General features: G+C 45.9%; 1 protein-coding gene across 1 annotated transcript; it reads left to right on the plus strand.

Moving 5' to 3' along the window:
• Window positions 1–8,665: 8,665 nt before the first annotated feature.
• On the plus strand, window positions 8,666–55,905 carry ADRA1B (adrenoceptor alpha 1B). Its single transcript, XM_058545138.1, has 2 exons — window positions 8,666–9,851; window positions 55,316–55,905. Exons 1-2 carry the CDS (start codon window positions 8,903–8,905, stop codon window positions 55,903–55,905), a joined length of 1,539 nt encoding a protein of 512 aa, XP_058401121.1. The 5' UTR covers window positions 8,666–8,902.
• The last annotated feature ends 16,184 nt before the right edge of the window (window positions 55,906–72,089 follow it).

Here is a 72,089-nt window from a genome sequence, read left to right on the forward strand (position 1 = left end):
TGTCCTCATCTGTAAGTTGGAGCCAACAATGTCTTCCAGAAAAGTGTTGCTTGGAGGATTAAATGAGATGATGCCTACGAATTAGCTTAGCACAATGCCTGGTGTATAACCGCACTCAGTTAGTCGTAGGTAATTAAAATAGGGCCATAGGAAGAGGGCAATGCTTACCTCTCAATGGACAGCACTCCAAAGGGCAGGGGAGATATTTCGAGGCCCCTCCAGGAACCTGCAATTCACACCATGCAGTTAACTGCCATTATACCAGGTTGCTCCTGTCTAGAAGTTTCCACAAAATCTTCCCCATACCCCACCCCCGAGCACCTACCAGAGCAGTCTCACAGAGGCAGAAAAATCAAGGCTCCTCCTCTTTCTCCCTTCATCTTTTCAGGACTCCCAAGGCAACCTTCCAAATCTGTCTAGTTTGGCGTCCAGTAAACGGCTGAGAAACGCTGGGCATTTCCTGTCCCAGCATTCCTCAGTACATGAGAGATGGGCAAAGAAAACTGCCTCTTTCTCACACTCCTCCCTCCTTTGCCATGCCCATGGGGCCCAGTGATGCCACACACCCTTTCCCAAGCATGCCCACCCAATCCCAGGGTCCTACCCTGTCACCTCTGCCAGAAAATGGCGATGAGAAGACAGAAATTACCCTCTGACATCACTTCCTTGATGCTCCCCAGGGGCCTCATATTTCCTCTCCAAAGCTGGGCTCTAACACTTCATGCAGATACAATTTTTAGATGCCCCCAAGGAAAAGGGTTCCCACCACTTCCTTTAGACCTCTCTGAACTTGGTGGCCACCACAAGTGAAAATCTCCCAAAAAGGAAGGATGGTTTGGTTCAGAGAGTACAAGAGAAGAAGAAAAGGAAGGATGGGGAAATTTGAGATCTATGTCATATACTTATTTGCTTCCTTATTTAACTCACATCCCTGTTCAGTGTCAGACAGAATTCTCTGTGCATCCTCAGATGCACACTCCCATTACTCATCTTAGACTGTGAACTCCAAAAGGACAAGAAAGTCTGGCCTTCATTCACTTTATTCAGTTCAAGTTCTGTTCCATGATGAATGGTAAAACACTGGATTAGTTCTGTTGCCCAAGAGTATAAGAGGTTACATCAAGATAGAGTTGGCAGGAGACAGGCTCAGCAAACAAAAATAGGAAGTAACAGGATGGAGATCAATTGGTCAAGGGGCCTGCCAGGAACTTGGCACTGAGGAAGCCCCTATAAGGAATGCAGGAAAAGTAAAGAGTAAAGCAACGTGTCCACAGCTTTCAGTAGGTACCCAAGAAGGTCTAGGACCCAAAAAAGTTAAAAAACCAATAAGGGATAGCTCTTTCCCTTATGAAATTTAGAATGGGAAGGATAAGATTAATACATATAAAATCATGGAGAACATCAGCATAATAATAGTAGATGTCTTTGGTTGAGCGTTTTTTATGAGCGAGGGCCCATCCTAAGCATTACAGACTATAGTTCCTTTAGTTCTCACAACCACGTAGTATGTGCATTATCTCAGGAAATAGGAAGCATTATCCCCAGGTCTCAAGTGAAAAAATAGAGGCTGAAAACCTCCATTTGAGTAGCATCCCCAAGGTCACACATCCAGTCAACTAAAGCTGGGATTCAAACTCAGAGCCTGCAGCACCAGGCTGCAGAAACAGAGGACAGCAGGGGCAAGAAAGGGTCGTGGGGGTGGAATCAAATCTCCTGGCTACTGACCCTGGCTCTGCCTTAGGCAAATCCCTTCCTCTTTCTGGGCCTTTGTGTCCCCACATGTAAAATAAGAGGGTTGGATTAGATCAAGGGTCAACAAAGGTTTTCCATGGAGCATCAGAGAGTAAATATTTTAGGCTTTGCAGGATGGAGGGTCTCTGCTGCAGTTACTCAGCTCTGCCATTGCAGCATGAGAGCACCCACAGACAATACCTAAGTGAATGGGCGTGGCTGTGTTCCAATAAAACTTTATGTACAAAAACAGGAACAAGGCTGGATTTGTTCCACGGGCTGTAGTTTGCTGACCCCTGGACTAGATGATCTCTAGGGTCCTTCCAATTCTGACATTTTGGAAGTTCACAATCCTGACTATAGTAGTGGAGCCCAGAGCGGCAGTGCCTTGAAAAGTCAGCTGTAAGGAGCATATTGCCATAAGGCTTGTTTGGTTATGTCTTGCTTTAACCTTTGATGATTTCAACAAATATGGTTAAAAAGTAAATCCCGGCAGTGGCACTACAAAGGCAGCTTGAGGGAGCTTCAGCCCCAGTAGGATCTCCATCAGCTCCCTGCCCTAGGTCTTTGACATGGGCAGTGACCTCTGTCTTGTGGAGAGCATGGTGTGAACCTAGCTACGTGCCCAGCTTCAAACCAGATTGCAACCTGAAGACCTTTTCTAGAGAAATTTTGGGGCCACCACGAATTCCTGTGTAAGGTGATGGGCAAAGCCCACAGCCATAAGGAACAGCCAGAGTCATTCAAGAAAAAGGCACACACACCCCCTCGCCCTGGACTCTGCAGCACCACGGGTTGGTGTTGGCAATCTGTTTGCCTTGTCCCACCAGAGGAGCCACGGGGGCGTAAGGGAGGAAGGACCCGTGCTCCAGCTCCAGAGGCAGCAGGCTCTCACACTCCACACTCCAGTGCCCTGCACCCTCGCACCCCCGCCCCCAAGTCAGGGCTCCCCAGCTCTCTCCGAACATGTGATGTGGATTCAGGCCCTGGATGACTTGGCAATTAATCTTCACCAGCCTGCTGCAAAGGGCTACCACTGAGCTCTCTCTACCTTACTGGGAATTGCCGTGCGACTAGAACTTCTGGGTTGGCGGAATCTGCGCTCACCAGAGATTGACAAACTGTAATTACCAGAGAGAAAAGCAGGTTTGCCCGGTGGGAGCTGAAATCCTTCACTCCTGGGAGCCTCTGACCTGCTGCCTTTGGAGGTGGAGGAAATGCCGCTGCTGCAGCCAGTGTCCCCTGCCCAGAAGAAAGGGTGCTTCTCATCTCCCCCACAGGGGCTACAGAAGGGGCTAAATTCTCCTTCAAGCCCCCAGAGACCCCAGAACACCTCATGAAGAAGATCCCTCACAGCTCCAATTCTTTCTTCATTTTTAGCCTCGTTTATGGGGTGCTTTGTATTCCAGCTGGACCACTTGTTAGTCTGCCAGCCTTGGGCAACACTCTTCAGTCTCAGTTTCCTCATCTATAAAATGTCAGTAATAATAGCATCCACTTCATAATAGTATTATCAAGATTAAATGACATAATGTACTTAAGGCTCTTTTGGCACAATGCCTAGCACCTAGTAAGTACTTAATAACTCTTGGCTGATATTGTTACTGTTACTCTGTGCTAGGCACTTTACACACATTATTGAATTTAATCCTCACCAGATCCTTGTGAGGTAAGGACTATTATGATCTTCATTTCACAGATGAGGAAACTGGGGCTTAGATTGGTTAGGTGACTTGCCCAAGGACACACAGCTAATAAATTAGTGGAACTCGGACATAAACACAGGTCTGTTTTATTCTGGTGTTCAGGCTGTTAATCACTTTACCATCCCGCCCAAGGTGACATTAGTAGCTATTAAATGATGGAAGTGGGATTAGAATCCAACTTGGCTCTCACCTCTTCACAGACCCAGTGCTGGCCTGGGAGATGAGGAAACCTGATCTAAAGAGCTCCTCTAGCCCATCCCCTCCTGCCTTGTCGGCCCCTCCCTGACCTCTGCCTCGCTCAGGACCCTGATCACATTCTGTTTTCTGCTGTAATTTCCTTCAGGGCTAACACTGAACTTTCTGCTGCCCTTTTTTTTTTTTTTTTTTTTTAAATCTCAGTCCGGTGCAGAGAGAAGGATGCAAGCTTCGGAGTCAGATGACAATGCTTTGAATACCAATGCTGCTTACTCACTGAATGGGCTTGGCCATGTCACAGAACCTCTCTGAACCTCAGCTTCCTCATTTGTAAAATGGGGATAATTCCTACCTTGCTTTGTCGTGAAGATTTGAATAAATGCACACAGAGAACCTAGCATGGTGCCGGGCACATAGTAGTTACTCTCTAAAGGGTGTTTTACCCTCATCATCTCCCATGGCACCTAGCTTGGCGCTAGGTTATTGTTTGCTTGGTTTCGTTCATCTTTGATTTGCCCACAGCACCTCTCGTGGTGCCTTACACAGAGTAGACGCTCCTGTATAGGGCTGGTTGAATTGTGAACTGGAGAGAGCTGGAAAGGGAGAACCATGCAAAACTGCGTGATCCCAGGTGAGAGATCTCCTCCCATAGATCCCCTAAGCAGACATCTGAGACTCCTGCAGCCCCAGTCTCCCCACAGGTCAAACTCAGTAGCAGCTTCTCCTAGAGGGCCCACAGAAATGGGAGTTTGCAACATCAGAGGCTTCTAATGTAATCAGATGGATAATGAAAAGGTTCTTCTTCCCCAAGCCTCGAGTGAGTCAGAGCTCTGTGCTTGGCTGTGCCCCAGGGAGTACCGAGAAAATGAAATATTGTCTGTATCTTCATGACACCTAAACAAATGGTCAATTCCATGGGTCAAATATCAGCCAGGGGGATTAAGAGATATCTTCCATGAAGGGAAGGAAGGAGCAGTAAAGAATGGACCATTAGCAATGGTTGCTCAGTGGGGTCCTGGTACATGCCTGCTCTTAAGGCTAATACCTGTTTGCCTTACGGTGGGATGTTTGTTCTGCTTCATGAAAGATGCTGGTAAATGACAACATGTCTGAAATCTACAAGGATTTTGAACCTCTCAATCTGGCTCAATAATCTCTTCCACGTCCTGACACCTCAACCAAGACATAAGTTCTCATCTAGGTAACAAACTATTTTCTTTCATTACAAGTATAAACCAACTCTGAACCTCATATTTGCTCCTTTTTTCTTTTCCTGGCCTTTTGCCACCATAGAGAAATGTCTGATAGGTTGAATTTTCACATTGCAGCTGCTTACTGTGATTATGTAGACACAGCCTCCGTAAATTCAATAGCGTGTTGCTGGCTGCTCAATAGCTGGTGAAATTAATGCCCAGGAAAGTGGGAAATGGGCCACCACAATTGAAATGTGGACTCAGAACTTGCTCCTCATTCTGTCCCACCCTTGCCCTCCCGCATCTCTGCTTAGTGCTAATCGGCAGCTTTCCGCCAACTTACTGGCATTCCCTTCCTCCTCCCACTCCCCCTTGGGAGCAAACCAGTTCAAGAGAAATGCCATCATCCTTGACTTGAAGATATATGGGAATGGTGGGAACTCAGTGTATGACACTACACTCCCACCACCACTGTGTACGATGCATGGGAGAAGAGCAATGGGGTTGCTTTCAGGGGCCACTTTATCCAGCAAGAGAGGCTGACCACCTAAAGCTAGAAGTCCTCAAAAGATCATGCAGCCCAGCCAGACAGATTAGGACATGAGCCACCCAGGACCAAGGACAATCTCTCCTCTTCATAACAACCCCTGTCAGAGAGTTGCCCAAGTTGTCCCCGTCTCACACCCTCACTGTATAAGTCATGATTGCTGTTGTGTGTGGCTTCCCACTGGGGCAGAGGAAGGAGCACTGCTCTGTGGGCCAGGAAACTGGAGTTCGATAACCAGCTCTGCACCTGACCAGTTATGGGAGCTCACCAATTCCCTCTGCCTCCAGGACCACCTCCAAAATGGGAAGATGGGCAAGCTAGGGTTCTGATAGTTCTTGAAGAACTAAATCGCTATAAACCTGCAAACCTCTTATTTTAAAATCTTCAAATACAACTTAAGCCAGTTTAATTCAAATAGAAAAAAAATCTATTTTTCTTCAGGGCTGTCTCTACTGCAGATTCCTTAATCTCAAGGAACTCCTTGAAATTGTGTATTTTGTGCATTTGGGAGCCTGTGCATTTTGATGGGAGAAGATTAAAACCTTAGATAGGTGTGTGCCAACCACCTGTGCACCCCCCAAAAAAAGATAAACAGAGGTTAGGAACCTACCTCCAGGTTGAGGAGCTTAAATGTAAGTCACTCTGAGTGACTTCCTGGTTCCTCACCCCCAAATATCAGGTTATAGTGATTATCAAGGGAAGGAGGTAGGAAGCCTTTGATGTAGGCTTCTGGACAGGAGCAAAAGGAAGCATCAGGCTCTACTTTTCAATCTCCAACTGTCACTACCCATTACTCTACCATGTGTCTATTAGCCATGTGACCTCAGGAATGTACTAACTCTCTCTGAACCAGTTTTCTCATTTGTCAATGGAGAATGGTTATGCCCCTCAAAGGGTTGTTGTAAAGAGTAAAGAAAATGAGTAAATGCTTGGCTATCAACAAGACCTCCCTCCCAGCACTAGTAGCTCAGGTCCCAAAATTTACTACTTGGAAGACAGCTTCATTTATAACAATCAATCCACCCTCTACCTCAAATGTAAATTGGTACAGTCACTATGGAAAACAGTATGGAGGTTCTTCAAAAAATTAAAAATAGAACTACCATATGATCCAGCAATCTCACTGCTGGGTATATATCCAAAGCAAATGAAAATAGGATTTTGAAGAGATATCTGCACTCTCATGTTCATTGCAGTATGATTCACAATAGCCAAGATACGGAAAACACCTAAGTGTCCATCAACAGATGGATGGATAAAGAAGACATTGTGTGTGTGTGTGTGTGTGTATACACACACACACACAAACACAATGGAATATTATTCAGCCAAGAGAAAGGAGGAAATCCTGCCATTTGTAACAACATGGATGAAACCTGAGGGCATTATGTTGAGTGAAATAAGTTAGACAGAGAAAGACAAATGCTATATGATATCACTTATACGTGGAATCTAAAAAAGCCAAACTCATAGAAACAGAAAGTCGAGTGGTTACCAGGGGCTGAGGGGTGAGGGAAACGGGGAGATAATGGTCAAAGAGTACAAACTTCCAGTTATAAGATGAATAAGTTCTGGGGGTCTAATGTTAAGCATGGTGATTATAGTTAATAATACTGTATTATATACTTGAAAGTTGCTAAGAGAGTAGATCTTAAATGTTGTCACCACAAAAAAAGAAATGGTAATTATGTGACATGATGGAGGTGTTAGCTAACACTCTGATGGTAAACATTCTGCAATATATGTGTATCAAATCAACATGATGTACACCTTAAACGTACACAATGTTATATACCAATTGTAGCTCAACAAATCTGGGGAAAAAAAATCCACCTCTTACCTTGCTCCTGGGGGGAAAGTGTGACACAGCAGCCAAGTGCTCAAATTTGGATAGACTCACCTTTGGGTTCAACTCCTAGCTCTCTCCTTGATGGCTGTGTGGACTTGGGCAAAGAGTTAAACTTCCCTGGACCTTGGTGTGCCATCCACAAAATGGAAATGATGATGAGAATAGTCCTTCTTTCATGAGCAAATGCAAAAAGTACTTAGCACACCGTCTGGGATGTAACAAGTGTTGGATAAACGTCACCTAATATAAGGCTGTCCCTCAACATCTTTGTCCACACCTTCTCTCATTTGGGAGTGTGTCCCTATAGCTGAATGTCCAACGTGGATATCAGACAGAAAGGGAAAAAAATCAACAAATACTCCAGATTCCCCAAGTCCCTTCCTCAGACGCCTCTTACCCCACCACTACCACCACCCTCACCCCAGATAGCCCTCTAGATTATTTCTCATTTCTTTCAGGTCTTGATTCAAATATCACTTCAGTGACGTCTCGAGCCATTTAAAATTTCGAATGCCCCCCCCCACACACACCATTCCATTTCTCCCTCCCTGTTTTATTTTCTCTATTACACCTGTCAGCACAGGACACACCTCATAATCTGCTTACTTGTTTATTGTCTGTCTCCTTCCACTAGCATGTAAGCTCCTGGAGGGTAGGGGTCTTTGCTTTGTCTCAATTGCTATGCCCACCGCACCTAGAACAGAACCCAGGGCAGGCAGTGGGGACTCGTTTACAATTTGTTGAAAGAATGAGTGAGTGAGTGAGTATCTGAGTGAGTGAGTGAAGAATGAATGAAGAGAAGCCTGAATTTTATTACGAGACCAGAGAGATTTCACACGGTGATAAAGGATAGGGGTTGGTCTCAGATCTGACTCAAGTCCTCTCACCTGCCTAACCTTGGAATTCTTCCTCTTGTGGGTGCCACGCAAGTTGCATAGCCCCCTAAATCTGGGGGCTGACTCCACACGCCCCCATTAGAAGTAAGCACCCCTACCTCACTCTTGAAACTGAGAAGGAACAGGAGGGAAAAGAATCCCAGCGGGCCACCTCGGGGTGGGAGACAAGGGCATCCCCCCGCCCAGGTCGCTCTTCCTACCTCCCGCGCAAGGCTTGCCCCGGGGGGCGGCGGGGGCGTGGCGGGGCTGCTGGCTGACCCGGCTGGCGGCGTCGGGGCTGCGGGCGCCTTCGCTGGACCCGCATTGCCCCCTAGTGCCGCGCGGAGTCAGGGCGCCGGGCTCCCCCGCCTGATGTCACCGCCGTGCAGCCAGCCCAGAGGCGGCTCATTGAAAGCAGACCCTCCTCGGCGCTGGCTGGGCGGAGGCGCCGCCGTCCGCAGACCCGCGGCGCGCGGACCGAGCCGGGCGCCCCCTGCCCGCCGCCCCCTGCTCCCCGCCGCTCCCCCGCCAGCCCGGCCCGGCGCGCCTGACGTGGACCATTAAACTTGGAGCTGCCGCCTCGTCCCCTCTCTCCTCCTCCTCCCTCTGACAGGCGAGCGAGCGGCTCGGTGCAGGCAGGAGACGTGCCGCCGGGTTGGGCTGCCCGGGAGAGATGACTTCTGGCCGGGAGGGCGCCTCTGGAAAGAAGACCACGGGGGAAGCAAAGTTTCAGGGCAGCTGAGGAGCCTTCGCCGCAGCCCTTCCAAGCCCTCTCACCTCCCTGGCTATGGAGGGCGGACTCTAAGATGAATCCCGATCTGGACACCGGCCACAACACATCAGCACCTGCCCACTGGGGAGAGTTGAAAAATGCCAACTTCACTGGCCCCAACCAGACCTCGAGCAATTCCACACTGCCCCAGCTGGACATCACCAGGGCCATCTCCGTGGGCCTGGTGCTGGGCGCCTTCATCCTCTTTGCCATCGTGGGCAACATCCTCGTCATCTTGTCTGTGGCCTGCAACCGTCACCTGCGGACGCCCACCAACTACTTCATCGTCAACCTGGCCATTGCCGACCTGCTGCTGAGCCTCACTGTGCTGCCCTTCTCGGCTGCCCTGGAGGTGCTCGGCTACTGGGTGCTGGGGCGGATCTTCTGCGACATCTGGGCCGCCGTGGACGTCCTGTGCTGCACAGCTTCCATTCTGAGCCTGTGCGCCATCTCCATCGATCGCTACATCGGGGTGCGCTACTCTCTGCAGTACCCCGCGCTGGTTACCCGGAGGAAGGCCATCTTGGCGCTCCTCAGTGTCTGGGTCTTGTCCACTGTTATCTCCATCGGGCCTCTCCTTGGGTGGAAGGAGCCGGCACCCAACGATGACAAGGAATGCGGGGTCACCGAAGAACCCTTCTACGCCCTCTTCTCCTCCCTGGGCTCCTTCTACATCCCTCTGGCGGTCATTCTGGTCATGTACTGCCGTGTCTACATCGTTGCCAAGAGGACCACCAAGAACCTGGAGGCAGGAGTCATGAAGGAGATGTCCAACTCCAAGGAGCTGACCCTGAGGATCCACTCCAAGAACTTTCACGAGGACGCCCTAAGCAGTACCAAGGCCAAGGGCCACAACCCCAGGAGTTCCATAGCTGTCAAACTTTTTAAGTTCTCCAGGGAAAAGAAAGCAGCCAAGACCTTGGGCATAGTGGTCGGTATGTTCATCTTGTGTTGGCTACCCTTCTTCATCGCTCTACCACTTGGTAAGTTGGGGCCTGGCGGAGGGGAACCGGGCATTTTCAGATCTGGGGTTTACTGATGAGCTTACTGTAAAGTTTTTTGTGGGTTCTGTTTTTTTTTATGCAGTCTGTGTGTTTGGAGATTGGAGAATATTGTTTGTTCTGCAAAGGCTTTGCAGATTGGGTAGCTGGCCAAGAACCAACTCAGGTGTTAGTGGAACATGCTAAGATACTAGTCACTCGAAATAGAACCACGAGAGGAGAATCTGGTATGTGGAATGACTCATTCAGCAGCCTCGGTTTAATAATTAAAAAGGACACTGGACTTGAACATCACACCAGTGTGATTTCAGTGGTACTGAGGTGCCGGCTAAGGCAGCGTCACGAATGCAGCACACGAAATAGTTTGTAGTTACCGCAGCCACGGCATTGGGGAGCAGGGAGGCAGCTCGTACACAGAAAGGCAGTTTTCATTCAGCATTTCCAGGGCTCTTGCAGAGACCTACGCTTCTCCAGAGCTTTGCAGAGGCTGCGTTCTCCCCCTCCTCCCTTCACAGCTTGCTGTCACCTCTGCACACTCCCTTCGTTATGAGTTAATACAAGCATTTTACAGCCACATGGCCCCAACCAGCCTTTAAGTCATGTAAAGCTTGAGATTTGAAAGAGAAGCAAGATGACCAGAGGGTCACACATTCTCAGTTTTCACCCAAAAATGTCCTAACTCTTGTGATTTATGGAATACTCGGAATTAAATTATAGCTGTCCCTCACCTTCGGCTGCCAGACACCAAGTCCTGCCAGGATGAAATTGAGTCCTTCCTCACCCATAAAAATACATCCATCTTCTTTTGTTCAGTGGTCATACTAACTGAATTGTTCAAAAGGCTACCTGATTTCTTCTAAGGAAGAAGCAGAGGTCTGGTTAGGGGGCAAACCTAGAGGAAAATATGGAGACGTGCTGTCCACATGGCTCGGGAAACACTTGTCCCTTCTCTGAGGCACTGATCTGCCCTGATTTCTTCTCCTTTCCCTGGGGGACACTCCAGAAAATGAATGGAGGGAGGTGATCATGGCAAAGTCATGTGTGTGGTATCAGAAGAGGTAACAGCTGCTGCCGGCCATGGACCACGTCCGCCCACAGTCACACCAGGGGCTCGGTCAGATACTAAACCAAGCAGATCCCTCAAGTAACTGAAAATCTGAAGACACACTGCTTTCAAGAAAAAGGCGAATGGAAGGAAAGCAAACTGATACCAGGAGTTTCCGTTTTAAAAAGATAAAGAAAAAAGAGCTGTTTAACCTACTCTCCATGTTGTCTTTTCTAAGGCAGGCTCGTGAGCTAAGGCTTTTCAGAAATATTTCCAGTGTGTTGAGTGGAAAGGGTTTGACACTCTGCCCCGCCTCCCCCCAGAGTGATCCCGTCCCACTACAGAGAAGCTCTCTTTTTTCCCCCAAGGTCTCAGGTTCATTTTACAGGCTTGTTGGGTTAAAGTAGGTGACAGTTCACACTGCATTGGACCATGCCAAGATGATGGTTGTAAATGGCCACTTATTAGCTCTGTGACCTTGGGCAAATCACCACTCCTCTGTGAGCCTCAGTTTCTTTATCTGCATAAGAGGACTAATTACTATTTTCTCCTTGGAGTTTGCACTAATGCATGGAAAGGACTTAATACAGTGTCTGTTTTAAGCGCAGTAAATGCCCAATGAAAGTTAGGTCTTTCACCCCTCAGCTATAACTGTGTGTTTTCTCCTTCTCTACTCATTTGCCAGTCCGACACCTGTTACTACATGCTCAGAGGGAACTAGATCTTTCTCCTTTCTTCTTTCTGTCCCTGCTCCTCAGCCTGCAGAGGCTGTGACCAGAGCATCCTCAGGAAGAAGGTCCCAGCAGGATGCAGGAATGGATCAAAGGTGCAGGCTTTCACTTTAGGAGGCAAGAGAAACAGCTCCAAACAGGCAAGGACGCTGCCAGCTTGTTGAAACGGGAAGAGCACTGCTCTGGGGGTCAGGAGCACTAGAGTTCCCACGTGAGCTTTGCCATCAGTTAGCTCTGTGACCCTAGGCTCGTTGCTTTACCTCTCTGGGCTTTGGATCTCACTTCCAGAAAACAAAAGGGTTGGCCTAGATCAAGAGCTCTCAAACTTTGGTAAGGATCAGAATCATCTGTGGAACTTGATGAATATGCAGCTTCTTAGGCCTAACCCACAGAGAGTCTCATTGAGTAAATTAAGTGGATCCCAGGAATGCTCATGTGTAACCAGTCCACCAGGTGATTCGGAGGAGGTGATCCACAGACCAGGCTTTGAGAATCACTGGCCAGAGGATCTCTCAGCTCCCTTCAGGCTCCAGCCTCCCGGACTCCAAGGTTTAAATGCTGCAAAGCTTAGCCCTTCCCCTGCCACACAGGGGTGCGGGATGATGTGGCTTCTCTCTGGGTCTGGCTTGTCAAGCTCACCCTCACTTTCTTCTCACTCACGCTATTCCCGCTCTCTCCCCTTTCTGTCTCTGCCTTTCTGAGACCTTATCCCCCTAACATCTCAGGTCCTTGGCTTCCATGCCACAGAAAGTGAGACATTCTTGCCACCCTGTTGCTATCAGAGCTCGTTTCTCCTCTCCTTGCCATGAAAACTTTCTGACCATCCCTGCCATTCTCTCCCGGACATCTCCCAGTGTGCTGTCCCTGAGCTGACTCCGTCCACGTGCTTCTCCCCCGGAAACCCAACCCTTGGCAGGTGAGGAATATGGACTCCAGGCCTTGGGTTTCGGATGGACTCCGAAAGGTACTCAAGAGCTTCAAACAGAGAAGGTCCTTAATTCACGTATTCTTAATAATTTAGGAGGAGCACCCAAGCAAAACAGGGTTTTTCTTGTGGATTTCTACTTCATCTCAGTTCCAATAACACCCAAATGAAAGTAGCATGATGTAGAACAACAACTCCTTTGGAATCTGAGGAAGCCTCCAAATACTAAACTTTCCATGAAAGGCTTTTCACTTAAAATGAGGAGAAAACGTGCAGATCTGGGGGAGCTAGTGGTTGGCAAACAGAGACGTGCAGGTAGGAGTAACTTTCAACTGGACGTAGACTCCCAGGTGCCTGGATGGCATGAGATTTCCATAGCTGTGTTTGTCTTCTCCGTGGGAGAGGAGGGTTGGGATCCCTCCTGGGAAGGAGGGAAAATAGCTATGCCGCCTACAGGGTCCTGCTCAGGGGCCCCATTTGTTTTCCTTCCTTTCTAATTTTTATTTTTGGGAGCAGAGTTGGGCTGCCTGCAGAGCCAGGCATCTCATCTCCTGTGGAGCCCTCCCCACCTGTAGCATCCTCCCTACCTCCTCCCCACCCTTTCCCTGTGGCCTCAGACCAAGTCGGGCCAGGGACCAGCTCTCACTTGTGAGCAGGGATGGATTCCACCAAACAAGGACCTCTTTATTCAGACCCTGGAATCAGGCCGGGGAGGGACAGGAAATAATTGGAATATAATATAGCAGCATTTCTACTCGATGGGCCATGTGCAAGATGTCCAAGAAATCTTCAGCTGCCCAACATTATAATGCAAGCCAGCTCCCACTCGCCTGAGGAAGGCCTGATCAGGGTCTCCAGAAGCGGCTGGGCCACTGAGGGATGTGCACTGCACTCAGGGGGATGTATGGGGGTAGGGGGGGTGAGCAGGAAGTGCTGGGCAGCCAACTGGTGGCTGAGCTGAGTGTGTTGCTTAGAAAGCACTGGAAGCTTGCCTCACTCCAAATCTTTCTTCCGTCTTTTAAAATGCTGAAAGGCACCAGGAAGCCATTATTGAACTAACTACTTTCCCCTCCAAATAAATGCAGGTCAATTTCAAAGAAAGAGTTGTGTTCTCTATAGTACTGGAACCAGCTAGGAATCGCTCTCTCCATTGATTTGTTTCTCCAGTTATCTCATTTGAGTCAGTGCTGATGAATTCCCACCTCCCACGAGAGCACAAGGGAGGGTGGGGGTCCCAGAGATGACTCGGGGCAGAGCCATCCCCACAAACACACACACTAATCCTCCAGCTCTGAGGTTTCAAAACACAGGGATTTGAGTTGCTCGTGAGGAAAGCAATTGCTTTGAGCGAGAGGGAAATTTTTATACACAGGGAATCCTTCCTAGAAGAGGGAAATTCTACTGAAGGAAAATACATTTGACCATTTATGAAATCATTAATAAAGACTTCCTAAAGTACCTACTATGTGCTAGGCAGTACACTAATCACTGGGTTGTTCAGCCAAAAGCAAATATGGCCCTGCCTGCAGGAGGCTTACAGCCTAGTGAGATTATGTTATCATGGAGCACGTACTATGTGCCAGGCATTCTGCTAGGCCCTCTACAGACATCATCTCGTTAATCCTCACAGCTACCCTGACAGGGGAGAGTAATTGCTCCCTCTTGACAGATGGATATACTGAAGCTCAGAGAGGTTAGACCTCTTGCCCAAGGTCACAGAGCAAGTAAATGATACATCCAAGAATCTAATCCAGGTCTGTCAGAACAGGCACATACCTATTCCACTGCACAAAGGAGATGTCTGGCCTTTTTGCTGTCTGGTCCCAATCTGCTCTCATAGCAAATGTTCTCCAGGAATCCCAGAGCCACCTTGTCAAAAGCCGGTTATTGTACTTCTGTTACAAAACCCTGCCTTTCTTCCACTCCCCGCTCACTCTTGAAAAAAGATTCACTCTTAAAATGTCGGGGAAGTTCATCCACATTCTAGCTCAGGGCTAGATTTTCTCCATACCTCCTGCACTGTGATAATATAGGGCTCTCAAGTTTGGGCACTTTGTCACCCCAGCCATAAGGAAAAAGTGGGACCTTGCCCTTCATCTAGGGACCTGGCTCCACATCTTCAATCACTCACTCATTCATTCATTCATTCACTGAGTAAGTATGTATTTATTGGATGCCTGCTATGTCCAGGCATTGTGCTGGAGATAAAGAGTGGTGAGCAAAACAGCAATGTTCCATGTTCTCATAGAATTTAGTCCTAGTGGGAAACACAGATAATTTGAAATATACACTCATGCAAATAAACATGAATGCAAATTGTGATAAGTGACTTGAAGAAAAAGGGTGAGATGCTATTACAAGCATACAGCAGGGGTCAGTATATCACAGGAGTCCCCTGAGTGATGTTTAGGCAGAACCCTGAATGGGTTGGAAGGGCTAATTCAGTGAAGGGAGCAGGTAGAAGAAGAGGGCTCTCGAGAGAAGGAAGGACAGGCCTGCAAGTCCTGAGGAAGGAACTGGTGGGAAACTAACAGAACTTGGAGACTAGAGAGGAGGCAGGTGCAAGTCCAGGCTGGAGGAGTGGGAAGAGGCCAGGCCACGCAGGGACTTTTAGGCCACATTATGGACTTTAGATTTTATCTTAAGTTGCATTGGCCACTATCAAAGGATTTGAAGCAGATGAGAGATACAATCTGAATTATGTCTTTAAAAGATGACTCAGGCTGCCGTATGGAGCACAAACCAGAGACGGGCAGTTAAGAGGTCACAATCCCAGTGAGAGCTGGTGGTGACTTAGACCAAGCTGGTGGCAGTGGAGGTAGAGAGAAGTGGACAGACTCAAGGACTTGGGAATGGGTTGGTTATGCTGTAGGAGGGTTAGTGAGAGCAGGAATGTGTCTGGAATAACCCTGAGGTGTCTGAGTGATGGAGGTACCATTTGTTGAGATGCCAGAGAAACGTGGCCAAGAGGATTCCCCCCAGAATCTTCCTCAGACTCCATTCATCAGGGCTCATAAGACACCATGCCAGGAGTGATACGCCAGACACTCTTATGAATTGAGTAGACAAAATGTCTAACCCAAAAGCCAGGAGCCATGACCAATGGCAAGTCTGGCTGCTCATTAGAAACATCTGGCAGGGGGCCTGTTTCCAAAAGCATAGATTCTTGGGCTCCACTGCAGATCTTTTGTATCAGAATCTCTCATGACGGGGCCAAGAATCTCAATTTTTAACAAGTTCCCCAGGTGATTCTTATGCGGCCAGCGTAGCACCTGTCCTCCCCATGTCTGGGAAACCCTGGAATAAACACTCCATGGAGAGCCAAAAAAAACTTGGTTAAGATTCCCTAGTGCAGCCAGAAGCATCCTCAATCCTGCCTCGTCCCTTGGGCCAGTCCACATGGAGGAAAGCAGAAGGCTGGCAGGAGGGAAAGTGAATTCTTTAAACCAGAGCCTCCCTGGAGGAGGGGAAGAGAATGATCGCTGTGGAAGCAGCTCTTCAATGCAGCAGGCACACTGCTCAACATGGAATGCTCTTTATAGCTCGTGATTTTCACAACCCCTCTGCAGAGCAAGCATCATTGCCCCTGTGTTTGTAGGTGATGGAACTAGAGTGCAGAGGGGTTCAGTAACTTGCCCAAGGTCACACAGCTAGTAAATGGCAGAGTCTATCGCACTCCACATTTGGCACTCAACAAACATTCATTATGTCATTTCTGTTGTTACTACACTGCTTCCCGAAAGTTTGTCTGAGGTCTGGTGCCCATGGGTGATAAAATTTTTACTGGCTCATGACAAAATGAGAAAAAAATTAGGAAAATTCAGTGTTTTTCCAAATGTATTCAGTATAAATGACTGTCCTTTTATTCTAAAGACTATGTTCTTTCTATTTTTGGACACTGAAATAGCATTTCTTTGATGGAACGATGGTAATAAGTGGTGGTGCTAGTCATTGTGTGTGTGTGTGCGCGTGCACATGTTTAATGTCCCATTTGGCAAAGTAAAAAGTTAGTAACCCTATGTCTATCCCCACGAAAAAATTTTTTTGAAATTTTACTGTGAGTCTCCCAAAGTCTTGGAATCATGGAGGCACCACGGTGGTTCAACACCATAAATATTCCTGTGAGAAAGCAGGAAAGACGAGAGGGAGAGAGGAAGAGAGGGAAGGGATGGATAAATGAGATAGCCTCAGCTTTCCCGTGAGATCTGAAGGACTGGGCAGAGGGCGAGGAGGGCGAAGGATGATGTGTGAAGGGTCGTGCTTGTCAGGTACGACATGATGAGGGGCCATTTGTGGAGGCACCCAGTCCTGCTGGGGCAAAACAGGCCACAGAAGGGCCAGCGGGTGCATTTGTGGCTGCAGTGCCATCAGAGATGGGCCTATTAAGATCTGTAATGCAGGAGATGCCTTTACCTGAGGATGCGTGTGGCTCATAAAAATAACTGATGGCCGCCGGGCCACACCGGGAAATTGCTTTCTGCCATATCTGCAGACTGTTTCCGCAGTCGCTGTGCTCCCTGACCGCGTCTGATAATAATAATACTAATAGCTACCATTTATTAGGTCATGCCGTATGCCAGGCTTACACCGGGCTGGGGGCGCTTTCCATGCGTTCTCTCCTTCTCTGCTCCCCAAAGGCTTACGAAGTGGGCACTGTTGTTGTCTCCATTTTACAGAAGAGGAAACTGAAGCTCAGAGAGACTGAGTGATTTGCCCCAGGCCACCCAGCTGAGCAGTAACAGAACCCGGATTCTTCTAGGCAATCAGATAAGGCTAAAGTGTTCATCACTGGGGGTCCCCTAGGTGTGGGGCTCTGAGCCCCGATTTATGAAAGCCCAAAAAGGAACTGGGAAACCAGAGTCTATTCTGAGAAGCAGGCAAGGAAGGGCAAGTGGATGCCTATCATTCAGCAGCCTAGAGGCACCGAATCCTGGTGAGAACATAAAAATATAAAAGTAATTGGGTCTTTCCTCTAGCAAGATAAGTCAAAATTTCTTTTATTATGGATACTTTAGACTTTTTTCAGCTTCATAACTTATTATGGCAATGTCACATACGTTTTTAAGATTTTTATCAAATTTAGGGAAACATAAAATTTGGAAGATTTTTCACAGTTTAATCTCTGTCTGCATCCGTTGCAGATCTTAATTCACCTCTACCACTCACATACGTGTGGTCTCAGCACCACAGGACCCTTTCCTATCTCGGATCAGCCTCTGGTCCTACCTCCTGATATCACAGGGCCTAGTGAGTCGGCATCATGGACAAGAGAGTATTTCTAGAAGCTGTTTTCCATCTTGCAGTAACTCAGCCTGATGATAACCTAGCTATGCAGAAAGAAAAGATTGCAAACCACATACATATATTTGACAGAACCCAAATGAAATGTATCTTCACTCAACTCTTAGCCCGTTCCCAAAAACGCCCCCAACCCCTATATTAACACCACATGAGGAGAAACAGGTCAGAAAGAAGGCTGAGTGGAAATAGACAGTGGTCCTAACCAATTGCAGTTAATAGATCTTACCTTTGGAAACTTTACGAAATCGTATGACCATTGCTGGGTTCCCTCCCAGGGCCTTGGAGGGTCCCATGAAGACAGGAGCCCTGCGGCTAAATGGGTGCCCTTCATCCACACCCAAACACCGCAGAGATGGCTCTCTGTAACCACCTCGTGACTGACGGACTTACCTATCTCCTCTACAAGCTGTGAACTTCTTGTAAGCAATGACCACGTCTTTGCTCTCTGCCTAACACGGGTGCTCACAAAAGCTAGATGAATGAGAGAGTGCACAGCACGGTGGGTTCAGCAGAAGAATCAGGAACGAACTCCAACTCAAGTAGAACGATTTCCCGTTTCCACAATACACCTCGCACTTTCCTTCTGCTGTGCCTTTGCTCGTACTGTTCTCCCTGTCAAGAATGCTCTTCCCATACCCTCTGAATATCCAAATCCTTCCCACCTGCATACCCCCGGCTCTGTTGACGCCTCTCTCATGGAATCTTTCCTGGTTCCTACCCTGTCCCGGCAATGATCACTCCTTCATACCCTGTTGACGAGGCTCATCTCATTTGTCCATGGGGTCAGGACCCACAGGCAGCTCTTCAGCAGTGCTACCAGGCTGCAGATTCTGGAGGGCAGGGGCCATGTCTGACTCACGCTCTTGTCCTCCACGCCCAGAGACATGTACCTCATAGATTCTCAGTAAAAATAGCAGTTGCCGCTGCGATTCATACAGTGTGTGCTGGACTTCATCCACCATTTGAGCCTCCCACAGTCCATCTGTAGGTGTTCATGTTTCCCCCATTTTATAAATGAGGAAATGGGCTGAGTGGTTAAGGGACTTGTCCCATTTCTTGAAATCACCAGGAGCCCATCGAACAGAGACTGTCGTGACCGCTCTTGTGAAACCATAATGGCAATATGGGCCTGGTCATGCGGCCAGTGAGGAAAGACTGGGTAGGTGGAGCCCAGAGTGGACACAAGGCTGGAGCTTGAAAATCCATTCTTAATTAAAAGGTTGCTGTTCCACCTGCCTCTAGGGGAGACTGTCCACTGCCAGTCAGCCCCCATTTCCCCTCACCTTACCAGCGCTTGTCACCTCCCTCTCACTTCTGGGAGGATATGGTCAGATTTGGTCCCCACAGAAGTGGGAGAGGAGGAAACAGTTCTAGTGACTTTATAGCAGGGCCAGATGAAGACCTTCAGAGAGGCCCAAGGTATTGAGAAGTGAACGCCACCCCACCTCCAAATGTAACCCTAAATTAAAACACACGTGTGCGTGTGCACACACACACACACACACACACGGAGCCATAGATAAATGTAAGGCCAACAACATTCTGATTTATTCCACAAAGTCTACTTTTTGTTTTTGTTTTGTTTTGTTTTGTTTTTGGTGAGGAAGATTGGACCTGAGCTAACATCCGTGCCCATCTTCCTCTATTTTGTATATGGGACACCACCACAGCTTGGCTTGATGAGTAGTGTGTAGGTCTGCGCCCAGGATCCGAACCTGCGAACCCTGGGCCGCCAAAGTGGAACGCACAAACTTAACCACTATGCTACCAGGCTGGCGCCTACTTTGATTATTTTAATATCAAATTATTTCCAAAAAATGGAGGTGCCCCAGGTTTGCTAATGCTCTAAAGACACACTGAGTCTGTTCATTGGGTAAGATAGCACTGCTATATAGCGGGGCAACCAGACATTCCAGTTTGCCTGAGCCAGTTCCCATTTATGTCTGTTACCAAAGCATGATTATTATATAGTCAGTCATGTGTCTCTTAACAACAGGGACACATTCTGAGAAATATGTTGTTAGGTAATTTTGTCATTGTGTAAACATCACAGAGTGTACTTACACAAACCTAGAGGGTATAGCCTACTACACACCTAGGCTTTATGGTACTTATCTTATGGGACCACCATTGCAGTCTGTGGTTGACTGAAACATTGTCATGGGGCACATGACTGTAACAACCCCTTTATTCTCAAAAGTATCTCAATTTGAATGAAGAAAGTACCTCCCTATGTTAATCCCCGGCGTACTAATCCCTGGCGTAAGAGTGCTTATAGCAGAACCCCCAACAGTGCCTGAGTTTCACTGAGGAGCCTGAGATGCAGGGGGAGAGAGGATCTGGCACCCACAGCCTCGACAGCTCAAAGATTAATAATGAGAGAATGAAGTGAACATCAATTTAAGGAGGAAAGACGCAACTTCACATGTGTGTTTGTTGTGGGAAACAGGAGTTATTGTAAATGTTGGTTTGAAATTTTTAAATCTTCATTCAGTTAATGTACTCTGCTTACACAAGTGAGTGACTGAGCTGCGATCTGAATCCATGGCCGGCTGACCCTAAATAAATACTTAGCAAATGAGTGAGTAAGTGAAGGAATGAATCCATTTCAGCACAAGACACATAGTGTGATCTGAATGATGAGTGTCTCCAGAATATAGAGGAAACAGAAAGAAGAGTGGGCTGAAATAAGATTTGGGGGAAGAGGAGGAAAATGAGCTGTGTCTTAAGGACTTGTAAGGCTGGAATAACTGTAGGGGGAGGGGCATCTTCAGCCCATCCATCGCCCCCCGTCCTGGCATGACAGAGCCTGAGTCAGCCCAGGGCACAATCCTCACTGACAGGCTTGTGTTCTTAGGACTCTGTTAACAGCACACTCGTCACCATACCCACCGGCAGCACGTCTGAGCCCCCTTTGGACACTCAAGTGCCCCTCTCTGGTGTGAGCACAGGAACTGTGCTATAAAAGTTGCACCAATGGACAGTTCAGGCCAAAATGTTCAGAAACAGAATGTTCTAGCTCATGCAAGTGGACCATTCCTCACAGAACCCCATTTAATTTTTCCAGCGGTATCTGCCCACGGGGTCTTGCTCCTCTGAAGCCGAGTTGCTTTTGGGGCTTGGCTTTGCACACTTTTTAAAATTCTTCTTTAAGATAGAGTTTCCTGCCAGGCTGATGTGCGTTGCTTGGAGGCTGAGCTCAGCACCCTGGCCGTGCCCCAGAAGGAGGTTAAAATGGGACCAAGGGCAAGCCCGGCTCACTGTCATTCGCAGGCCTGGGCCCGAAGGCTCACACCACTAGCACAGGGCCGGGCAGAGATCCAGGGAGACAGCTGGTGGGGGAGGAGAACGTTCCACCAACTAGAACGAAAAAAAAATTACATCTCCGATTTATATATTCGGGCCATAAATCGCCCCCTGGCATCAAGAGAAAGTGGTAGGGCCCCTATCCCTGCTTCCAGGTGCACCCTCACAGTGTCTTTTGGCTTCTTGTCCCCAGACCTTCCGATTTTACCTTAACACAAGGACTCTCAGGCATTTTTGTTCCATGGGCCCCTGTGGCAATCTGGTGAAGCCCCTTCTCGCATAGATACATAAAATGAGACAGGATTTCAAAGAAAACCAATTATGTTGAAATAGCTATTATAATGTTGAAAAAAAACCAAATTTATTATAGAGTAAAAAATGTTCTTCTTTATTAACATATTAAATAAACAAGATTTAGCAGCAAGTCAAATAAATAACTACTATAATTTTGAAGTAGTGACAAGTGGAAATATTTCAAGATGTCTGCAACAAACGTAATGTGATATCGTAAATCTGATTTCTATTGGTGACAAACACTGCTAATTCTACTGTGGCTTGCTGCCTACGTTCCTAGTGAAGGAAATGCTAACTTTCAGCCAAAGGTTAGCTTGGAAAAAAAAAAAAAAAAAGGTAATTTTTCCCATCTAAGTTCACAGACCTCCTAACCCCAGATTAAAAAGACTCACAGCATTAGAAAGATGTACTTCAAAATGTGAGGTTTTTTACACTTTTTTCTTTTAAACAATACAGTCTTAGGACCACAGAGAACTTGGATTCTGTGTACCATCATGCTTTGTAACTATTTTGCATGATTACTTGTAGCAATTCTTTAATCAACAAGTTTCAGGGGCCGGCTCCGTGGCTTAGCGGTTAAGTGCGCGCGCTCTGATGCTGGCGGCCCGGGTTTGGATCCCGAGCGCGCCCCAAGGCACCACTTCTCCGTCCAACGCGAGGCTGAGTCCCACGTACAGCAACTAGAAGGATGTGAACCTATGACATACAACTATCTACTGGGGCTTTGGGGGGAAAAAAATGAATAAATAAAATCTTTAAAAAAAAAAAAAAAGTTTCTTCATTAAAAAATAATGCATAGGGGCTGGCCTGGTGGCATAGTGGTTAAGTTCGGGCACTCTGCTTTGGTGGCCCGGTGTTGGCAGGTTCAAATACCGGGCGTGGACCAATGCACCATTCATCAAGCCACCCTGTGGCAGCATCCCACATACAAAATAGAGGAAGATGGGCACGGATGTTAACTCAGGGCCAGTCTTCCTCAGCTAACAGATGTTAGCTAAGGGCCAGTCTTCCTCACCCCCCCTAAAAAAAAGCATAGACTTTTATTTAAATCAGAGACAAGAAAAAAAACATTCAAAAAAATTCTTCTGCTCTCACCAGACCCCTGGTCCATCTCTATCCCTCACCCTCAGTCCTTTTCCCCAGAAGCAAACACTGTTACCAGATTGTGTATGCTTCCAGAAATATTCTATTTACTTGTAAGCATACATATGCATATGGGTGATTATGTATATAGAAGAGTGTGTACGTGTATGGGATGTGTGTTTCCACCCTGTTTATTTCTACAAATAGTATCATTTTATAAACATTATAGTGAAGGTTACGTTTTACACTCATCAGCATATCTTGGACATAGTTCTATGTCAGAATGTATAGTTATGCTTTCCTTTTCATGGCTGTATGGTAATCCATTTCATGGAGTATCCTATTTTACTTACCAGTTTCCCAATTGATTGACATTTAGGTTATTTTCAGTTTTTTGCTGCTACAGACAGTGTTACAATGGGTACTCGTGTGTATATGTCTGTGCCCATATTTTCAAGATAAATTCTTAGAAATGGAATCACTGGGGCAAGGAATATTTGGCATTTTAAGTTTAACCTGATTATGTCAATTTTACTAAATAAGGAATTTAAAATATAGTAAAATGTAAAGTGTTGTTAAACAAGTAGATTAGATCTATGTCTACTAATCTATCATTTAGGAAGGTTGTCCATGATATAGTCACGCACCGCATAACGACATTTCCGTCAACGACAGACCACATATATGCCGGTGGTCCCATAAGATTAGTGCCATATAGCCTAGGTGTGTAGTAAGCTATACTATGTAGGTTTGTGTAAGTGCACTCTATGATGTTCACACAATGATGAAATCACCTAACGATGCATTTCTCAGAACATATCCCCGTCCTTAAGCAATGGATGACTGTATTTAAGTTAAAAAGATAAGTCATAGAATAATATGTCATCCCATTTTCAAAAGCTATTAACTTAGTCGCCCAGGGGTAGAATGAAGTGAGCAGGAGTAGATTATTAACGTTTTTTGTATACCTCTGTATTATTTCACATTACTTCACCTCTATGTGTGTGTGTACACAAATTGGATCACCCAGTGTTTTTATCACTAAGTATCAATAGTAGACTTCTTGCCATTTCAATAAATCTGAATATTTTAATTTTTTTATTTGTGTTTCACATCTTTTTAATGCTGCATTGTATTCCATAATAGAAGGTACCATAATGTACTTAACCAATCCACTTATGACAACCTGTGTATGTAAATAGGTAAGACACACACAAGGTGTCACATTCACAACGCCTAAGTATAGAGTAAAAAGAATGTCTCTCTCACTTCCCTGGCCCCCAGCCATCCAATCCTCCCCCTACCCCACCACTCCCTGGAGGCAACTACTCTTACCAGTTTCTTACATATCCTTTCAGAGATATTCTATGCATATAAAAATATATTTATAAGTTCTCTTTTAATGGAAATAACAAACTATAAACACTATTCTGCACCTTGCTTTTTTCACTGAACATTGTATCTTGGAGAGCATTCCACTTCAATATAAATAGAGTAACCTCATTCTTTTTAATAGCTGCATAGTATTCCATTGGGTTTTTTTCCCGAATAGGCCTCTGTAAAAGGACGTGTAAGTTGCTTCAAATTTTCTTTTATTACAAACAATACTGTAGTAAATACTCTTGTACATATTTCACCATTTCCCACATTATCTGTAAGATAAAATCCTGAAAGTGGACTATTCTGAGTAAATTTTTTTAATTTTTATAAATATTGCCAAATAGTCCTTCACAGAGATTGCACCAATTTGCATGTCCATAACTGACATTTGAGAGTGCCCACACATTCACCGACAGTGTGTTACCAAACTTTTTGATCTTTGCCAATTTAACAGGTGAAATGTTTGTGAATGAGGCTAAGCATCTTTTCGTAAATTTAAGATAATGCATCCTCGCTTGTTGTACATTTGTTTTCAGGTGTTAGCTGTGACACATATTCTTATACACACATTTTTAATATCTTTTGTGTACCTGCCCTTTAGGATTTCCTTAGGATAAAGTCCACTTTGAACTGCTAGATCAAAAGGAAGACTCATGTGGAAGGCGTCAGACATATATTACTAAATTACTCTCTGGGCAGAGTGTAGCAATTTGCACTCCCACTAAGTGTGGTGCAGCATAGCTGAAGAAATCACTTTTTATACTGATAGCTCTGCATTGCCTGAGGCCCGAGAAGTTTCAGGCATCTACATGAAAAGTTAGCTTCCCCTCAGAGCTGATAAGATGGGTTGAAAGCTTCAAATCCTTCCAACTAATTTGGTGTCAGCTTCCCAGAGGTCAGGGTAGCAAGCTGCCCGAGGAATGCAACACCTCATCCATCGGGGAGCCAGAGCAGGCAGCGGCCTTGGAATGTGTGTATTTTACCCAGGATCTGAGAACAAAAAGCAGTCACCCATGGTGTGTAAACGGATTTGATCTTTCACACGGCTGCCAGCCCACCATGGTCCATGTCGGTGGTTCTAGGCTCCAGGGCTGACATCTCGATTTAAAACCATAACAAAATAAAAGAAAACATTGCCCTCCACCCCCCAGGAAAACAATGGAGTTTGAGGCTCTCAGAGAATGAGTTAATAAGGATGGATTCCTCTGGGCATCCAAGCTTGCCTCACCCCACCATGGGGGCCCAGAGAACACAATGGACAACCTATATTTAGACAAGGGCATGGCAAATGCACCACATTTTAGTTGCAAAATTCCAATTGGCTCTAGAAGATGCCAGCCTCACAAACTGAAAATTGAATTGAGCACTGTTTAAGAAGCAAGGAGATGGCCCCTTGAGCAGATTCTGCCAGGGAAGGAGGCTTTTCAAGAGACAGTCAATGGGCCGTGGTTGGTCAGGGGCAGGATTTACTCCTGACCTTGAACAGCTGATCTGGAAGGAGAGGCAGGGTTATTTTCAGACCATACTAAATCTAGAGGTGTTGGAACCAGCATCTAGGATGGGGCAGGGAGGGAGTGAACTTTGACCCACTGCCACAGGGTCTGGAGATAAAGTTGATGCTAAGCCAGGGGCCTGGGATCAGCCAATGATTCTCAGAACCTGACCAGGAAAGCCCTTCCTGCCACCTGTGTCTGTCACTGCCATCCCACTCCCTCATCCAGTGAAGAGGGCTGGCACCTTGCCTTCTCTGGGACATCCTCGTTAGCCCTTCATGACTTCTGTTTGAGTGGCAGCTCAGAGTACGAGAGAGAACAGGGACATTGAAATTAGACAAATCAGGTATGAAGCCCTGACTCTGCAGCTCATCTCTCTAAACCTCAGCTAATTCACCTGTAAAATGAGCCTGAACTCATCTGCTCACAGGAGTGTAGTGAGGAATAAATAAGAGAACGGATGAAAAGCACTCAGCCAGGTGCCAAACACTAGTAAATATTTCATAAACCTCAGGGCTATTAATGTATGTAAAGCCTCTAACATACTATCCACTTGGGAGGAGATATTTAATAAGTACTTGTTGATATGATCGTGATTATGACTAATTCTATGAATGGGCTATGTCTTTCAGGGAAACAACAACAGGCCCGATTCCTTCTCATTAAAAGGTTGGGGGATCCCTCTGTTAGGAAAGACGAAAAGAATAAAAAACAAAATAAATAGAGTGCCGGGTGCGATGGTCACACGCTTGGAAAATAGCAGAAGACTTTAACTTTTCTACTGGTGTTTCTCTTTTTAAAATTGTTTAGATACTTAACTATGAAATATCTCAGTCATTCCAAAAAGTACAAAAAATAATTTGAGAGATAAGTGTGATTCCTCCACCCGGATTTAACAAATGCTAACATGTTACTGAATTTGCTGCAAATCTTTTTTCTTAAATCTTTATTTAAGAAACAAAATGTTACAAATTCATATAAAAGCCCCCACTCCTCTTCCCATTCACCTCTCTCCCTCTCAGAGGCAACCACCACAACGCATGGAATTAAGTGGACTCTCTTCTCTACACCTTCTTAAATGTGCCCTCTCATAAGCGAGAAGAGTGGTCAAGACTGAGGCTCTGAGTTCAAATTTTGCTCTTGCTCCTTTACGAGCTGCATGGTCTTTGGCAAACTGCTCAACCTCTCTGTTCCTCGTCTCCCCCCTCTCTAAAGTGGGACAAGTAGGGCCGGCCCTGTGGCTTAGCGGTTGGGTGTGTGCGCTCCGCTGCTGGCGGCCCGGGTTCGGATCCCGGGCACGCACCAACGCACGGCTTCTCTGGCCATGCTGAGGCCGCGTCCCACATACAGCAACTAGAAGGATGTGCAGCTATGACATACAACTATCGGCTGGGGCTTTGGAGGGAAAAAAATTAAAAAAATAAAAAATAAAAAATTTAAAGTGGGACAAGTAACACCTACTTCACTGGGTCATTGTGAGGGTGAAGTAAGATTATTCATGTAAAGCAATGATTCTCAATCAAGGATGATTCCCCCCCGCCCCCCAGAGGACATCTGGCAATGTCAGGAGACATTTTGGATTATCACAACTGGGGTGTGCTACTGGCCTCTAGTGGGAGAGGACAGGGAGACAGCTAAGCATCGTGCAATGCACAGGACAGCCCCCACAACAAAGAACTATCTGGCCCAAGATGTCAATAGTGCCAAAGTAGAGAAACCCTAATATAAAGCATGTTGGCACTATTTATAAGGGCTCAAAAAACATTTGTTCAATAAACATAACAATAATTTTTTTATTTACAAGACATTACGTTAGATACTTTCACATACATTATCTCACTAGTATCCAGTAAGTTACCCCTTCTTAGTAAAACAAATGACAGAAGCCAAGCACTGTTGCTTCTGCATGCCTGAGAATATCTATCCTATTTGTTAAGTCAGTGATAAACTTATTAAAAGTGTAAAATTTCAGGCTACTAGATTAATTGGAAGTTGTTACCAAGATCCTAACCCCTCCCTTGCTCTCTGTGAAGAACAAATTGTATCAGCACTTTCAGCCACAAAAATGATTCATTTAACCCACAAATATTCCTTCAACCTAAGCAGGCCCAGGGACCGGCATGGCAAAAAACAAATCAGGCGCCATAATTAAGTGAATATTTTTGGCCCCTGTTTGCAAAGACGGGCTCCCAAAGGCTCAAGAAACCACAGAAGTGGGGAAGAGGAGAGATGCCCGAGCTCTGCTTCTCTGATTCACCCCAGGCTTGGGGGGACTCAGAATACTCTGCCCATGGCCACCCCAGGGATCAGAGGCCCCCTTGTATTGGTCAGAGAGCACCCACTAGGAGTGGCCTTATCCAGTGGGTCTCCAAGTGCGGTCCCCAGCCCAGCAGCATCCGCGTGTCCCAGGAACTTGTTAGAGATGACTCTTCTTCGGCCTCACCCCAGACCTACTAAATCAGAAACTGGGGATGGAGCCCAGGCGATCTGGGGCCTCCCAAGCCCTACAGGTGACTCTGATGCACGCTCAAGTTTTAAGAACCACTAGCCTAATGAGACCAGATCCCACTTGCCCTGTGGGTCCATTTCCTGGTGTCCGTGGCCCTCCCGCTGTAGCCACGCAGCTTACTAATACCAGTTCAGGAGTGGAGGAGCCCCTGCTTACTGGCACTTTCATTGGCCCGGATGCTTGACACATATCCTTTAACTTCCACGACAAGAATATGACAAGAATATGAGAGCGATACCATTATGCCTTTTTCCAGATGAGAAAATCACGGCTGAGAGAGCTTAAACAGCTTGCCCAGGGTCATACCTGCAGAAGAGAGCTGGAACCAGCGTCTGAATCTGGGTCAGCCTGGTGCCAATCCTATCCTCTTAACAATGACATCATGCTGCTCGTTGATGGAGAAGAAAGACAGAACACAGACGGATCAGCCCTGCTGGGGCCAAATTGTGAGCCCTGCCAAGTTTATCTTTGTGTCCTTCAGTCACCTATGCTGGGGTTCACCTGCCCACACGTAATCCCCCAGGGTGCCGAAAAGTGTCCTGAAACTGCCCGCTGGAGCCCAGGACTCCCCACACTGCGGCCTGCTCCATTTGCCTGATGGCCTGGGACTTCAAATCCCTACTCTCTCTCTTTGTGGCTGTGGGACTTTGAAGCTGACTCAACCTCTCTGTACTCCTGTTTCTCATCCGTACATCAGTTGTAATAACACATTCACATCCAAGTTGTTAAGAGGATTAAATGGGATAATAAACGTGAAAATATCTAACCCAGTGCCTGGTACATAGTAGAAACTAATTAACTATTGGTTTTTTCCCATCCTCCTCTACACACCAACAAATATCAAAAACTACTCAATCTAGGGGCCGGCCCAGTGTCATAATGCTTAAGTTTGCACACTCCATTTTGGCAACCCGGAGTTCACAATTTCGGATCCCGAGCCTGGACTGCTCATCAAGCCATGCTGTGGTGGTGTCCCACACACAAAATAGAGGAAGATTGGCATAGATGTTAGCTCAGGGCCAATCTTCCTCACCAAAAAAAAAAAAAATCAATCCAGGACTGAGTCTCTTGAAGTCTCATTTATTGGCCAATTAGCTAACATGATGAGCTAATCCTCACTAAGGTATTAATTCATAATAATGGTTTTCTTTGTTTGCCTCCAAAATACCACAGGTATTTCAACCAGGCACCCTTAGTCCTCAAAATTGTGCACCTTAGGAGTGATTAATGGTAGAGCTATTAGAGACTATGGAAGGCCACTGAGGAGCCTTACCCCTCCCTCATATCACTCTATACAACTCCAGTGGACAGGGAATCCCAGAGAAATGGGAAATGAGATAAAAAAGGAAAATATGCCGTCAAGGTTGCACCTGGCTTTGAAGATAAAGAATGAGCTACAGGCATCTGAATATTAGGAGAAGCGGGAACGATGCAAAAAAGAAGTGAAACCAAAAACTAATGGGTTGTTTGCCAACATTTAATACAACTGCTTGGGATCTGCGTAGTTGAATGTAATAAAACTTCACTAAAAAGTAGTTATAACAACTAATAGGACCCTAATTAAATTAGCTTTCACTGGGCAAGCTGCTTGTGAGGTCCTAATTTGCTTATTTGCTGCCGTTGGCCTAGCCTGAAATCAAAAGAAGATTCTGTTATGTCTTCAGTGATGCTTAGAAAGCCAACTCTCTAGTCGCACGCTGGAAACGCTGAGAGGCTCTAAATTTGGGGGCAGCCCGTCAGCGACTATCTTAGCTCTCCAAAAATCATGGTGTGCGGCCAGTGAGAAATCCCTTAATAGGTCCCACTGCTCCTAGGAGCCAGGGAATTTTAAAGATAGAAAGGGCATTTAAAGATGGAAATCCCAAAATTTCATTTTACAGAAGAGGAAACAGGCCACGCAGAAGTGATTTGTCCAAGATCTCCCAGCGAGGAGCTGTGCCGCCTCCCTCCCAATCTTCTTCATCTGAAGTCTGGAATAAGCACAGAGCTCTGGCTGCTACTACGGATTTTCATTTAGGAAGGAGAGAGAAAGACAAAATGGTGGATTCCCGGAGATGCCTATCTTTGAAGCCGTGTGTGTGTGTGTGTGTGTGTGTGTGTGTGTGTGTGTGTGTGTGTGTGTTGAGAGTGGTTCAGTCCCAGGTTAACTGCTAACCTGTTGACAATGTGAGTTGAACTCTCTCCAAGACTGTCTTTGCGTTGCTGCCACAGTGATCTTCCTAAAACGTAAATCTGGCCATGCCGGGGTCCTGCTGAACTACCCACAGGGCAACTTCTGAATTCCTGAGCAAGGCAGAAAATTGGGCTTCACAGTTGGGCTCCAACATCCCTCATCTCTCAAGACTGAGCTTTGTGATCAACAAACCGGAATCCCAGCTCTGCCCCTCACTAGCTGTGCAACCTTGGGCAAATTACTTCATCTCTCTCAGCTTCTACTTTCTGCTTATAAAATGGGGATGACATTTTACTTATCTCATCAAGCTAATAGGAGAATTAAATGCCAATAAAGCAGAAAAGCCACAAGTGACCCATGCTCTTACCCCTCCAGCCACACAGGAGCCCTCTCCCTTCCCTGAGCACATCTGGCTCGTTCACGTCCTAAGCCTTTGCGCACGTTGTTCGCTCTGCCTGCAACTCTTCTCGCTCTCTTCTCTGCATCGTGAATTCTTCTGATTCAAGTGTCCAGCTCAAATGTCACCTCCCCTTTGCAGCCTTCCACAGTTCCTCAGGCAGTAGCTACTCCTGGCCTGTGCTTTCTCTCTTCTCGCTCCAGGCGTGTCAGAACCCTGTCACACTGGGCTGAAATGGGTGTTTACCGTCCATCTCCCCCAGGAGACTGGGTCTCACCTAGCACACAGTGAAGACTCAGTAAGTGAATAAAATCTTGTCACAGGAACTATGAGGAGGAACCTTGAGAAAAGAACAAGATTGGGTCCAGTGTCACCTCTGCTGCTGTCCCCAAAGCTGAAAAATAGATGGACTCTGTGTATACACGCACATACACACACAAACACACACACACACCAAGATATGAGCAATAATTACCTGTGGTCATTTTTTATTTTCTTCTCATGCTTCTTTGTAGTGACTATGTATTGCTGTTGTAGTAAGAAACAAAATAACACAGTTCTTTAAACTGAGTGAGCTGAAAACATAAAGGAGATGCATGAAGTGCCAATTTTCCAAACATATCCTTGAAAAAGAGGAGTTACCTGAATTTCAATGTGGTGCGATTCTGATTTAAGGCATTGCAGTCTCTGAATTTCTTCTCTGTGATGTCTGAGACAAGAGCTAATTTGGAGCTGCAAGGTACTTTCCCAGTATCTTTAAGGCAATCTTTTGGGGAACTGTGAGTTTTTACAAACAGGAGAGAATAAGGAGTATGCTGTCTAATACAGTAGCCACTGGCCACATGAGGCGAATCAAATTTAAACTTATTAAAATTCAGTTCCTTAGTCACAGTAGTCACATCGCAAGTGTTCAATAGCCACACGTGGCTAGTGACTACCACATTGGACGGCGCAGATTTGGAACATTTTTATCATTGCAGAAAGTTCTATTGGACAGCGCTGAGTCAGTGTGTTCTCAGCTTGCTCCAAACATCGTTGATAAAGATGTCTTGAGAGAATAGACACATCCATTTCCCTCATGTGTATGTTATTTCTTGTTTAAAAAAATATATTCATGGCATTGTAAAATGATGCAGTCACTTTGGAAAACAGTTTGGCAGTTCCTCAAAAAATTAAACACAGAGTTTTGCCTTATGACCCAGCAATCCCACTCCTGGTATATACCCAAGAGAAATGAAAACATATGCTCACACAAAAACATGAACACAAATGTTCATAGCAGCATTATATGCTAAGGGAAAGAAGCCAAACAAAAAGGTCATATATTGTATGATTCTGTTGTATGAAATGTCCAGAATAGGCAAATCCACAGAAAGTAAATTAGTGGTTGCCAGAAGCTGAGGAGAGGGAGGAATGGGACTGACTGCAAATGGGCACTAGATTTCTTTTGGTGGTGATGAAAATGTTCTGGAATTAGATAGTGGTGATACTTGTATATCTCTGTGAATATACTAAAAACCACTAATTATACACTACAAACGGGTGAATTTTAGGGTATGTGATATGTCTCAATAAAGCTGTTTTTTTAAAAAAAAAAAATACTCTTCTAATTGGGCAACAGCCTATATGTCCATCTATATACAAGTGAGGAAATAAATCCTGACACATCCATACAGTGGATTTCACTACAGCAGTTGGAAAGAATGAATTAGATCTGTATACTAATGAAGAAAGATCTTCAAGACAAATTGTTGAGGGGAGTGAAAAAAGCAAGTTTCAGAGAGTTGCCTATAGTATAAAATGTTACATTTAAAAAAATCAAAAATCTCAAATATTCTATTTTCTATAAGTATATGTGTATAAAAGAAAATACATAGGAAAAAACTGGAAGATTATGTCCCAAAAAGATAACAAAAGCTACTTCTGAAGAAAGGGCCTGGAATTACTGGCAGTGGTCAAAAGTTATGTTCTTAATTTTTACAAAGAAAAAGTATTCATTTATTATGTGTATAACTAACAATTTTTAAAGCTCTCTTTATTAGAATAAAAACATAAGTTAGATCATCTCAGTGGGGGATAAAGAGAAAAATAATGAAAAACAAGTTTCAAAGAAATAAATTATCTAAGTATAATCAGATACTTTGTTAGTTGAGCTCCTCTTATATTCCCCCAGGAAAAACAAACTTACTCCTAAACTTTGCCTAGCCCTGAGCTCTCCACATCTGAAAATAACCCCACAGGGCTACTTCCTGTGGTTTTCCTGCTGAAAGAGCCCCAGACCTGAAGGTCCCTAACTCCTTAGCTCGAACCTGATTAAAAGTTGTTAGTTGGATGACTTCCTCTCTGTATCACCTGTCGTCCCCTCTCACTAATCAGATTTTATGCTTCCTGTAGCCTGGCCTTTGCCGAGATGATTGAGGACACTGCGTGTAACCTACCCAGGGGGATTTTTTTTCAGGGGTTGGGTAGAGGAGGCAATTTGCTTTCCATTTGATTTTTCCCCAATTTTTTTTCAATCTTTTCTTCCCCACATCACAAGAAAAAAAGATAAACTAAAAAAGAACACAATGGAACACTTTCTCGTTTTGTAGCTAAAATTCTGTGATAATTTTCTTCCAATCAGTATATTATTACTGAGTGATTGACTGACTGCCATAATGGCTCTCATTCTCATTCATTCTTTCTCTCTGACTCTCGCTCTCCAATTTTATTTTTCTAGCTTCTCTCTTCCTTTCAAATCAGTAGCTCTTTGTCATTCAATGAGATGCCTTACCCAAGATTTGCCCATTTATTTACATCACCATCTTATAGAGACCACTTTTACCTTTGTGAACTTCTTAAAGCAGACAGGTATTGTTCCCTCTGAACCTTTCTAGAAGTTTTTTCCCCCAAAAAAAACACTTCTAAAGATACTAATTTACTCAGGATGCCCCAGGAACAAATGGTCCCATTTGTTAGAGCAGAGAGCCTTGGCAATCTGCTTTCTCACCGGCCACCGTCTGCTGGCCTGAGTGCCATGCTCCTGTGTCTTCGTTTCTTACATGTCTGACCACGGTGCAGTGTCCTGCAGGCTGCTCATTCTTCTAGATACACATTCTATCTGCCCTGTCTTTTGAAGAGTGATTGAAGTAGCACAAGGTCACTGTTAATCAGTCAATAGTTGTACATCATACAGAGAATGGATAACACTTAGCCAAAAAAACTCAGAATAATGGGAAACCTGGTCTCTCGACATGCCATGTTACATTTTGTCAAAGTGTCCCTAATAAAAGATGATCGCTTGCTCATGATAAATGAATCGGAGGCCTCTAGTGGGTGTAAAATTAACAAAGCCTTGCAGTTAGCACCCAGGGAGCACAGCTACCATTTGTACAATGTGCCAGGCACTGTGTTAAGTGCCTGACATACATATCTCCTGTAATCTTACAAGCCTGGGGATGGCAGGAGAGTCTTATTGCTAGCCTAATTTTACAGAGGTAAAAATTGAAGTTTAGAGATTGAGAGGCTTATGAAGACCGCACAGCCAGATAGCTATGAAGTACCTACTATGTGTCAGGCTCTCCTGTAGGCACTGCAGAGCCAAGAGTGAAGGAGACAGGCAAAGCCTCCACCTTCATGAAGCTTCCATTCTTGGAGGGTGGACATGAACAAATAGTACACATATAAATAAACAATATGATATCGGGTTATTGTAAATACTAGAGAGGAAATGAAACAGGGTGGTGTACCCGAGAGGGATGGGAAAATGGCAGCCTGAGTGCTGGAGGGAAGAGAAAAAGGAGAGAGGTAACAGATGATGTCAGATAGAAAGATAGCCTGAACATTCTGTACAGCCCTCCAGGTCATGATAAAGAGTTTAGAGTTTTCTCTAAGTGCAGTAGAAAGTCATTGGAAAGTTTTGGAAAGGGAACTAATATAATCTGGTTTATGTTTTGTAAAGACCTCTGTGGATAAAGAATGGATTGTAGAGGCTTAAGAGTGGAGGCAGGGAGGCCACTCAGGAGGCTGTGGCAGTGGTCCAGGAGAGAGGTGAGAGTGGCCTGGGATTGCGCTCTGTTCTTACATATAAAAATCCGGACCATCCAGGAAAAAGTCTGATCTAGGATTTACAGATAATTCCCTGCCTTCCTTAATAAGTTGACATGTGGGCCGGCCCCGTGGCTTAATGGTTAAGTGCTCGTGCTCCGCTACTGGCGGCCTGGGTTCCTATCCCGGGTGCGTACCAACGCACCGCTTCTCTGGCCATGCTGAGGCTGCGACCCACATACAGCAACTAGAAGGATGTGCAACTATGACATACAACTATCTACTGGGGCTTTGGGGGGAAAAAAAAGGAGGAGGATTGGCAATAGATGTTAGCTCAGAGCCAGTCTTCCTCAGCAAAAAGGGGACGATTAGCATGGATGTTAGCTCAGGGCTGATCTTCCTCACAAAAAAATAAATAAATAAATTCCTTTTAAAAAAAAAAATTAAGTTGACATGAGACATCTTCAGGCCTTGTCCCATCTCATAGTGAATATGAGCGCAGTATGTGCCACTTATTTTTCTTTAAACTTTTTATTAAAGTGTGACACTCATACTGAAAAGTGCACCAACCATAAGGGTAGGGCCCTATCAGTCTTCACAAAGTGAACATACCCCTCTAAGCAACACCCCCAGAACATGGAAGAAAAGACTATCCAAGGGCCAGCCCGTTTCCGAGTGGTTCAAGTTCCTGACACTCTGCTTCGGCGGCCAGGGTTCACAGGTTCAGATCCCGGGCACGGACCTACATCACTTGCCAGACAGGTTGTGGTGGTGACCCACATACAAAATAGAGGAAGATTGGCACAGATGTTAGCTTAGGGCTAATATTCCTCAAGCAAAAAAAAAAGGTTATCCATACCCCCAAATCTCCCCTCATGCCCGTTTCCAGTCAGTCTCTGGCATTCTAAGTGTATTTTGCCAGAATGACATTCTGTAAATCAATTTTCTCAATCTTGCTTTAACCCATGACCCCTTTTTCTAAATTGAAATTCACAAGCCCTCTGTGATCAAAGATTCTTATACCACTAGCCAAGAAAATATGAACTTTGTATTCTGTGATATGTATGATGAAACAACAGGGTTTTCACGTGAAAAATTATAGCATGATGTTGAATATGCTTTTTTCAAACTTGACATAAATTCCCAATCGCAGATTCTGTTAAGGCCCCTCTTCAGAATCATGTGGTGCAAATGCTGGAAAGATTGCAATTTGCGTTTTTCTGGAAATCCAATGGCACAGACGGCAGGACTAGGATACGTGAGTTTGTAACATAGAGCAACGACACAATTTCAGGACTTTGTTCAGGGGACCAGACAATGGCAGAGAACTAATATTTGCTGAGTACTTATTATGTCCCCAGCGCTGAGCTGGGTGTTTCAGTATCTTATCTTATTTAATCTTCACAACCCTTTGAGGATGGTATCATTCTCTCCATTGAACAAATAAGAAAACCAAGGCTTGGAAGAGCAAAATAATTGGCCCAAGTTCTCAGGGCTCATGAGTGACAAGAGCTGACTCAGCACCCTCTGTCTGCCGCCAAATCCCATGCTCATTTCATTCACCCCAAGCAGCCTCTTCATGCTTTTCTTTCTCTGATTTGTATTAAATAAATCGAAAATGCTGTTCTCAACACTTGGTTGCTGCAATAAGCCCCATTTCTTCTACTAGCTTCCCTTTTACATTCTTTTTTAATACATTGACTTTCAAATGAACAGTGAAGCTACTCGTAAATGAAATGGGGATCCTGGCTATAACTTTGCTTCTTTCCAGAAAACGAGGACTCTTTAAGCCTGATGAAGTTTAATGCTTGCTGTAAATCCAGGAAAGAAATGAATGAGCACAACTTACATCGCCCAACCCAGAGTCTGGCCGCACGGGGGACACGGGAGCCACATTGCGTCACCATATCATCCGTTATTGAGAAAGGAGCCAGCAATTAACAAAGCAATCTAGGTTAACCACGTTAACATCTCTGGGAGAGAGATTCGTGTTCTCCGGCTTTGCGGAAGCTCTTCCAAGCTCCAGCTGTCCCTGGGTTCTTTGGCTTTGCGTCATGAAGGGAATTGATTTGATCAATTACATTGCTGCTGCCTAATTAGTAAGCATGGCCACACTTGCCCATCAGTTTCACAGAGATTAAACTTGGGAGCCTGACTGCAGACCAATTTTCGTGGCTGAAAGTGGCCGTACCTTTCATCCTTAATCTATACCAAGCTCCCCAGAGTTAATCATAACAGGACTTTAGCCCACCGCCCGAGGCAGGTTTTCCAAGTCCAGATAGCTGGGCCTCTGGGGTCCCTGCATTACAACGCAGACTATTTTGTGAGAGCTCCTCAGGTGAGAACCCCTGCTTTTCCATACGTACCAGGCATCACCCTTCACAAAGCACATTTGCCCTCAGCCACCTTTTAGAGTTTCCCCGAATCTCAAGAAGGAAAGAAGGTACAACTCTCACGTTCGACATGAGGAAAGGAACCTTCACAGAAATTATCTCTACCAAGTTTAGTCGTCCTTTTTTTAAAAAGTAACTTTTATTGGGTTAGTTTTGTCTTATTGCAAGAAGTTATACATGCTCATTGTAGAAAATTTAGAAGGTACAGAAAAACAAAAGAAGATAATAATAATAGCCATCCTTCAAACATAACCACTGAAATGTTTAATGCATATTTATTCAGCCATTTCTCTATGCGGTGATATCATACGTACTATTTTGTAACTTGCTCTTACGTACTATTTTGTAACTTGCTCTTTGTCTTTTGATACATTATGAACGTTTTCCCGATCATATTCACTAATTTAATCTGTAATGGTTGAGTTGTAGAGATCATTAAACCAATCACTTATGTCAGATATTTGGGATTGTTTCCAATTTTTAGTTATGATAAGTAATATGGCAACAAAATCCTTGTATCTAAATAATAATAACCAACATTTATTGAGTATTTATTATGTCTCAGCTGCAGTACTAAGTGTCTTATATGTGTTATCTAGTTTAACCCTCCCAAGAATCCTATGGATAAATAATATTACCTCCTTTTTACAGATGAGGAAACTGAGGCCTGGAGAGGTTAAGTAACTTGCCCACGATGACATAGATAATGACTCCAGAGCAAGCACTCTTTACCACCAAGATAAATTCTTAGAATTGTAATTTCGGGGTAACTAAATACGTAAAATCTTAAGGTCTCTGAGTCATATTACCCATTTGCCCTCCAGAAAGCATATCCCAATTTATACTCCCGCTATCAGGACATGAATGCCCATTTACTTGCATCATCACCAACACGGGGCACTGTTAAAGTGTATTGTTCATTAGAGAAATGAAGCCCAGACTTCTGATGGCTTATTCATGTTCTTTAGTGCATGCATGCAACCCAGTTCCTGATGGAAGCATTGATTTTCTTTAAATCAATGGTTCTTATCCCTTTTTTTTTTTCTGGTACATGGGCCCCTTTGAGAATCTGATGGAAGCTATGAGGCAGCCACACAGAAAATGCACTTATGCACATCCAATCACCCCTTATTTTTCAGGGGTTCACAGCCACCATTAGGAACTCCTGTGCTTGCTAGAGGATTGATACATCAACAACTTTGAAACTAAAACTAACAGCAGAACTAATAAACCCAGTCAAATGCTGGTTTGACAAGATAGTTCTTTTTAACAATCCTGCCGCGTAAGGAACCAGATTAGAAGAGGCTGGAATAAAATGCCCAGGCACCATAATGGTGCATTTGCCATGTGGGGTGGGGAGGGGAGGTACCCAAGTCAAAACTCTCTCCAGAGGTTGTGCTGTCCTCCTGCAAACCGCAGAGCAGATGGACAGGCCAGCCCCGGCCTGCGGCCATGTGTGCACTGCAGCAGCCTCTGAAGAACAAGTCCAGGATCCTCCTGCCAAACGCACTTTTTTACACGCTGGTGTTCTTCCTTATCTCTGCTCACATCCTGCTCCTTTATCGTTTGGAAAGCCTCATTCCAGGTCAGTCAAATGTCCACCAACTCGACCCACCCCCTCCCGTCACAAGCAGTGGATTAAGACAAGAGGGGAGGGGAGCATGAGGGCCAGAGCCTCACCCGCCCATCTGCTGTGAATGCTGCTATGCCAGGCAGTTTTCTGGAAGCCCTCCTTGGCCTGAGCACATGCTTCTGGGAGTAATGGGGGCCATTTTTCATAATGATCCATCGAGGCTCAGTGACATTTTCAGAATTAGGGGTGGAACATCTGGTCCCAGACTCTTTCCTTTCCAAGGAAGGAGATAGACAGAGGAATTAGCATTCTTGAGTGAATTGCCTTGTTAGGTGACCTAGTGGAGAATGTAGCTCCATCCGGATGGACAGGCCAGGGCTGCCAGACCACCGTGAGACACACACAAAGAAGGCGGGCAGCCTCTCCAGCTGGAACCCTGCCGCCCATCCAGGGCCACCTTTGGGGTCTCATTTTGCACAAGGCCACCACATCCGTGTCAGAAATACGGGGAGGAGTGGTGATGGGAAAGGGGGCTGTTCTGCCCTTTTATTGCCTGGCTTAATTCTATCTTTTGATCTCTATTTATTTTTCCCCATCCTATGAGAACTTTGCCCTATCCTCTCGCTTTTGTTCTTGGCATGGCCCATCAGCAGATGATGGAAGAATTTGTGAGTTAAACATCCCTTCTCCCTCCAGCTTCTTGGGTCCCCGGGACTTACTTTCACCCGGCCAGGAGATGACTGAAGGATGACTGTTCAATTCTAAATAATTACAGTTCCTCCTGGATTTGGCTGGGAAGAAAAGTCATCTGAAAACTAGTATATTCGCACCCAAAGCCGGCTCATCTTTTTCCCTCGTGCCCTGCACTCCCCTGTGGCATCTGCTCCACTTTCTTAAATATCCTTTCAGTCCCTCATTTCTTGGTGGTCCACCTCACAGGGTCAAAACAGCAGAAGATGGGAGATGGGAACTTGTGGGTTGTAATGAGACTCTAAGACTTAATAGATCGGTGACTGTGCAAATGACTTCTCTTCTAAGCCTCCATTTCAACGTCTGTAAAATGAGGACAATGTCTGTACCTCCCATATAGAATTGTTTTGGGTACTAAATGAGATTACGCATGTTAGGGGTCAGATACAGTGCTTCCTACCTATAAACTCTCAATAGATGGTTACTGCTATTATTGTGTTGTTGTTGTTGTTAAATTCAGATGGCCACCATCTTCTGTATTTTCTTGGAAACTCCATAAAGATTGAGTCCATTTGTAACTATTGTGAGAGTCAGCATGCATTCTCCACTTCCTTGTGATCAGGACACTGTGGAGGAAGTCAGGCCTCCTCTCTCAAGAACTAAATAAACTTAAGTTACCAGCTCTCTGAAACACATTTGTCCCCCTGCTGCTGCACCGTCACCCACAAAGGGGGTGCAATTCCCTGCCCTTCCAGCTTCTGTCTCCTCAAAATGTATGATGGAATCATTTTTGCAGGAAAGTTCTCTGAAAGTAGCAATGTCAAATAGCACCTTTTTCCCAAACTATCACACACACAGATCTCTCCATCCTACTGTAACCAGCACTTCCTGGTTTTCTTCTAGGCACCTCCAACCAAATGTTCCGGGAAGTGACAAGTCTCCAGTCTGTGGGAATCAGCCTTGAGGTAGCAGTAAGATCAGTTGCTCTGAGGTCAGGCCTGGAATTGAATCTTGTCTCTACCACTATGTAATCTTGAGCAATTTCCTTAACCACTGCAAGCCATAGTTTTTTCATCCATAAAATGTGCATAATAATTCTATTCACCACATAGGCTTGTAGAGACTGAATAAAATAATAGGCAAAATCTCCTTGCTTCCCTAATCAATGTTAACCTCCTGGAATAAATGCTCAACCAGTTCCAGGTACCTGGGAGATGTTCAGTAAAGATTTGTTGTAAAATGGGACAAAGCTTGGGGACCTCCCTCTGAGAGCGATAATCTAAAAACCTACATCAAACTGAGAAGGGGGCATTTATTTACACAGCAAGAGGTGGAGAAAATGGTATTTTCTGAAAATCTAGATTGTGTTTGAGGAAAGGAACTGTCTCACCACCCCCATCTCTCTTCTCCCCGCCGCCCTCAACAAGGCTGATGGCAAAGCTACTAGGAGGAAGAACAGAAATGTGTGCCTTAAAAAAAGTGACAAGATTTTGGAAGCAATCTGAGAGGAGAGGAGCTGAGATGGGGGAGGGCGAGGAGGGGCTCAGGGAGCCCAGCGTTAAGTAGTGCTCCAAAGGCCTGGTGTGGGTGATTTTCCTCCTCCGGCATCATTGCCTCATGGTGGTATAAGCAGAGCAGGCTGTCGAGGGAAATAGAGCCCAAGGAGCAGGCGAGGCAGGAATGAAGTTAGTCCCTCTGTCCCACTCCAGGAATCCAGAGACTTTGAAGGAGGGCTCTCAACTTCCCAGGGTTATGGAAAAGGGATACTCAAGATAATCTCACTTAGCTTTCAAGGGGTGGGAAGGCCCCCAGCTGATGTCTGGGCTACACATATATAAACAGCATAGGCAGTAAATATTCAACACATCCAGTCCCTTCTTCATGGAAATTCTCAGAAAACAATCTCATGTGGCCGCAGCAAGCCCAGCCAGTTCTCTGTCCTACAGGCCGTCTCTGAGTTGAGCAGTGAATTGTCCTCCAAGGCACTTCCACCTGTTAAATTTCCTAGTGGTGAGTAGCCTTCGAGCTCTGAGTAAGGGCAGGAATTTCAGGGTCATTTTATAGCACGCCTAAACCTGACCTAAACTGAGAAGCGAGATAAAACCCCACTTTGCTAAAATCTGGAGAGCGGCACATATTCAGCAGCAAAGACTAATCATTTCATTGTACAATATTCATGATACCAGAGATGTGCCCGGCTCTGGGGATACGAAAAGGCAGAAGAGGGCTCCGGTGAGAAGACAAGTCACGCTGGAGACAGTGGGCTGGCATCACTCACTCTGTGGTCGAGAAACTCCGAGGGCTGCAGGTGGCAATGAAGACATGACCCCCAAGTGTGACCCCCTGAGGGAGGAGTGCATCCCAGACCAAGCCAGACAAGTGGAAAGGAGACACAGAGCTGTCCAGGGGTCCCAGGCCCAACCTGAACCTCACACAGCGGTTTGGATATAGGGAAAAGTTTGATTACCACCAGCCAAAGGACAGAACAGATGGATGAGTCAGAAAGAGGAGGGCAGGGGAATCAGCAGACAGCTGCAGAGGGAAGGGATGAAAGGCATCACTCAGAGCCTAATGGCCTAAGTGGCCCGATCTGGGCGTTTTACCGTCTGATTCCCCAAGGCCGGTAATTGTGCCTGTTCCTTCATGGAGCCTTTCATCCAAAGACACAGGGCCTCTCCACCAACCGGTAGGTTCGTCTGCTCCCTCAGAAGGAAGGATCACGTGTTGCACGGCCTGTTTGTTCTAGGCCCAGAGACACTCTGGCTGCAGGTATATTTGTACCTTCTCCCCTAATTTTCATTCCATCTCTAAAATGGGATGAACACAAAGCTTAGAATCCAAGCAGGAGGGGCCCTGGTAACTAATGCAACCCCCTCATTCCATACCTGAAGAAATGGAGGCCCAGAAAGGTGATGACCCCACCTAAAAGTCGTCTGCTGCTAGCCTTCTGCTGGCTCTTTTTCTCCCTATATTCTCAAATTCTCAACCTCTCTCTCTCTCATCACAAAAGCAATGATTGTTCAATGCAGAAACAATTTTAAATACAAAGTGAAAATCTTCCCATAAACCCATCCTCCAGGGAGAATCACTATAAATAGTTCCGTGTATATTCACCCACCTTTTTTTTTTTTTCTGTGAATATACTAATACACACATACACACACACACACACACATTTTTTATAAAAATCAGATCATACTAGGCATTCTCTCCTGAAATTTGCTCTTTTCCACTTAAATCTCTCATGGACATCGTTCCATGTAGGCTTTCAGAGAGAGACTATTTTAATAGATGTATGGTGTTTCATTGTGTGAATGGTACATGGTTTATTTCACAATTCCGTTGTTGGAATTTAGGTAATTTCCCATTCGGGGGAATATTTGTACAATTCCTTGTACTTTTGTCTTGCTTTCTTTTTAAGAGTACTTCTGTAGGATAAATTCCTGGACGTGGAGTACTTAGATCAAAAGCTATGCTCATTTTAATTTTATTAGATAATGCTAATTTTCTACCCAAAACTTACACCCGCACACAGAATGTATGAAAATGTCTGTTTTCCCATACCTTTGCCAAATTGAGCCTAAGCAATTTTTAAAATATCTTCCAAACTAATAGACTCAAAATATTTTGCTGCTTTTTAACTTGCCTTATTCATTTTGTAAAGGAATTTTATTATGTTTTCATTAAATTCATCAGCTGTCCATTGTACTTATTTGCTTATTCATATAATTTGCTTATTTTCTATTGAGTTCTTTTTCACTTATTGATTTGAAAGAGAGCTTTGTATATTAGAAATGTTATTCCCTTTACTGTCATTTGAATTTCATTCTTCCTTTAACTTTGTTTTCAAAGTTTACAACCTTATAGAAATGTCTAATCAAACTCGATACTTTTCTTTACAGATCCTGAACTTGCGTCACGCTTAAAATGGTCTTTTCTATTTCAAAATCATAAAAATATTCACTTATATCTTCTAATATTTTAATAATTTTTATACCTAAAATCTTGGATCCATCTGAGTTTATTTTGATGTAAGAAATAAAGTAGGGATCCAGCTTTATTTGTTTCTAAATACCTAGCCTGTTGTCCCAAAATTGCTTATAGAATAATCTCTTTTTTCCCACAAATGTTGAAATGCCATGTAAAATTCTCGTGGATATTTGGCTCTCTTTCTAAACTATATAATTTCATTGATCTATTTGCATTTTCTTGCACTTGCTGCCCTAGTATATTTTTTTATTACTATGATCTTATGATAGGTTTTAATATCTATAGGGGTAGGTCTACTCATCTTCTCAATACCACCCCCCCCCATTCTTCTTTATTTTAATTGACCTGGCTATTTTTTCATGGTTATTCTTCCATATTCCAGAATCTTCCATATAGTTAGTTTAGGATGATTTCGTTTCCTCTCTTTGCCCCCACACCCCCAAAAATAAACCCTGTCGGTATTTTAATGAGATTGTCTTGAATTTACAGATTAATTTGGGGAGAACTGAAGTTATCTTGGATAGAAACTTCCTGTACTAAAGCAACCTATGTCTCTCCATTTATACATGTCTTCTTTTTATGCCCCTTTATAAAGTTTTATAGCTTCCTTCATATAGATCCCACCAATATGCAGTTTCTAAAAGTGTTCTGCAGGGAAAATGCTATTTCCAGTGAGATCAAAGCATGGAACACACTCAGTTTGGCATCAAAGATGGACCCCTAAGTGCTGCTGAGACCACTCCATTCCATTTGCTCCCAACTCTGGGCCTAAGCCAGGAGGTAGCTTTCCTCCTGGAGGCTGGCATGGGTCCATCAATTAATCAGTGGGTAACTGACGACAGTGACCACATGCCCAGCCCTGTGCTACAAGGATACGTCGTAGATCCCATCTTCAAGGAGCTTTGACACTGCCTTAAGACACAGCAGCACATCCCTTAAGAATGGCATTCCATGTTAACCCACGTGCTATGGACTCTTTTGATGAAAAATAAAGGAGAAGAAGCCTGGAGCAGTCAGGAGAGGTTTCAGAAAGGAGATGGGAACTGAACTGGACGTTGGCATGTAGTTACCACTTAAATAAATAAAGAACAGGAAGGAGGCAAAGTAGAAGCAAGGAAATCACTCCACAACCATTTATTCGGCACCTGCTCTGAACCCGATTCTGGGTGAGGCACATGAAGAGGAGGTGACATGCTCAGCAAATGTTTGTGCACATTCGCTATAAGCTAAGCTCTGGGTTAGGTGCTAGGGAACCAAGACGAGTAAGATTGACCCTGGCCTGGAGGAGCTTGTAAACAAGGGAGACAGGTTCTTAAATAAATAAGTTCAACAGCTGTTATGATAGAAATCTGTAGAGAGAACAACAGACTCTTAAACTGGTGACTATGCACCTCCTGGGTACCATGAATGGGATTCATGGGTCTGTGAGCCCCTGAAATTATATGATGCTAGATTATCTGTGTAACCAGCACTGTCAGCTTAAGAATCACTGGGGTAGAGTGACACAAAACTCTTGACTTACAGATACTTGTGTTTTAATGGCCAGATAAAATATATATAAAGACACTATTACAAATAACGAGCAAATGATTCTAGCCTTCTCCCAGCCCAGAATTGTGCTAAGAGCTCAGAGGCAATATTGTCTGTTGGGGAAACTGCCCAGCTTTGAGACCAGGCAGATGTGGGTTTGAATCCCAGCTCTACCATTTAATTGTTATGTGACATTGAGTGAGTTCTGTATACTCGGAGACTTGATTCCCACATCTGTTAATCAAGAATGGGGAATTACAGAACCCACCCCTCCTTCCTGCCTGTTGAGAAGGTGAAATTGGGTAAGGAGTGCAGATCACCTGGATCTTAGCAGGTCTTCCGGGCCTGCTCATTCCTTCCTCCTTGTTTCATACTTCAGAGGAAGCCTGGCATTGTGGGCTGTGGTTATCAGAAGGAAGAATTTGAGCCAGGCTAGAACAGATAGAGAGGAGGAGGGGAAAGGAGAGGGAATCTTACACCAGTGGACAGCAAGGATAAAGGGAAAGGAGCCAGAAAAGTCAATTCATGTTGCAAAGAATCAGTCCATTGCAGCCAAGTTGAGCACGTCGTACATTCCAGCCTAAGTAATTTGAACTTTATCCTATAAACTATAGGAGTCGCTGGAGGGTTTGGGTCAAGGGAGTCAGTCCTTTGGTGAGGTGGCTCTCAGCCCAGCCTTTGCTCATCCATGAATCCCACGATACTCAGGAAAACAATTTTAAAAGTAAAATTGTAATGTGGGTGAAGGCAATGCTTCTCACCCCAGGATCTTGTTAAAAAGCAGATTCTGATTCACTGGATCACTGGGATTCTGCATTTCTAACAAGCACCTAGGTGAAATTGATGCCATTTATCCATGAACCTCACTTTGAGTAGCCAGGGGCTAACATATGTCAGTTTTATTTTTTTTATTAATATTATTATTCATGTAACATGTTGTCTGAGTGCCTATCACATGTCAGGCATTGTGCTAGGCCCTGGGGAGAGAGAGAAGAATCAGACATAACTCTCTTTTCTAGAAGTTCACAGACTAATCAGAGGAGATGAGGCATAGCCCTAAGCAACTGTAATTCAAGGTAGAAAGTGATAAATGCCATATTTTAGGTTCGGATAAAGTGCTTTGAAATTCAGCAAAGAGAGAGATTATTCCCAGTTGAGGGAGAAATTGCCTGGTGCTTAAGGAAATGAATAGAAGCTTCTCTTTCTTATTATTAAGCAATGAATAAGAACCCAGACTTCAGAGTTGCATTTTAATCCTAGCTCTACCATTTACTAGACATGTGATTTTGTTAATCTCTTAAACCTCAGTTTCCTCGTCTGTAAAATGAGGTACAATAATAGCAGGGCTGTTGGAAGGATTGCATGAGCGAATGTTTGTAAACAGAGTACCTAATAACTGGTTTCTAGTTCATTGTAATTGGTGACTCTAGTGATTATTATTGTTTTCAGCATTTGCTTTAAAACTTAACATGGGTCTGTAGGCCCCAAAGATATTGTATTTGTTAGACAATTTTATGATCTCATTCCAGGATTAAGTGGCAAATAAAAATGGAAAAACCTCAAAGGGAATTTCCAAATCCAAGTAAACTTTTACAAAGCTGCTGCTGAAAGAATTAATAACTATTTCAAATTTTTCAAGTTTTTATTGGGCCAAACTGTTTCAGCGGGGAGACGTTGTTTGGCTGTAGGTGTAGCCAAATGCTCCTAATAAGAGCCATGTTGAAAAGGAGCTCCACTCTATTTACAAGCTGATCAAATGGTTCTACCACGCAATGGCTCCCCTGAGGTCCTCGGTTTGTCTGATGCTGAAATAAGTCACATCAAAGTTATAACCATAGAGTCCCAGAATGTCAGAGCCCAGAGGGATGTCACAAACCACCAGCCCTGGGGGGACCAGATAAATGATGCTTTGGGCCCCCATGCCTTGCTGCAGTCTCCAAACCCACCCATTGGTCATTCTATCAACCCATATTTAAGGAAGGCCTACGGATATAGGAATACATAAGGAATAAAGAGGGCCTCCCTTTCTGCCCCACAGTAAGGGGATAAGGGCAGGGGGCCCCCAGGCACGTCGGGAACTAACAGAGGAGGGTGCTGGGCTTAACAAAAGATCTCATTTCAAACCTCTCTCTCTTACCTGTGCGGGACCTTGGCCAAGTGCTGCCCTCCATCTGCACCCCCATCTCTTCATCTGTAAAGCAGGGATAATCCCCCTTTGCTCATAAAGCTATCATGGGCATTAAATGAAATAGAACATGAGAAAGTTGGCTGACACATAACAAGGACCCAATAAGCACGGTATCTTTTGGTTTGTTTTTTTATTCTTTAAATAATATTCATTGAATTTTTCCCAATTACAAAAGTAATTCATGTTTATGGAGAAAATTTTGGAAAACACCAAAAAGCACAGAGAAGCAAAATTCACCCATAACTCCAACACCCAAGGATAAACACTTGATGTTTCCTTCCATGTATATCCTTCCAGGCCTGTATACACATCAACACATATATATTGTTTCCCCATGAGCTGCACGGGGAGTGACTAAGAGCCTCTGTGAGAGGCTGGCTGGATTCAAATTCTAACTCTCTCACCCACTAGCTCTGTGACCTCGAGCAGCTTACTGTCCCTTCCCTCGAGTGTAATAGTCGTGGCCTCCAGCAGGTGTATGCAGGTTGGACACACAGTCACCAAGCAGTGCTGTAGACTACAGTGAGCAATGGCACCCCCTAGGGCTGTGCAGGGCACAGTCATGCCGGGCTGCCTTGGGAACAGTGACCCTTGAAGGAGTAACTGGCACAGGATGGATATGCATCTAGCCCGGTGGCTGACAGAGAGTAGGAGCTTATGGGGCTGCGCCTATGCTCTGCTCACATTCACTCTGGATTTGGGTGATGTGCAAGAGAGCTTGAAGTGACAGCCAGAGATGGCACAAGAAACTGAGGCACATATTCAGTCAATCAATCAGTCGCTGAGCAAATATTTATTTAGCACCTACTATGTGCCAGGGTCTGGGTTCTCCAGTGAGAAAGTTATTCCCTGTTCACTTGTCTTTCAGTCCTTTAGGTTCCTCACAGAGAAATTCCTCTCAATTTAGGGGCAGCACGTCTTCAACACCTCTCAACTCCTGCCAATCTCCCTTTTAGAAAAAGAGAGAGCAGGCTCAGGCCCACCACTGTCTGGAGCAATCCAGAGGTACTAACGTCATTTTGTTTTCATCTTATTTCTCTCTATCATGACATTCTATTTATAAAAAACGATGCAGGTTTTAAAATAGTGATGGGGGCCAGCCCGGTGGCGCAAGCGGTTAAGTGCGTGCGCACCGCTGCGGTGGCCCGAGGTTCGCCGGTACAGATCCCGGGCGCACACCAACACACCACTTGTTAAGCCATGCTGTGGCGGTGTCCCAAATAAAGTAGAGGAAGATGGGCATGGATGTTAGCCCAGGGCCAGTCTTCCTCAGCAAACAAGAGGAGGATTGGCATCGGATGTTAGCTCAGGGCTGGGTCTTCCTCACAAAAAAAAAATAATAATAAAATAAAATAAAATAAGATAGTGATAGAAAGCTTCCTTTAAAAAAAAAGTTTAGTTTAGATACCAAAAGTGAATTGATTTAAGGAAAATCATTAAGTAACTCATGGTCCAGGTGGTAGAGTGACTGATGCTTAGGAAGCCCTAGACTTGAGATGGGTAAGTCTTAACTCTCAGAGGGTTGCTGACCCCTTCAAGCCCATACAGATCCTCCCCCAGAAAAATGCATGAACATCGAGTACAATTTCATCAGGTTCGAGAACCACCTGGAGCCCATCTATGGGCCTGTATTGGGAAGAGCAGTAGGGTGAGAGTCCCGATGCCTGGTCAACACGGTAGATCTCATCCTCTTCGCCACCTCCCTCATCATTGTGGCAGCAGTCCTGACAGTAACGGCAGTGCTGGCAGTGGTAAAGGTAACAGTGTTTGAAGCAGGTGGAATAACTGCTCTTACGGAGTGCTTTCAACATGGCAGGCACTTACCAAGCCTAAGCTCATCTCATCCGTGCAGAAAAGAACTGTCACCCTTCTCATCCTCAAGTAGCCTCTCCAAGGTCACACAGCTGGGAAGCCAGAGCTAGGATTTGAACCCAGATCTACCTACCTGTGGCGCCTGAATAAATCCTTAACCACTAAATTTCACTACCTCAATAAATGTTTACTGAATCAAAAGAATGATAACTTGAACAGGTGCTGGCAGCTGTCCTGTCATTCACTAGCTGAATGACCTTGAGCAAGTCACTCAACCTCACTGAGCTTCCGTTAAGGAAGAAGGTTTCCCAGTCCCGGCAAGCCGTGATGCTACGATGCATGGCAAGGGGCTTAGACCATTTCATGAGCAAGAGAAGTGGAGCCAGGTTTAGGGACATGTCCAGCCAGTTAGTGGCCATCTCAAAGAGCGGGGCACAGCCCTGACTTCCAGCAGGCCTTCCAGGAAGCCGCATTTCCTGTTGATACTTGCTCCCCTCTCCTGGCAGCTTCGTTGGCCCCCAAAGGTCTGCTTTAATGCCCAGGGAAAAAGATCCCTGTCACCAATTCTCTTTCATGCCAAAGAGGCTCAGTGCCTTCCCTAATTAACTACGGCTTCTTGGCTGCCACCAGGGCTGGCCAGCCTAGCAAACAGGGCCCCTAATCCCAGTAGCTACTGGGCTGCTGGAGGGAGAGGGAGGGGGGAAGGGGCCGAAATATGTGTGGAATCCAAAGCACCCGGCAGTGCAGTCCCTGACCCACACTGCCCCTCTGTGGTGGGTCTAGAGAAGCAGGCATGCCCCAGCAGGGATGGGCAGGACTTCCACCGCCAGCTTCACGGGGACTCTGAATTTTAAGGCTGGACAGGACTCAGATCAGACCACCAAATAGAGGAGGGAAACTGACGCCCAGAAAGGGAAAGCAACTTACCCAAAATGATACACCGAGTCACCAAACATAGGTCCCATGCACAGCTTTCCTGTAATTCGATTTCCAGCTCAATCAGAGATTTACGGGAATAATAATAACGATTTAGTTAATTAGCATTAATGCAGAGTTGATCTGGGTGGCACGCACCTGGTACACAGAATGCTAATAAGGACTTTACATGTTTTATCTTGCTTAATCCTCACAATAACCCAGAGAGACTGGTACTATTATTAGCCCCATTTTACTGATGAGAAAACTGAGGCTTAGGGATAGTCTGAAACTTATTCAAGGTCCCATGGCTGCTGGTGAGAGAGCCAGGATTCTATCCCAAGGAGTCCAGTTCAGACAAGAAAAGGGACTCCCTGTCAGAAGTCACTGAGGGCTTGTTCAGGGTGGGTGTGCCATGCTGGGGTCTGCAGGAGGACAAAATAAATGGAATGAAAATAGACCAAGAGGATGGGTGACATCATTATTCAGCATCCAGACAAGCAAGGATTAAAAACTGACCGAACTCAGAGTTGTAGAGGTGTAGGGAAAATATCACACACATACACAATCGATAGGAGGGTAAACAGGTCCCACCAGTTCAGAAGGCAATTTGGCTAGCTGTCAGCACTTAAATGTGCAACTGACCCAGTGATTCCTCCTGTAGGAATTTATGCTACAGAAACACTCAAACGTACAAAAAGCAAAATGCATGGGGCTTTTCATTACTGCAGTTTATAACAACCAAAAACGGAAACCACCTACTTGACTATCATTAGGAAAGAGTTAAGTTAACTACTATATACCCAGACGGAAGAATGTAATGTCCTGACATGGGGAAATGTCTTTTATATGTATTCTAAGCAAAGAATATATACTCTAAGCAACTTAGGGAAAGATATGTGTATGACCCTAAACAAACAATCTAAAAGGATAAAAACAAAGCTGTTAACTCTGGCCCCCTCTATTTGAATGGAGAAAGAATTTCCACTCCATATTTTATACAATTTTTGTAATGAATGTGTAATTTTTTTAAAATTCAGTTTTTAAATTTTAAGTGAGGTTTTCTTAATAGACTTTATTTTTTAGAGCAATTTTAGATTCACACCCAAATTGATGGGAAGGTACCGAGATTTCCCATACACCCACTGTCCCCACACATGCACAGCCTCCCCTATTATCAACATCCCCCACCAGAGTGGCACATTTGTTACAATTGATGAACCTACATCAACACATCATCATCACCCAAAGTCCATGGTTTACATTACGGCTCACTCTTGCTGTTGTAAATTTTATGGGTTTGGACAAATGTATAATGACACGTATCCACCATTATAGTATTATACCAAGTGGTTTCACTGCCCTAAAAATCCTCTGTGCTCCCCTATTCATCCCTCCATGTGTCACTTTCATAATAGACATACACGTGTCTGGAGAGGAAAAGAAAAGAAAAGAAGATGTGGTTCCTGTCCAGAAGGACTTTACAGTCTGGAGGGTGAACAAGGACTCAGCCAGCCCTGGGATGGCTCAACAACAGTAACGGGCAAAAAAATATATAGCAGAATAAGATCTGATTGTATACGTTCTGTGGGTGCAGAATAATGAAGTCAATCTGAGTTGGGTGGGATTAATCAGAGCAGAGTTTCTAGAGGAGGGCGATGGCTGAACCAGGATATAAAGTGTATTTGGAAGATGGCCATCATTTTATTATTATTTTCAAGATGCCAGACCCTGTGTCAAGTATTTTACGTGGATATTTTCATGTATTTAAAATAACCCTATGAAACAGATATTACCCCCATTTTATGGATAAGAAAATTGAGCCTGAGAGGGCCAATTAACTTTTCTAAAGTCAAACAGCCAGTACACACAAAAAAGGGACTCAAAACTAGGTCTACGTGATGCCAAACCCTGTGCTCAAGCCACTGGGAAACACCGCCTAAATCAGCCAAGGGCAAGGAACGACCTTCTCAGAGGAACACGCAGCTCAGGGAGCCCAAACTCAAACTGCGGCTATAAACATTTGTCCACAAGAAAAGTTGGCATCATCCCCTCACCTTTGGCTGAACACTTCTCAGGGCCATGGTCCTTGGAGAGCACTTTGTAAGAAAATAAAAGCAAAAGTCTAGCCTACCTTTGTCCTTGAAAACGGACTTCCAACGTGATGGAAGTGAAGAAGAACCTAGAAAGAAATGCCACTTGGGGGCCAACCCAGTGGCGTAGTGGTTAGGTTCGGTGCACTCTGCTTCAGCGGCCCAGGTTCACAGGTTTGAATCCTGGGCACGGACATGCACCACTCACCAGCCATGCTGTGGCAGCGACCCACCTATAAAATAGAAGAGGATTGGCACAGATGTTAGCTCAGGGCGAATCTTCCTCAGTAAAAAAAAAAAAAAGAAATGCCATTTGGGCATGGGAGGGGACAGAGTGATATTCATGCCCCTATCATGGCATTCAGCAGGTGCTCAGTATTTGTGGAATGAATGAATGTATAAAATGCAATACCACTTTCATATGCTGGTGAGCTGATCCATAAAATGGGGCCGCGAGTAGTGCCTTCATCAAGGGATTATTGTGATAATTAAGTGGGCTAATGGTGTAAAGGGTTTAGCACAGGACCTGTACAGAGCACACACACAATATAAATCATGGTTCTGATGAATATTAGCGGTTAGCATTATATTGTTATTTGTGTATCCTTTAAAAATGCCAGTCCCTGAAGGTGCATCCCCATTAAGCCATTTATTGCCTATTTTGCTACCTAAGGTTGGCAAGCAAAGTTACAAGTTTGTCTTCAGCAGGCACGCTCTCCTGCTCTGGATCCTTCCCACCTTTGGCCACGAATGTCTGTGCATCCCCAGCCTCCATCCTGGGACCTACACGTCCTCGTTAAGATGGTGTGCCTACCTGTACACACACACATCAGCATTTACCCTCCAGGGTAATACACAACGTTTCACACAGGGTAATACACAAGCTTCATCTCCCTCTCTCCACTTCTCCCCAAAATTTATTCTCCCGTTTCCCATTTTATCAAAACCAGTTCCTACGCCCTTCAGACCCAGTGACAAAAACAGGTCCATCCCTGTGGCCAGAGACAACTCATCCATCGTGGTTACTAGGTGTTCAGATGCCGTATTTGCATCTCAGCTCAGACCTTCCATACAGTGTCTTAATCCAAAGGAGTATCTGGGATGGTGGGACAAAAACCTAATGGTGCGGGCCTTGTCACAAATAAGACCACAAGGTGGCGCCCTCATCTGCCTCACCAAGGACAAACACAGAACGTAGCCCACGCCCACATTTCCCCTGAGTTGGGAAAAGAGTCAGCGTACTTGTAGTTAGCACTTACATCCTGGTATGGATGACTTTCTTTCCAAGTTTAACCCCTCTCTGGCTTAGCCCTGCGCCAGGAGCCCAGCCACCATCCCTGGGTTGCTAAGCAGAGAAGCAGGAGGCTCCCTGTAGCAATAGGCCAAACTTATCCTGAGGGTGAAGTACTACAGGGGGAAAATCAAGCGCAATACAAAATCAAAGACAGTAATTCTTGTAGGATCTGCGCCACCACTGTGGGATCTTCAGCCACTCACTGGGTCTCAGTGTCTCCATCCGCAAAACGAGGAGGTTGGACTTACTGATTGCTAAGATCCCTCCCATTCAGTTATTCCAGAGGTGCATGCTCTTCAATCAACAAATGGATTCAAAGATGATCCCAAAGACCAGGCCCTTGGGAAGCTCACAGTCTAACGGAGGAAATAGACAGGAATATGATAGTCACTGTACCGCAGGCGGAGTGCAGGGTTAGGGATGTCGTTTGAAGTTACAAAATGTTCTGTACAGCACAATTCCATTTTTTTAATATTTAAATATGTACATACAACAGAAAAAAAAAATCTGCAAGTGTATGTACCATAATGTGATTTCTCTGCATTGCAGGGTTATGCACGCTTTTAAAACACTTTTTCTTTTGTTTTTGCTTCTTATGTTTTCTCGTTTTCCACAAAGGATATTATTAATAGCATTTTCTATAAAAATATATTTTGTATTCAAACAGAATTTAGTTTAAATCCCAGCAATGTTACAAACATGCTGTGTGACATGGGGCAAGTCACTTAACCTCTCCAAGTCTCAGCTGCCTTTGCATTTAAAATGGAAATTGTTTTTAATTTAATATTGCCATAAAATGTTTTTGGACCTCAAATGCAGAGGGATGAGTTAATCATGTTTCTCATTTCATAACACCCCACTGTCGTCAATCTCTGCCAGGCCTCTCTCTCATCTTACTGATTTATTTCCTTTTATTCCCATTTCCGTCTGCCTACACCCTTAGGCAACCATTTTGTGTTTGATATGTATTTTTTAATTTGAAAGTGTATTTGCAAAATGCATGTGATTGTTTGTTGTGTTAGTTAAACAGTATTATGTTATAAATCTCATTCTGTTTCCTTTTTTTTTTTTCACAAAGAACGATGTACTTAAGATCTTTCCATGCCGCTATGTGGACATCCAGGGCCTCTAAGCGTCGCATAATCGCCATGCTATGCATCGACCCCACTCTACCTTCTCGTAATTCCCAGTGAGGGACACCCAGGTTTTCTCCAACTCTCTGTCACCATAAACAGCACTGCCCTGAGCCATGCCCGTATATGTTCCCTTATGGACCCGTGTGAAATTTCTTTGAGATCTATGCCCTGGAGCAGAATTGCTGGGTCGGGAGGTGTGTGTATACTTAATGGGACCAAGTGGTGCCAGAGTCTTCTCCAGAAGGTCTTCAGAGTCTGTGCCCCCACCAGCCATGCAGAAGGCTCCCCATGTCCCCACACTCCTGCCTACACTTGGCACTAGCCAGCTTCCTAATTTTTGCCAGCCTAACAGACATGTTATATCTCTTAGTGGCTTTCATTTTCATTTATTTGACTGTCTAATATTTTGAGCATCTTGGCATATGCTCATTATAAATTTCCGATTTTTTAAATTGCCTGTTCGTTTTCTGTCTTTGATTTCTTTTGCCCACATTTCTACTGGGAACGCTCTCCTGTTGATTTGCTGGAGTTCCTTATATATTCTAAATACACTCCTTGACTGTCTTGGCATTGTAAATATCTCCTCCCACCCTTGCCTCCTAGTTTATCTTTTTGAAGTGTTCAGTGGTTTTTCTTCGCCCCTAATCAAAAAGATCGTCCTTTACATTTGTCTTCTTTTACCTTTCAAGTTTTACCTTTTGCATTTAGGTATTTAACACATCTCATATTTGCCATGGAAATAAATCAGCGTCTACTCCAGGGCGTTTTGTGAAGGATAAAATAACACAGGTGAAGCGCCTAGCACAGTGCCTCTGACCCAAGAGCTGCGCAATTGTGGGTGATGATTATCGTTTGAGTAGAAAGCGATAAGCGCCACCCTAGGAAATCGCGAGATCTAGGAGTTTAACCGCTGTTTAGCTAGATCAGAAAAGGTTTTATGGGCGAAGGGAAAGTTAACGATGTTGGTCCTAAAAATGAATGTAGGGGTCATTTATTTTGAGACGGAAAGGCGAGCAATCCAGGCAGAGGAACTGGCCCGGGCAAAGGCCTGGCAGCAGGAATTGCCCGTTGACAATGTTTACGCGGAGCACATGGAGGAGAGGGCCTGAGTACTCACAAACTGCTGTCTGTCTTTCTGCCCGTGCCCACCCCACCCCCTCCCCCTGCAGGCTCCCTGTTCTCAACCCTGAAGCCCCCCGACGCCGTGTTCAAGGTGGTGTTCTGGCTGGGCTACTTCAACAGCTGCCTCAACCCCATCATCTACCCGTGCTCCAGCAAGGAGTTCAAGCGCGCCTTCGTGCGCATCCTCGGGTGCCAGTGCCGCGGCCGGCGCCGCCGCCGCCGGCGCCGCCTGGGCGGCTGCGCCTACACCTACCGGCCGTGGACGCGCGGCGGCTCGCTGGAGCGCTCGCAGTCGCGCAAGGACTCGCTGGACGACAGCGGCAGCTGTCTGAGCGGCAGCCAGCGGACCCTGCCCTCGGCCTCGCCGAGCCCCGGCTACCTGGGCCGCGGCGCGCCGCCGCCCGTCGAGCTGTGCGCCTTCCCGGAGTGGAAGGCGCCCGGCGCCCTCCTGAGCCTGCCCGCGCCCGAGCCCCCGGGCCACCGCGGCCGCCGCGACTCGGGCCCGCTCTTCACCTTCAAGCTCCTGGCCGAGCCCGAGAGCCCCGGGACGGACGGGGGCTGCGAGGCCGCGGCCGACGTGGCCAACGGGCAGCCGGGCTTCAAAACCAACATGCCCCTGGCGCCCGGGCACTTTTAGGGCCCCGCGCACCGCTTCCTTTCCCTGGGGAGGAAATCATCGTGGGGGGCGGGCAGGGGAGGGGAGGAAGGGAGTGTCGGCACCCGGTGGACACGGGCCCCAAGGGGAACAGGGGGCGGGGGTCGGGGAGAGGGGCAGCTGCTTTTCTGGCAGGGGCATGGGTGCCAGGTACAGCAGAGAGCTGGGCCGAGCATGCTGAGAGCCTGGGGGACCCGACGCCGGCCGGGATTTACGTCTCTCTCTCTCTCTCTCTCTCTCTCTCTCTGTGTATATATATCATCGAGTCCTCGTGTACATGTATTTAACCGTGGGTACACGTGCGTGTGTCTGTGCGGTGTACGTGCGTCTGCATGTGTGCGTGAGTGGGACCGCCCGCGCGGGGGCAGAGCGAGTGCGCGCCCAGGAGGCAGCAGGGCGTCGTTTGTCTTGTGACTTCGTGCCTCTCAAGCCCCTCCTTGTACTTCCCTGAACGATGGCACTTTGGCGGAGGTGGAAACAAAGTCGGACATTAAAGGTCATTTCTCCTGTGCGGCTTTGAGTAGTTTGTGAACTGGGTGGTAGGCAGGGTCTGGAGTTTCCGTTTCCTTCCCCTTCAGGTTTGTCAGCGTCCCTCCCGCCGGTTAAGTGAGCGCGCTCCACTGCTGGTGGCCTTGGTTCAGATCTCGGGGGGGGGGCGCACGAAAGCACCGCTTGTCAGGCCATCCTGTGGTGGCGTCCCATATAAAGTGGAGGAAGATGGGCACAGACGTTAGCCCAGGGCAAGTCTTCCAAGATATGGATCTGTGTAGCCAATCAACACACACGGGCACAACGACCCTCCTAAGCTCTCCTAACTGGTGGGCCTGACTAGGAAAGTCAGGCAGAGAGGTAGAGCCCACCTTGAGGAAGGTAACCTAAGTTCTAGTTTCAGCCCTGCTACCAATTTATAGTATGACCTTGAGACAGTCACATCCCATTTCTAGATCTTGGTTTCCCATGTGTGGTAATGATAGGATTGATTCTAGGGTCTTTTCTGCCTCTGAAAGCCTCCAATTTGCTAAAACAATAAAAGATGGAGAACAAAACAGGGACCATTTTTCTTCCCTGAAATTCAAAAACAAGCGTCAGAGGAAGCCCCACCTCAATCCCATTCTCTTCCCACTTTGCTTTTTCTAAGTTGAGCTTCATAATTTCTCAAATGGCAGGAGCCTCTTCCAATAATATTAGCACATCAATCATTTATTCTATAGGTGATTGAAATAGAAAATGCTTTAAGGAGGGAGAGGTAGTCATTCATGTAGCTGAAAAGGGTGGGAGTGTCAGGCCTGGCTGGATCCAGGGGCTTAAACAAGACTGTCAGCTTGCTCACAGGCTCTCACTCTTTCGTCTAGCTTCCGTCTTTTAGCTCTGCTTATCTTTATATGTTGCTCCTGTTTCCTTTCTGCAAATAGCTTTCTCACACCATTCTTACAACTTGAAACCCCCTCAAAAGGAGAAATAAGATTTCCCAGCAGTTCTACAAAGAAGAAAAAAAAAGTCCTTGGGAAGATAGAGGTTCTGTATCACAGACCCCTTTGAGACTCTTATGAACGTTATACCTTCCAGAAAAATGCACCTATAAAAAAATGTACAGCATTTTCATACAATTTCAGGTGACTCATCCTGTTTAAGATCCAACGAACTAAGCATGATACCCCACATCCACAGGTTATTTGAACTAAACTGGATTTCCAGAATTATCTAGGCCAACCCCTCATCTTTACAGATTGGGAGACTGAGGTAAATAACTTGATCAAGTCATACTAAACTAGGACTAGGACTCGAGCTCAGGTCTACTGCCTCCCTGTCCACTGCCTTTTACGTTCCCTCATGCTGCCATCTTGGGGTCAAGCACATCCTCCAACCGAGAGCAGGTCTCTTGTTGCCTCTGTAGAGAAAAGGGAGTCCTAGGGAAGGAGGAGCCTAGACCCAGTTCCCAGGGAGGAAGGAACAGTTTGGGGCAGTCTTCTGAAAACATTTTGTTAGCCACGCAAATCTTTCAAACCAGCCTGACACAGAATCCTGATGTAAGTGCGGCCCAGAGTGAAGTGGGGAAAGGAGGACAGAGCCCCACTCCCTTGGCCTCCTCCTCCTCCTCAGCCCCTTCCTCTGGCCTGCCCAAGCACCCACAGAATGAGGTTTGAAAAGTACTGGTCTAGTGCAAGTGAATAAGACTTGGAGTCAGTAGGAGCTGGGTTCAAGTCTTGGCTCTGTGTGACCTTGAACGATTCACCCTGCCTCTTCTGCTCTGTTTCTCCATCTGTTAGATGGGCACGATCGCCACAGCCCACCAGGAAGCACAAAGGATTCAGTGAGATCATCATGGTATAAACACCGAACTATGAATCACTGGGCAGATGCAAGTTATAATTTGGACCTCAGATATCTGAAGCCACAGGCACCAAAGTCATTTCCTGAGCTGCTCAGCTCTGATGACCTCACACATTACTGGTGTTTGGAGGCCACCAGGCAGCACAGGGAGGCCGTGCAGGGAGCCGTGGCAGCCTCCTGTGTCTTTCCAGAAGGAAAGTTGGCCAAGTAGGGGCTCACATCCCCAGAAAGTGCTGGGTTCCAGATCTGCCCCCAGCCAGGGCCTGCATTATGCTGACTCTCCAGGTCACCTCACTGTGCTCAGGCCCAGGAAGGATCCAGAGTTCATCATCAGCCCTTGGGGAAAACAGGTCCTCTCTCCTCTGACCTCCCAACTGGCAGCAAAGCAGCCCTACTTTATCCTCTCCAGCCACCCAAACACTGCTGGGTCATTTGTTACCACTGAGGTGTGCACAGGGAAACATCTGCCAATCAAAGTCAAGAGGTGAGTGGCTTCCCAAGATGGGGTTAGTTAGTTAATCCTTCAGATCTGGGCTCAAATCCCACCTCTGTCATTTAGCAGCCATGTGACCTTGGGCAACTCATGTCATGAGTCTAAACCTCAGTTTCCTTAACTATAACAGGGATAATAATAGTCCTACTTCATAGGGACATTAGGAGGATCAAATGAGACCATGAGGGTAAACAACACCATGCCAGTCACTGGGTCAGCATCCGATAAACGGTAGCTATTAGCGGAAGTATTAATTATTCAATTCTTTACTTTGATATATGAAGTTTAGACAATCTGAGTAAAGGGACAAATAAAACAAATTCAGTGTTATTCCTCAGATTCCAGGGTTTTAGGACTCAGAGTCTACCTTGAAGAAGAAAAACACAAGTTTATGACAGAGTAAAAGAATTGTGTGTTCTACAGCAGGAAGAAACATGGTACTCAAAGAGGTGATCAGCCCAAACGAAAAGTAAAAATGAAATGTAATAAAAGTTATAGAACATTTCAGGTTGACAAAACCAGACTGGCTGCGTGAGGGAAGCCTGGATATCTTAGGGACAGTGCATCCTGTGATGGAGGAGCGGGAGGAGGGGACACAGAGCTGCTCCCAGGATGCACCTGAGATCAAGGCCGGGCTCCAGTACCTGAGGCAGGTACCGTAGCCTGTCTGAGGCCAATCGTCTTACCTGTAAATTGAGGACGTGGTTGGCAATGACCTCACAAGGCTGAGATGAGACAAAATATGAAAGAGCTTGACCCAGAGTAGGCCCTATTGTTATTACCTGCGGATGACTTTATAGATCCTCCATTCCAGCAGTTCTCAACTTTTCCTGCATCAGCAGCTCCTCTAAGAATCTGATGAAAACTAGAGAAAAGTGAACATAACAGCCCAAATTTCACCTACAATTCATGCCCCACAAATCCCCCAACGGACACGCAGGTTATAAACTTCCCTGCAGATTCACCTCCCTCAATATACAAAAGTAGCCAAATCCAGAGAGAGGTACGCACAAGAGAGGTGAATGTATCCCACCCAGCCCTCGGGGAACTCAGCCTGGATGAGAGGTGGGCAGGTCACCAAGCAATCCTATTTGAGTCTGTAACAGGGGTCGGGGGGTCCACTATCATCCTCACTTGGTGACACCCCGAGTGTCAGGCTCCATCTTCCATTTGGGGCGAGGAGGTGATGGTTAAGCGCCCTGGGTTCTTGGAAGTAGATTGGATGAGACCTACGCAAAGTACTGAGCATCGCTCCTCCACATAAGAACAGGCCTCATCCTGCCTGCTGTCACCAGGATGTCCTCACCAGATGCCAAAAAGTAGAACAGATTCAGGATTGGCTTCCACCTGGCGCTGGGAGCAAACATGGCAGCCTCTAGCTACCCCACCTCCTCCTAGCAGATGCCTTCAGGACCCCCTTCGCCCTACCCCACCAGTCCGTGGAATCTTTATTTAGCCTGGCTGTGGGTGAGGGTGGGGATACGAAGGGAGGGCTGGGTCAATTTGGAAGAACTTGCATGCTTCCACAGTTTTCCACCTTATACCTGGACCTGCCTTCTGAAACTTAAGAACCAAGAATTTGACACTCTTTTGTTTGGCTTCCCCTAGAAAACCTTCCCCTTAGGCAATGGGTGGCTTACACCTGGCTGGCTTGGGTAAAGTCAGAGCCTCAGTGAGTGAGTTAATTTGCTGAAGTGTGGGTGTTGGGAGGTGGGGAGGAGCACAGAGGTGCAGTCTGCTCCTGTTCCCTCTCTAGCCTTCTCTCCTCTACTCTCCCTTTCTCTCCCTCCACTTCAGCCACACTGGCCTCTGCTGTTCCTCAAACGCAGAAAGCCTGACTTTTGCACGTGCTGGTCCCTCTGTCTAGATCCCCTTCTCTCCAGAGGGCTTCCTCCCTCATCTCCTTTACTTTTTGCCTCAAGTGTCACCTTCTCAGTGGTCATCTGATTTCTCTGACTGTCCTATTTGAAACTGACCTCCCCACTGCCAACACCATCTGGCATGCCCTACAACCCTTTTCCACTTTATTTTTCTCCATAGCACTTACCGCTACCTAGGATATTATATATTTAACTGTTTATATGTTTATTGTCTGCCTCCCCCCTACACACACTAGAAATGCACCTTCTTCGAGGGTGGGGATTTTTGTCTGTTCTGTTCACTATTGTAACCTCAGCACCTAAAGTAGCGCCTGACGCATGGCAGGTGCTCAAATATTTTTGAATGAATGAGGGTACGTTGCCCTAGACTGAGTGTGGAAGTGCTATAACAGCAGTAGAGCAGAGTGCTAGGGGGGCTTATGGCAGGGGATTCTACCTCTAACCAGAAGATGAGGGGGTGGAGGGGCACTTCTGGTCAGAGAAGGCTTCCCGTAGGAAGTGACATCTGAAGAATGGCCAACATCCCCTGTATTTCCATTGTTAGTGCTTTCACATGCCCTTCAGTGGGGATGGCAGTCTGAAAGCCTGGCATCTGGTCCTGGCCCAGCCGCTAAGTCCCCGCTCTTCTCTAGGCCTCTGTCTACCGTCTCACAGTCAGAAACATTGAGCCAGAGACAACCCCCAAGCTCTGCCGATCTGTGACCCCAGCTTTTGTTCTCCCCTCCTCAACTCACAGTCCTCAGAGACAAGCTATTCTGGGAGACAACTTCGTTGGGATTAGGAAGACAAACAGCTTTGGCCCTTGCTGGTGGCCTCGTTCAGAGAAACACTTCTTCATAAGAGGCCTGCTCCGGAGCAGAGGAAAGTGCTGAAACCTGGTAACTGTCCTCACATGCGGAGTAGGCGCTGTCGTCAGCAGCGTGTTACATCTTCATCAAATGCCACCTGAAACCCGGCAACCACTCACACTTGTACATACGTCACTCACTCATTCATTCTTTCTTTTATTCTACAAGTGATCATTGAGCACCCACACAAAGCCGGGAGCCAAGAATACAAAGGAGAATAAAACCCAGTCTTTGCCCTCATGAAAATTTCAGTCCGGAATAGGAGATTGGACTCCAAAAACTTATACACAAGGTAGAAAGAGGCTCATGTAACACAAGGATTAAGCATTAGAACCATAGAGTCGGACAGAACTGAGTAAGAATTCTGGTTCATCCATTTATTAGTTTTGGCTTCTTGGGCAAGTCACCTACCCTCTCTGAGGGGTGGTTTTCATGATCTGTGGAATGAGAATAATCAGACCTGTCGTAGGGAGTTGTTGTGAAGATCAGTTTTGGCAGGGCGTGTGGTGTGTTTCATACAGTGCCCGGCATATGGGAATTGCTCAGTAAATGGCAATTGTGATCACCAAGTGCCATTGGAGGCGTGTAAATAAAGGGCTTTGGCAATTTGAGGGAGAAAGAGTTCATGCCCATCTGCACAGAATCAGAAAGGCTTTGTGGAGGAAGTGGCATTTGAGCTGGGTCTGAAAGATGTGGCTAAACAGAGATAGGCAAGAAACAGGAGCAGGGGAACCCATCTGACATCCTATGAGGAAGCCCAGGCCACATGGAGAGGCCACAGGGAGATGTTCCTGCCAACTGAGGGCCCAGCCAACAGCCAGCCTCAACCACCAGACATGTAAGTGATTCTTGAGTAGGAACCACCCAGTTGAGCTCAGTCAATCCCCAAAATCGTGATAGATAATAATAAATGACTGTTGTTGTTTTACACCACTAGTTTCTTACATAGCAACAGATAACTAGAAAAGAAGGGAAGAACTAAGATTTCTGCTTAGACAGTCTGACCCTGGAACCCTCGCTCATAACCGTTACCCCCAGCACCTCACCAGGGCCCAAGAAGTGTTCATTCTCTCGGCAGAACTAATGGAATGTTGGGCAAGATTCGAGGTCTGGCACCTTCTGGCTTTGACTTGCAAAGGAGACAGAGGGCATGGTAGACAAGAATAGGAAATCAGGCCAGGAAGGGATGTGCTTTGTGGTTTGATTATTTTTCCTCAGCTTTATTGAGGTATAATTGACAAATAAAAATTGTATATATTTAAGGTGTATAACTTGACATTTTGATATACATATACATTGTGAAATGGGATTACCACACTCAAGCTAATTAACATATCCATCACTTCACATATTTACCTTTTGTGTGTGTGTGTCAAGAGCATTTAACATCTACTCTCAGCAAATTCCCAATATACAGTACAGTGTTGTTAACTATAGTCACTATGCTGTACATTAGATCCCCAGAACTTATTCAACCTGCATAACTGAAACTTTGTGCCCTTTGACCAACATCTACTTATTTCCCCCACCCCCTAGTCTTTGGCAACCACCATTCTACTCTGTGTTTTTATGACTTCAACTTTTTAGATTCCACATATAAGTGAGATCATACAGTATTTGTCTTTCTGTGTCTGGCTTATTTCACTTAGCACAATGACTTCCAGGTTCATCCATGTTGTCTCAAATGGAAGATTTCCTTCTTTTTTATGGCTGAATAATATTCTTTTGTATATATCTACATGGTTTGATTTTTTTGCCATCCAAATTAGGGCAGGCAGCTTTGTGCTCCCCAACCTCGAGGACCTCCAAAGTTTATTTACTACAGTTATGCACCATATAAGGACGTTTTAGTCAATGATGGACATCATATACGGGGATAGTGGCCCCATAAGATTAGTACTGTATAGCCTAGGTATGTAGTAGACTGTACCATCCAGGGGTTTGTATAAATACACTCTATGATGTTCGCACAGTGACAAAATCGCCTAACACATTTCTCAGAATGTGTCCCCGTCATGAAGCGACACATGACTATATTGTATTAATTTGCTAGGGCTGCTGAAACAAAGTAGCACAGACAGAGTGACTTAACAGAAATTTATTTTCTCACAGTTCCGGAGGCTAGAAGTCATAGATCAAGGTGTTGGCAGGGTTGGTTTTCTCTGAGGCCTCTCACCTTGACTTGTAGATGGCCGTCCTCTCCTTGTGTCCTCAAACAGTGTCTCCTCTGCGTGTGTCTGTGGCCTAATTTCCTCTTCCTATAAGAACTCCAGTCATATTGGATTAGGGCCCACCCTAATGACCTCATTTTACATTACCTAACCTCTTTAAAGACCCTATGCCCAAATACAGTCACATCCTAAAGTACTGGGATTAGGACTTCAACATTTTGGGAGGACACAAGTCAGCCTATAACAAGTATCAATATCCCAGAACCTTGGGACCAAAGCCCTAATGTTACAAGGACACATCAATGAGGTAGGCACTATTATTGTCTCATTTTTAGGCTTAGAGAAGTTTAAGGCACTAGTCCAAGATGATGCGGCTCCCAGGTGGCAAAGAGGATTTAAATCAAGCAGCCCACTGACCTTGGTCTGCTCACTCCCAGCCTGGGGAAACCTCCTCGCTCTGTGGCAGGAAGCACCTCTCAGCTTCCTGCTTCTCCCAGCTCCCTTCTCCTTCCCCCACGACTCTACCCTCTCTTTGGTCTCGGGCTTTTAGAAAACAAAAGCCAGGAAATCTTGCAAGCTTCTCCTGCTTCCCCCTGGTCCATACCTCCTCTCAAGGAGTGAAAATCCCACCACCTCCTTGAAGAAGGGAAAGGATGGGTGGGGCAGAACCGTAATTGAATATCACAAAATATCATCCAGTCACTCACTACCTGAACGTCCAATCACTGCTCATCCAAAGGGCGAATCCAGCTACTGAGATGTACACACACACGTGAAGGGCGGAGCTCGCTGACTCAGCCACGTGTGGAGGGGTCCAGTCCACACGGCTAGTGCAGCTCAAGACCATCCCTCATGAGCTCTGCAGAGCAGGGACTGATGAGGAAGCACCTGCTACAGCATTCGGGTTGAAGAGGCCTCTTCCCCCCTCTCCCTCCCCCATCCCAGGATGAGTTCAGCAGGTTTCTCAGGAAGGAGCTCTAAGGGCAGAGGCTGATGGCTTCCCCATCCCAACTGGACCACTCTGCTGCTCCAGAGTGCCCGACGGGCCAGCCAGCCCCTGGCTGTGACCTGTCCAAGGGACACCCTGGGCAGGGCTTCTCTCTCCCCCGCCACTGGGAATCACCTGCAGGAAGATGTCAGGGGGCACCAGATGCCTTCTTTTAGGATCTTCCCCACTGCACTATTCAAGCCCCAGATATTCCAGCACAGTTGTCCTCCAGCATCGTTCCTAAGGTCCCTGACGGACAGTACTTTCAACACCCATTCACCGCATGTTGCTGAGGGCCTCTTCCAAGCATGCTTAGGATACAGTGATGAACCCTACTGCTGACACACCCAGCTGCTCTGCCTTGGTGATGGAAATGTGGCAGAAGCTCTAGCCGAACCGAATCTGGGATTCATAGTCTGATTGTGCCTGTTGCACTGGTGGCCCAGTAGCCCTCCCAAGCATCTGCTTGCATAAATTGACACGCACAGAATCAAAGGAGTTTGCAAGAAGGGCAATTTTGCAGGTGGCCCCTGGGGAAAGAGATAATACTCTTTTTCTCCAGCATCACAGGTCTTTCCCTTTCTCCCTCTGTTGACCCACAGTGCCTGCCCTTCAGCAACCAACCTATTGCTTTATTTCCCTTAACAAAACACTCCCTTCATGTTTACACTCCATGTCGCCACTTGGTCTCCCCCATTCCCTCTCCCATCCATTGCAAACCAGCTTTCATCCCCACCACTCCTTGGGAACCATGCTTGTCAAGGTCATGAAAGGCCCTGATGCACCTACAATGAAGTCCTTCCTCAGTCCTCATCTTCCCGCACCCTTCAGCAGCATTTGGCACAACCTATCATGCTCCTCTTGGTTTTTAAGCATTTCTTTCACACATCTCCAATCCTGCTGACCACTCCTTCTCAGCAGAGAACTTTCTCCTCCTCCCACCCTCTTGATGTCGAAGCTCCACACGGCTTAGTCCTTGGATCTTTCTCTTCACCCCCTGCTGACTTCATCCACTCCTGTGACGTTAAACTCTATCCACACAGTGACGATTCCTAAATCATGTCACCAGCCTAGGCCTTTCATAGGCATCTCAAACTTAACATGTCCCCAGCTGACCTCTTATTTCTCCTCCACAATGGTTCCCCTGTCAACCCCAGTAAATGCACCAGCATTCACCTGATTGCACAAACCAAAAATCCCAGAGTATCCTTGACTTCTCTCTGGCTCTCCAACCACACATCAATCATCAGAAGGTCTGCTGGGCCCCTACTGCAAAATGTACCCAGAATCCATCCACTTCTCACTGCCTCCACTGCCACCACCACCACCGTCTCCAGCCTGAACTACCACACTTGCCTCCCAACTCACCTCCCTGCTTCCACCTTAGAAAACTCCCTTTGCACAACCCTCCCCAGCTGCTAGAATGATCCCTTTGAAAAGTAAATCCTTTTGCAAAGACCATGCCCCTGCTCAAACCTTCCAGTGAGTTCCCATCACAATAAAATCCAAACTGCCTGCAACGATCTGCCCCCTCCAGGTTTCCTCTCCCACCTCCTCTCCCATACTCTCCCCTCCCCTGCTCTTCTCCAGCTGCATGGGTCCCCTTGACTAACACACCAAGGACACTCCTTTCTTAGGGTCTTTGTTCTCACTGTTCCCTCTGCCTGTGCTATTCCGGATACAGTTGGCTCTATTATCTGCAGGTTCTGCACCTGCAGATTCAACCAGCCGTGGATCAAGTACAATGTACGTTTACGATCCATCGTTGGTTGAATCTGCAGATGCTGAACTTGCAGATGCAGAGCGCTGACTAAGGGACTTGAGCATCAGCAGATTTTGGTATCAGCTTGGGTCCTGGAACCAATCCTCCGTGGATACGGAGGGACTACTGTATTTACAGTTTTCACCCCCTTTGGGACTCCGTTCAGATATCACCACCTTAGAAAGGCCTTCCCTGCTCACTCATTCTAAAATAGATCACCTGTCACTGTAGCTTCTTACCTGGCTTTCCCTTTTTTATAGCACTTATCATGAACTGACCTATTAATTTATTTATAGGCTGTATCCCCCATTAGAATGTGAATCCACCCAGGGAAGAACTCAATCCACTGTATTTACTTCTGGATCCCCAGATCAGAGACTAGCAACTGGCACATAGCAGGCACTCATTAAATGTTTGTTGAATGAATGAACGTCTTGGTATCTGGTCCCTGGCCAGGCCTCAAGTAGTGGTGTGCTCAAGCTGCCTTTTACCAGCTGTGAGGCCAATTATGAGCATCTCTTCCCAACTTTGCGTTCAGTGACATCACACTGGTAGCTTAAAAACTGCTGTGATGGGACTATTTATACCGCAGAAATTGGCAAACACTGCAAATTGGGGCTTTGATATTTCTTTTTTGGAAAGCAGCTTACCAGCACACCACTTTTAGTCTCTGCAGAAGCTCTTTCCTCAAAGGATTTTGGGACACCAGGAGCCCAAACAGTGCTGCCTCTGGGCCCTGGTGACAAAATCTGATCCTGACTTGGAAATGAGAGCATTCTGCTTAGAACAAAGCATCGTTTGGGCACTGTGAGACCTGAAGGGAAGCCACTTCCATCTGGCCCTTGATGGTTCGCAGCTTTCAGAGGGCTGGGACATAGCCCCAAGGCAGATAGTGAGCTCATGAAGCCCCAGGAGATGGAGCTGCAGTGGTTACACTTGTGGCTGCTCTTTCATGCAACTTGCAGGAAGCAGTTATTCTTAAGGAGATGGTGGAAGAAAAAGAACTCACAAGGGCTCCCAGAAATATTTGGGGAGACTTTTTAAGAGGGCCTGAGCTTTGATAGGTGGGGACTACTAGACAGAAATGTTGATTATTCATATTCACATGACCTGATTAGTACCCTCTGATCGGTGAGACTAGAGCTAGTTGGTTTGGAAGGAGATGCGTGCTCAGAAGCTGGCTCTTGTATCTGAACTGCCAGCTTTTAGTACTGAGGGCTGGGGCTGTGTCTCTCAAACTCAGAGAGTAAAAGAACCACTCAGGGGGTTATTAAAAATACAGACTCACGTCCACCGCCTCTGGCCTCCTCCAGCTGATGTAGTAGGTAGAGATAAAGCCCAGTAATCGGCACTTTTGGCAAATGATGCGGGTCATCTGTTGACCACATTTTGAGAAGCACTGCACTTCAGCATGCACTCCTGGTCAAGAAACGACCAGGTTTTACTCCCCTACAGGGTCTATTGTCTTCTGGGACCCACTTTGCTAAACACTGAGCTGGAGGAGCCGATTCCTCTCTCCCTCAGGCCCTGACAGGGTGGCTTCCAGGCGTGACTTTTGCCTGCCATCTGCCTTAAACCCAAGACGGCTTTGGGGAAAGTAAGCCTCTCATCTGACCCTTCTGTCCCAGATTGTTGACCTCCCCACCCTGCCCCAAGAGAGGAAGGAGCCAGGCCCGGGGGCAAAAGGGCGGTGTTGTAAGAAGCTCCAGGAGCCCGTTTCAGAAATCAAACACCAGTTGTTGTCATGCCTTCTAAATCAGGCCGAGAAGTTTCAATTTCCTCTTTTGCAGGCTCATAAACATTCAGTATTCGGTTTCAGTGTTTTCTGCCACTGCCAGGAGCTCTGATCGCCGGTGCCCGGGCGGGGCGCAGTGCGCGCCCAGGGGCGCGGGGCTCTCCTGCCGGCGCCGCGGCGTCTCCAGCTGCGCGCAGCAAAGACGAAGTCTCCCGGGGCGCTCCTCGCCGCCCAGAGCCGGGCGTCCTTCCTCCGTACGTGCAGAGACTGGGAAGCAGTTCTTTAGTCACTGCAGTGATCTAGACCTCTCCACGCCCCCTTCCCCTGAGCAGGTGCTCCACGAGGGGCAAGTTTGGCGTTGAGGCGGACCCGGGCGCCACCTGCTGTCCAACGCGCCTAAGAGACGGGAGTGTAAAGGAACAAAGTGGCCTGGCAATTCAGCTTACGCTCGTCTGCCCACTTCCTCTGAGCCCCCCACTGGTGTTTCAGCTGCAGCCAGACATTCTAGAAATCTGGGTTAGAGATGCTTAACTTGGAGTGGATGTGTTGGATTCAGGGGATCTGGGAGGCCCCTAAAATGTTATGCAGAATGTAGTGCCTATGTACGTTTTTCTAGAAGAGGGGAGTATAGCTTTCACGAGTCTAGTATTTTACGGTCTGTCAACCTTGTGCCAGGCAATGTGCAAGCCATTGGAGGTAAGTGGTGATCAAACAGACGCGTCACTTCTCCTCATGGACCTTACATGAACCTTATGACATTCTGTAGTAGGCTGAGTGATGGCCTCTAAATATGTCCACCTCCTAATCCCTGGAGCCTGTGGATGTTACCTTATATGGCAAAAGGGATTTTGCAGATGTGATCAAGTTAAAGACCTTGTGATAGAGAGATTATCCTGGATTTTTCCAGTGGGCCCGATGTAGTCACAAGAGTCATTATAATAAGTGGGACACAGGAGGAGTCAGAGAGACAGAAGGCGATATGACAACAGAAGCAGAGGGACAGCGAGAAAGACTTTTAAAGATGGTATGCTGCTGACTTTGAAGATGGGAGAAGGAGGCCATGAGCCAAGGGATATAGGCAGCCGCTGGAGGCTGGAAAGGACAAGGAAACAAATTGTCCCCTAGAGCTTCCGGGAGGAACTGCTAACACCTTGACTTTAGCCTGGTGAAATTGATTTCAGACTTCCAACCTCCAGAACTGTAGGAGAATACGTTTGTGTTGTTTTATGCCACTAAGATTGTAGTGATTTGATACAACAGCAATAGGAAACTAATGTACATCTTAGAGGGCGTCAGACCCTAAAAGTGGTGAGAGTCCTTTTCGATGCTGAGATTTTCTCCATCACTGGCTTCTCCAGGAGGAGACAAGTCAAAGAGAGAGAAAGTGCAACTAACACTGAGGAAGTGGATTTACTGAGCTTCTCCCTCACGCCAGAGAGGTACATCGACATCTGAGTCCTTTTCCTGGAGAGCTTTGGGACTAGTGAGGAAGATAAAATTCAGGTTGTGTTTTTCTACCTGGACTATACAGAGGTGTGCCAGGGACTCCACAAAGTGGAGGATAGGGTAAATGTGGGCATCCCTGGAGCACTGCTTTTACTGGATGAGACAAGATTTAAACTGGTTTTTTTTTTTTTTTTGAGGAAGATCAGCCCTGAGCTAACATCCATGCTAATCCTCTTTTTGCTAAGGAAGACCGGCCCTGAGCTAACATCTATTGCCAATCCTCCTCTTTTTTTCCCCCTTTTTCTCCCCAAAGCCCCAGTAGATAGTTGTATGTCATAGTTGCACATCCTTCTAGTTGCTGTATGTGGGACGCCGCCTCAGCATGGCCAGACAAGCGGTGCGTAGGTGCGCGCCCGAGATCCGAACCCAGGCGCTAGTAGCAGAGCGTGCACACTTAACCGCTAAGCCACAGGGCCGGCCCCTAAAATGCTTTTAATATAAAACTAGAACTTTAAGATACAGCAAGGAACTTCAAAGAAATTTTCCTCTCTCTATAGCCACTTGCGATTGTGCTTCCCAGATATTCGAGGTTATGCATTCACTCTCCCCCGCCATTAGGGATATTTTGGTGGGAAAATCTGAGAAGCTCCAGATTAAAAAAACAGGATGTTGAACAAGCAGTGGAATGTGCAGCTGGATAAGCCTTGACTATGGAGGCCCCCAGGCAGAGGGTGAGGCAGGAGTCGCTGAGAAGACTGCTGAGGAAGGGACCTGCAGCCCACCTCAAAGGATTTGGAAAGGCAAGCGGAGGGGAGGGGAGAACATTCCTGGAGGGAGAGACTACAAGGACACAATCTAGCTGGTTGGCCACTGGGTCCATGGAAAAAGGTGGGCAGGGTGGCTTGGGTTCTGGAGGCCTCTGAAAGCTCAGAAGGAAATATTTTTTAAATTGATAATCAGTTGAGAATGTGGAGACACAAGCAACCTCATACAGTGCTAGGGGGTGGTGTGAGTTCATGCAGACCTTGTAGAGGGCAATTTAGCAATATCTAAAACATTTTAAATGCACATTCCTTCAGGAGAGCACTTGTAGGCCTTTGACCCACAGAGATACTCCTTCAAGTGCACAAAGATATACAAGGATGTTTACTGCAGCATTGTCTGTACCAGGGAAAAACAGAAATGATGTAACTGTCCATCGAGAGAAAAATGCCTCAACAAGCTACACACATCCACGCTGTGAAATACTGTGCAATGGTTAGAAAGAATGAAGTCTCTCCATGTGTACTGACATGGAAAATCTCTAAAATGAGGCAGACACTATGGAAAAGGCAGATTACCTAACCATAAATATAGTTTAACTCCATTTACATACATTTTATAATTTTATTTATTTATTTTTCCCCCAAAGCCCCAGTAGATAGTTGTGTGTCATAGTTGCACATCCTTCTAGTTGCTGTATGTGGGACGCGGCCTCAGCATGGCCGGAGAAGCGGTGCGTCGGTGCACGCCCGGGATCCAAAACCCGGCACCAGCAGCGGAGTGCGCGCACATAACTGCTAAGCCACGGGGCGGCCCTCCATTTACATACATTTTAAAGCTATATGTTTGTATGTGTGATGCCCAGGGGGAAATGGAATGAGAGTACTGGGAAGGAAGAGAGCAGCAGGGAAAGTTCGCTCTTTTTATTTCATATCTTCTCTATCTCTTGGGTTTTTTACACAGATAATATATTCCTAAAGCACTCAAATAAGGTTTTTTTTAATTGTAGCAAAATACACATAAAATTTACCATCTTAACCATTTTGAAGTGTACAGTTCAGTAGTGTTAAATATATATTCACATTTCTTGTTGTTGTGCAACCAATCTCCAGAACTTTCTCATCTTGCAAAAATGAAACTCTCTACCCATTAAACAACAACTCACCCACCCTCCATCTCCTGGTTCCTGTCCCTGGCAACCGCCATTCTACTTTCTGTTTCTATGAGTTTGACTACTCTTGATACCTCATATAAGGTACTTGTCCTTTTGAGACTGGCTTATTTCACCTAACACAATGTCCTCAAGGTGCACCCATGCTGTAGCATATGTCAAAACTTTCTTCCTTTTTAAGGCTGAGTAATATTCCATTGTATGTATACACCACGTTTCATTTATCCATTCATCCATTGATGAACATTTGGGTTGTTTCCAGCTTTTGGCTATTGTGAATAATGTTGCTATGAACATGAGTGTATAAATATTCCTTTGAGATCTTGCTTTCAATTCTTTTAAATATATACCCAGAAATGGAATTGCTGAATCATATGGTAATTCTGTGTTTAATTTTCTGAGGAACTGCCAATACTGTTTTCCACAGTGGCTGCATCATTTTACATTCCAACCAACAATGCAAAGGGTTATGATTTCTCCACATCCTCACCAACACTTGTTATTTTCTGGGTTTTCTTTTTTAATAGTAACCATCTGAATGGGTGTGAGATGATATCTCATTGTGGTTTTGATTTGTGT

This window comes from Diceros bicornis, chromosome 1, assembly GCF_020826845.1.
Source record: "Diceros bicornis minor isolate mBicDic1 chromosome 1, mDicBic1.mat.cur, whole genome shotgun sequence".
NCBI lineage: Eukaryota > Metazoa > Chordata > Mammalia > Perissodactyla > Rhinocerotidae > Diceros > Diceros bicornis.

Coding starts and splice junctions, on each gene's coding strand:
- ADRA1B (XM_058545138.1), top strand. CDS start 8,903: ATGAATCCCGATCTGGACACCGGCCACAACACATCAGCACCTGCCCAC. Junction 9,852..55,315: donor CTTCATCGCTCTACCACTTG/GTAAGTTGGGGC, acceptor CTCCCCCTGCAG/GCTCCCTGTTCTCAACCCTG.